This window comes from Tinamus guttatus, unplaced genomic scaffold (assembly GCF_059628265.1).
Source record: "Tinamus guttatus ecotype Peru unplaced genomic scaffold, ASM5962826v1 Tinamus_guttatus_pri_ptg000079l, whole genome shotgun sequence".
Taxonomy (NCBI): Eukaryota; Metazoa; Chordata; class Aves; order Tinamiformes; family Tinamidae; genus Tinamus; species Tinamus guttatus.
Genome location: NW_028288613.1, coordinates 5,165,272 through 5,237,360, shown reverse-complemented (window position 1 = coordinate 5,237,360; position 72,089 = coordinate 5,165,272). Strand labels below are relative to the sequence as shown.

General features: G+C 40.3%; 1 protein-coding gene across 2 annotated transcripts; it reads right to left on the bottom strand.

The window, feature by feature from the left end:
• Positions 1-26,737: 26,737 nt before the first annotated feature.
• On the bottom strand, positions 26,738-59,187 carry CACUL1 (CDK2 associated cullin domain 1). 2 transcript variants are annotated; one of them, XM_088520097.1, is made up of 9 exons: positions 58,824-59,186; positions 55,251-55,377; positions 50,891-50,993; positions 42,708-42,803; positions 38,155-38,257; positions 31,403-31,492; positions 29,338-29,476; positions 28,358-28,401; positions 26,738-27,242 (listed from the first exon to the last, which is right to left on the bottom strand). In XM_088520097.1, the coding sequence occupies exons 1-9, from the start codon at positions 59,116-59,118 to the stop codon at positions 27,202-27,204; spliced, it is 1,038 nt and encodes a 345-aa protein (XP_088376223.1). In that variant the 5' UTR covers positions 59,119-59,186; the 3' UTR covers positions 26,738-27,201. The 2 variants fall into 2 exon arrangements, with proteins under 2 accessions (XP_088376223.1, XP_088376224.1); XM_088520098.1 differs by lacking the exon at positions 42,708-42,803 and having other exon boundaries at positions 58,824-59,187.
• Between the last annotated feature and the right edge of the window lie 12,902 nt (positions 59,188-72,089).

The following is a 72,089-nucleotide window of genomic DNA, read 5'->3' as shown; positions in this document are numbered from 1 at the left end:
TGCTAATAATGGCGTAGGTCAGAAATGCACTTAAACTTCTTAATACAATAATGAAAGAGATTTTTTCCTAAGGCGATATTTATGTAAGATTTCTAATTTATCCTTCACATTTTGAAATTTTGGATTTGTTAAGAAATAGTGCTCTGTTCTGAGAAGCATCATTTTTGAGTCATTTCAATCAAGAGTCAGAACAGTAACACACTTGCAAGATAGATATACCTGGATCCCCTGAAGGAGTCATGATAAAAGGGGTTATTGTGGGTTTTCCATATTTTTAAAATGAAGACAAATGGTACCATTGGTCTAGCTGCATCTTCTAGGGTAGAACTCCAAGTTCTCCCAGATCTTCAGAGAAAAGATTTGAGATTAATTCAGATGGGACACCAACATAGCAAATCCAATAACCATAATGACAACACTGCTCACTGCAGGAATCCAAAAAGCAACTTGCTGATCTTAGTCCCTAGAGGTGCTCCAACACCAGTAAAATGGAAAAATTAAGAACACCCCAAAACTTTGCTACAGGTGAAGTTAAAATATGTTAGTTGCTTCATTATACCCTCCTTGATTATGTGAATGAGCAAAATTGTTGAAGGAGGATTAAAATAAATCTCTCCTAATGAACACTAGTGTCTGCATATACAGATTAGATTGGTCACAATCTAGTTCAAAACCATGATATCAATTATATAAACACACTATATTTGAAAGTTCACCTGAGAACTGCTCTTCAGTGATCCTCACAATAGAAATAATTATAAGACCTCAACAACATGTTAAAACAGTAATTTAGCTCTTCTGTAGCAATTTTTATTACCTCCTCTAGAATAAATTGTGCTGAAGTCAACTCCCAAGTAAATCTCTAGCTTTTTAGGTTAATCGTACTTTCCAAGTAATAAATGTGAATATATTCTGCTTTTAGTTATAGTACAGACTAAAGGAATCACCTTGGACTTGCAAAAAGATTACTCCAGATTTACATAAAAGGAATGGTCCAGCTTCAAGGACTCTTTTATGCAAGACTTGCACCATTAATTCAAGGTATATCTTTTAGTGCTCATTAAAAGACATCAGAAGAAAGGAATAATAAGGCATTAAGAGATTGGTCCTGCAGAAGTCAAACCCCAAAGTGTTGAAACTCCCAGGTAACAAGCCCAGGTTCTGCTCCTGGTCCTATGGAAGACGTGTCTTTAGTCACTGACTGCAGCCAGATTGTGCCTTACTTAGATCTGCTGTCCCGAGGAGGTAGCAGGGGAAGCTGTTAGCTGCAGAGCATCTTCCATTTCATCCTTGAATCCTCGTTTACTCCATTTCAACTCAGTTCAACTCCTAGACCTCGTATCAGCTCTCTTTCTATAGAACTTTCTCCTACATCCATGTTTTTCCTGGCAAGTGGTAGTCTTGCCTTGGGATTAAGGAGAGCATAACAGGAATGTTAAAGCCCCGGATTGACTTGGGAAATAAATCTAATTCCTGCACAGCAGCATCAATCACCCTCTATGCTTAGCAGTGCAGGCACCCTGCAGGTTTTGTCCTGCTGGGAATGTCCTTCCAGGGAAATCTCTTTACTCCGGGATTCATTTTCCTCTTTGGTCCAGTAAAGTTGGGGTTTGCTGGTGCTTGGGAACCCCCTGAAGAAACTCACTCCTCAGGTTTTTAGTTACTAACTCACCTATCCTGCTGGTCCTCCTCTCAAAATAAAGATGAAATCCACATATTTGCTTTGGTGCAGTTTTCTTTAATCAGCAGAAAGGCGAGCAGACTTATGCTAATTGAGCTTTCCTTGCCCTTTCCATCCTGCAGACTCCCATATCACACCAGCCCTGTCTCTCTGTAACACTGAAAGCTATACGTCGTCTTTATAAGGATACCAGCCAGCTAAAACTTATTTTCAGTGATTTTCAGCAGAGAAATACCCTTTGGCATTTATCTTTATTACCTCCCTTCATAACATACGAAACCACTGTGACTCATTCCAATCATGAAAACAGCAGCTTACTAATGAAAAATTAAAAGCGCTGTACTTGCAGCTGCAATTTTGGCCAAGATTAAGTCATAATGTATGCCAAAAGCACTCTGTCAAGGGCAGAAGCCCTTTCCTGACTTAGGAAGCTTACAATTTTTAAGAAAAGTGGTAAACAGCAATGTCACCTACACTGACAACTGCTTCAGGGTCAATGTTTGGTAATTCTGTCTCATTTGAGTCGTACCTGGACCTTTTAGTGACATCATTTGCAGAATTTCCAGAAATTGTCACATTCAGGCTAAATATATTTGATAACTTTTCCCTTTTACTAGGACAATGGCTCAGTTTCCTGGTGAATATTTTTACAGATGGATATTTTACAATACCATTGATACATTCCTCCCCCTTCTGATCATTTTCTGCAGCAGAGATAAAAGCCACAGTCCCTCTATCAAACAAAATACAGCAGAATTGAAGCACAAAATAGATTTCAGACATCAGGTCTGGTGCATCTGATGGATTCTGAACTAACTCTGAGACCTTTGATGATACCAGCCATGCTGGAGTGATTTGTACCAAAGCCAGGTCTCACCACCTAGTCCTGCCCAGGGGGGACTGTCCCACAGATTTAAAAGGAATTAAAAGTGGATAATAAACAGTGATAAAAAAAACCTATTTCAAAAGCATAAACATTGATTCTCACTCAGGATACAAAGGGCTGTGCAAGTGGCAGAGCAAAGAACATTCCTTGGTTCAGTAGTAAATGGGATGTGCTGGAGTTATTGTCAATTAAATATTCTTAAAGTTCCCACACATAGGAACCATTTAGTAACTTAGGTATTTTTCTTCTAAGTCACATCAGAAATACAAACCTTATCATGTTTCAAGTACTCACAAGTACTCCTTAAAAATAACAGAAATCTGCCTAGTCTAACACTGTCATTTCAATTAAGAGCTCTATTATTCCTGACAGGAAGGAGTCAAAGAAAACACAGGAGGAACCTCACTCAATTCTCATGATAAATATGAATGTTTTCCTCAATAAAACAATAGGCTTGTTTCATAGCTTAAAAATTGCTCTTGCATATGCTCCATGTGGAAATATGTAGAATAAACAGAATTTTCTCAGACTCAATTTGCTAACAACCAATGTTCAGAGAACATTTTAATTTTTTCTTTTTGAAACATTTCTCATACAGAATTTTCCAAGAATCTTTTCAATATCAAAAGATAACTGAGCCTTCCAATTATTCAAAATGTTTTCAATATGTGAAATTTGTTTTCCAAATTTAGTTCTGTCAAAAAAGTCACATTTCATTCAATTTGTGAGTCTCCATTAAATAGAAAATCCAGTTTCCAACGAGTTCTGTTTAGTAACCATGCTGCAAAAAATATAAATGGTCTGAATCCACACTCCAACAGTTTTCTTGACCAAGGCAATAGACCCATACAGGTAGATCACCAGCTGCAATAAAGCACAACAGCTACTATGTGACTTTTTACTATCTATCTGAGTCACATGCTTCTATAACATACCTCGCTATGTGCCAAAAAGTCCAGTTTGTACCTATTAAAAAAAAAGAAGGAATGCTGGCACACATACAAGGGAAAGACCATAAACCGTATCAACCATTAAATACATTGTATTCCTAAATAACTGGTAACAGCTTCCTTTGCCATTTCTGCCTTTCAAAATGGTGAGATATTTATTTGAACAAATATTAGATAGCCAAAAATATGACCAAAAAAAAAGGATTGGAGTCTTTTCAGACTGCCTTTTTCTCAAAGTGAGCACTTTCCTTCTGGGTGTTCGTGCATACCTGGCAGATTGTAGGAAGGAACGCGCTTCCATTTCTGTGCCCCAATGGGCCAAGGACACTCCTGAGGGAAATAATCAACACTCAGAGATCGTATCCGGAGGTAACAGCAGAAAGGAACAAATATTGCTAAGGATAATAGTTTTGTAACAAATTTCTCTAGCGGCAAACAATGAAGAACATCAACTTTACCGACATATATTGGAAAATAAACACATGCACACACTACTGATGTCATAGCTCAGAGACTGGTTCCTTTGCAAAACCCTGTGGAGAACAAAGAGGAAATTCAGCCCTGCCCTGTACAGCAAAGCTGTTTATCACTGTTTGAATATAAAATCTGGGCTCTTCTCCCCTGCTGAGGGTCGAGCAGTGATAGTTTAGCATAACAGTTAGTGGGGGCACTGTTCCACCACCAGATTTCAGTGAAAATTTCTGATTTCTCAAGGTCTCCAAATGTAAATCAGGCTGAAAAATTTGAAGACCTGAAGTTATTTTTCAATAACCTTACACAAGAAATTCACTGTTTGGTGTTTCTGACAAAAGTGAAGGAAGAGGAATTGCACCACCCACACAGGACTTGAGCATCCAGAAGTCCTGGATAGTTCAATAGTTCAAAAACATGCCAAAGAACAAGCAAAGTCTTTTGCTTATCCTTATGGAGTTCCTATGGAGTACATGCGTATTATTATATGAAAACATGTACCCACTCTTTTGAGAACCAATAGAAGCTAACGGAGGCTCTTGTTTTCTCTAAATAGGACAGTAAGACATTTGTCTATTGTTTTATTACACATATTGCATTGTTTTATTACGTACATTTTCTAAATAAACAACATCTATAACCTGGCTAATCTTTTGTGATATAACCAATGGCAGTTGTGCATCATGTTGCATTACTGTGGTTTTCCTCACAGAAATGAATTACAGCCTTTTATAGCCACAAGGACTCAGTTTTGCCTAGTTACACATAGTAACCACTATGTCCTGAACACTAAAGAGAGGGGCTAGAAAAATACTATTTGGTTATTTGCCTACATATGATGGTTTGCATTTTACACAGACACTATCAAGCACATACTCACAAATGGAAACACTCACAAAATACACGTCAGGCCATGTGATCTTTACCTGGTTTTCAGTTTGTTTTCCTTGAGTTTGGTAAAATCTCAGTAAGGTCTGCAACCTCTTCAAGTGAAGCTGAAATTAGCTTAAATGACTGCTATACTGCTTGCCATTTTGAAACACTTATTTTAAAATCATTTCACAAACAACTCAGGTTTATAAATAGAGGGGCAAATCAGCAAAATCACATGTTTTCTTTTCTTGCTTTGTTCTGTTTTTTTGGGGGCCAACCAAATGTCTCTATGTCAGTACAATCGGATCCAGCTCCCTCTTAGCCCAGGATATCCCAAAACCAGACACAGCTCAGGGATGTAAACTGGGACTACCCAGTACTTGCACGAGAGCTTGACTTCTCCAGAGAACTGCAGCCTCCTTGCACACGAAAAGGAAAGAGACTTGGGCTTTTGAGGATTGGCTTGATGAGTTTTTTGGCTGAGTTTTTACTGATTCCTGTTGCAGAATTACAGCATGTTCCCCCTTTACACCAGGTTCAGCAAGCACAGCACGGTGAGAGACATAGAGCAAAGGAGGCAGCTTGAGCCCTGATTGATGTTGCCTTGCCAAGGCAGTAGAGTTACGAGGGAACACAAATAATCCAAATTACTCCAGTGCTCTAAACCATTTCTTTAGAGCCCGCGATCTGTGACATTTGCTGTCTAGAGGCAAATTTGCATTTTTGTTTCCTGCAAGCTATAGAAAAATACATCAGTATTTCTGATATGTTTCTTTTGTGAGCTCTTGGGCAAACTAACCCTTCATAAACATTCATGATCTTTATTAATTCATTTCCTTTGCTGTTTTTTTATTAAAACTGTCCTATTCTTATGCTAGCTTCAGACACTACACTAAAGAAAAACTCTTCCCTTCCTTAGCTTTCTTGGTTCATGGTAAAACCATTTAGTAAAATATTTAAGGCAGAAATAATGCACATTAATAACGGGAAATTAAGATAGCATCTATAACCATCTATCATTATGCATGTATAATAATAAATAAGTTTAACATATAGTTGGGGATTTCTGAAGACTGCCAAGCGTAGGCACACAACCTCCTTGCCTGTCTTTGATCAACTTCCTTGGAGGCTTTATAGTGGGTAGAATAGTTTCTCAAACACATTTTTAGTAAACACACATTTTTTAAACAGAAATTAAGCCTCAATAAAGAGCAAACGCAAGTATGCTTACAACATAAATTAAAAGAGCATTTTACCTTTTTTTCTTCATTCCATTAAGATCTAAAGGAGGAAAGGACCTCTTTTGTGGAAGGAGGGAGTAGGAATCCTTGAAGAAACCTGCAGGCTAGCTAATGAGCTTGGGAAGCCCAGATGTAGGCAGGAAAGGTTCCAGCATGAATTATATTAAACCTGTGTGTTCAGAGCTGCCCTAGTTATAGGAATGGGCTGTTGGAGCCATCAGCCTGCAATTGAAAGTCTTTCCTTTTATGCCCTGTTCGTACAGAGAGTGCCCACTGACAGAGTAATAAAATGGTCAGCAAGGAAAAGCAATAAGTAAAAATTTCCGCATGCAATAGAATTAGTACTGAAGAATGAAACTGGTAGGGCATTTAACACTAGAGCCCCAAGAGAGCCCTGAACTATGAGCTTCTGCTTTCATGAGTCCTGTTAATTAAAATTGAGCTTACATAACTTGGAAATTGCTCTGTGATAAACAGATCAAGATTTATTACATGTTATCTACTTTGCAACCATATATAAAAGTCAAGATGGCAGAAGTTTAGCAGTGAGCAGACCGAATGTTTTCACTTTGTGGTTATTATCTGTATATTATGGCATTCTATATTTATGGATCACTCATCTTCTGTACCTCCATTCCTCACCCGCATCCAGAAGTTAAGTTTAAGCCCTGAAATAGCAGCTGTTTTGCACACTTCTGTGCACTGTGGAGACATAACTTGGGAATTCAACTTTACGACTTTCCTTAACAGACACCCCCACAGCGTGGTGATACCATACGCACCCTCATTGAGCTGGTTCTACGACAGAATGAAGGTTATTGAAAACCCTGCAGAAAATCAGCCAATTCCTCAGGAACAGGAATTAGACCAATGCATCCACCACGCAATGCCACAGTGGGCACAGCTTTGAAGCATTAAAATTTTCCCGACTAAACTGAAAACTCACATCTCTGGGATCCTAAATACACGGGATTTTCCATTGGTGGCCTTGGGCCTGGTTCAGCCTTTTTGTCATCACCTTCCTCTCCTGGATTTTGCTTCCCTGCAGAGTCAAACCAAGCCATGCAGGCTCACCAGACTGGGGAGCACAGAGTTTGCTGTGTGTTTGGGTTTTTAACACTGCTTTTCATCATTAATGGTCCCTTCAACACTAACCTTGTTATTTCATCTCCATCCTCTTCTTAAAGAACATGCTAAATCACTACCAGACAAAATAACCTTAGGTTCAGGCTTAGCACCATGTACTTCTATTTCTCTCATTAGTCAGTACACTCTGACACTATAGTACACTATAATTAGGCTTTCCTCATATTTCAGTATATCTAATAATTAGTGGGGATTGCAAAAGTAGTGAGGAACAGCCACATCAAAACAGCTAAACGTTGATCATATGCACTCTATAGGAAGGTCTCCCTAACATAGTTATTACGAAGCACAGCACAAGAAAATCCAAATATTCTGTCATAAGCTTCTTTGACGCAGAGCAAGGTAGGCACCTACATATGAAACTGCATCACCCAGCACAGCTCTTTCCAGACCTTCTTCCATTTTTCTGCACTTCATCAGCAATGCTACAGGGAGGGCAGGAAAGACTGTTTCAGTGTATAAATACATCAGAATATGTAATGGATTAGGGATGAGATTTTGTAATCCATGCTCCTGCTAACTGAAGAATTTACCCCTGGTATTTCAGTTGAAGCCAATAAAGGCTACCCAGGCAAGGCCAACACAAACAAGCTGAGTTGAACTCTGCTGGGAGAGTTCACATTTTCAGACTCTATTACCAAGTTAAAATACTAAAAGCAGCACCTTAATGGACTCTTTTCGAACTATGGGGAAACAATTAAACAATTCCAACAATTCTGCCAAGAAATGAAGGTGTCACTTGTAGCATCCACTGCCTTGTTTCACTCCATTTCTAATAAAGCTGAGAGTTCATTTTAATTATCTAAGTGAATAACTTCTTAATGATAAATTCCACTCCATTGCTGACAAGTGAGTAAGTCGGGAGAATTTTAATAGGAAATAATAAACCAGATGTTTTTAAAATTCACTTTGATTCAATCTCATCTTTAATTAAGTTCTGGACAGTTTCAAGTCACAAAGGTCATTGTAAGATGTTGGCAAATTCATCAATTAACATTGAAGTCTAAAAATATATAGAGATTCCATTTTAATGCATGTAGCAAGGTAACTTTTGACAAAACTACATGTCATTACCAAAACATTAGTGTGTATTAGTCTGAAATGTAAAAGTTACCTAAGGTAGCTGTAAAATAAACAGTTGATTTTTTTAATTGCACTTCTGATAAATTTGCTTTAGTCAAGAGTAAAATTATGGTTTTTTCCAAATAATGACTAAAACTAGATAAATAATGAATTTTTCAGGTTTGGAGATGAACTTGAGAAAAAAAATTCTTTCCAAATAAATCAAGCTTGGATGATTTTCTTTCAAGTTTTCATTGAGACAAGCCAACAAGAACATTCTGCTTGGGGTCGGCCTACAGAATTGTTTGTCTCAAAAAGTCATTTAAATCCTGTTATTAACATGTGTTATTGAACCAAATTTTCAATAAGGGAATCTGAAAAAAGTCAAGTTTTCTAATTAAAACAAAAATAAAAAATCAGAGCTTCTAAATAAGAAGTGGATGATTTTTCCCCCTTAACTAAAACAATTAATTACATTCCCAGCTCACATCCATTTTTGGATTGATTCAATCTGTGGGAAATCGTTCAACCAGATCTAGTTAAACCTATTTTCAAAGTTTCCTACAGCAGAGGTAGTCTAGCAGCAGCACACTGTTGGCTGTCAATATTTTATGTAATGACAAGTGCACATAAAAATAGATGAATGTAATCACAATAATTTTTCAAACACAAATGGGAAACATACACTGAATTGCTCTCATGGAAGAAGACTGTACTTTACACTTTCTCAGCCTAAATAGGCTTGTTCATTTGTTGAAGTTGCTGAAGTTTACTGCCTTTTTACTCCAGAGAGGCAGAGCTAGGGCCATGTGAGGAAATGAGCATGTCCTCCCCAACCATCTCATAGTCAAGAACAGGACAAAATGCAGATCTCACTAACTGCAGCTCTGCAGCAAGCTAAGGATGAATTTGCACCTCACCTCAGGCCTCACAACCAGAAGATGTGAGATTCCAGCAGCTGGACAGGACCTGCCTGGTCTCCCGCTCCTGCGAATATGGATTCGGTACCTACACGCCTGGCAAAAATGCATTTTGTCCTTGTGACTGTCCAGGGTCAGAGAAGGCCATTTAGAAATAGCAATGACTTAATATAAGCATTGAATCAAGCCCTGCACTGAATTTGCATTGGGTTGGAGATTTTCCAGCTTGTTTCGTGAGCAAAGATTCCTCATAATTCCAGTTCAGACATCCCTGCTGGGGGAACACCATGATGCCATGAGCAAGTCAAGGGCTGGGGACATCTGGACACAGAGACCCTTCAACTCTCTCAGCTATTGCTCCAATAAGTGTTATCTTATAAAGACATTGATCCTAATTTTCCCATCTTCAACTTCTAACAATTCTTTCTTACTATTATTTCCACTGATACACAAAATAGCCATTTTAACACCAGGAATCAGCTTCTCCACGTAGGAATTAATGCAATCCAGTATTCTCGCAGGGTTTTCGCTAGTTGAACAGACGTGTTTGCCTGAGTTGCTACAAGGCAGTTTTCTTCCCTGTAGCTCTTTTCCATCAGCTTTCCATCTTTTCTACTTTTATTTTAAGCACAGGAATATCATCACACCACCTCTGGCTTCCACAAAATGCCCTTGTGCCCCACCACCCAATTTTGCCATTTCTATTTTGATAATGGCTTGATTCATATTTAACAGGAAAAAAATTGATGCTCCTGCACAAACTAAGTGCAGTATCAAGGACTCCTGTTGATTTCACTATATTTCTCTGCTTTTAGTGGTTCTTCTTCCTATCCAATTTTAAAATTAAAACTCTGTGGAAAGTAATTGCCATGAATTTTAAAACACTACCCAACCAAACAATTTTTTTAGAGTGAAGGAAAGTATTTTCAGCTTCTCTGCTCCTTCACCCTGCACTGTGACCAAGTAAGAGAAATATGAGTTCTCAGAAGTCTATTCTATCAGTTAAAAAAATATATATTTTCAAACTTCCAAAGCAAAATGCCAACATCTAAAAGCAAATCATTTACAAAAGTCAAAATACCCTCTTGACACAGTCCATGCATGTAAACCAAGCGGGATGACAACCTCTGTACTAGTAGAGGTTACATTTCAGTCACTAATGCCTTGTCCCATTGGTAAAAGACCTTTCAGATGAGCTTTCATTTTTAGATGATTCTTTAGTTTTGGGTGGGGATGATTTGTTTTAATTAATTGTATGCTGCTTTTCAATAACTGCATGAAGATTTATTGCCAGTAATTCTTGTCTGATAAATCTCAGCAAGGACATTAGAACTGCATCAGATTTTAGTCATTAAAGATATTAAACAGAGCATTCACGGTAATAAATATATAGTCATACTTTAATTAGGTACTAATAGCAATTATCCCATCAGTAATTGGCTTAATCTGTCTCATAAAAATTCTCAAAGTTATTATTCAATATCAGTCCTCATCATTTTCCTCTTCCTAATTTGCCATGCTGGAAGTATCTCCACAGCCAACCTGCAATTTCTTTTTTCTTGTATTAAAATAGTCTGGCCAAGACCTGGAGATCAAAACCGCCTGTTTACAAGATATATATAGCAAAACCATGCATTTTCATCGACTCTGAATCAATCACCTCCCAGCACTTCTTTTGACAAATTAAGCCTCACAGCTTGGGTGTGAGACAGGCAGAGTTATTGTTTTCTGCTTTAATGGATCCACAGAGAGGTGTGAAGGTCGGAATGAGTCATTCAGAGAGCAGCAGCTTTATCTAAGCACTCTTCTAGTGATAGCTCCAAAGCTGTGCTACACTCCTAGTGAAAAGATGCAGCAGGCGAGCACCTGGAAAAGGTTGGGAATACTCATTTTGGTGATTTGTATGCCTGAACTGTATGAAATACAGTAATAAGTGGATTCGGTTATGAACTTTTCACTACAGAGATGTTACTCACAGGGCAAATAAAAATGGGTGAAAAATATGCAGGAGTTCCCCAGTCAGGACCTCATAGGGACACAGAGACTCTATCTGCAGAGAAACACTAATAATAAAAATGATGCCCTCAAGCTTTTCTTCGAGCTCTCCTTGGAGGAGAGCTTCTTGGAGAACATCTGCTTATGCACGATTGGAAAAGCTCGTACTGTGGCTCCAGCAATGAGCCCATGCTCATGGGCAAAAGCGTTAACAGTGGGGAATGGGACAAAAGGAGTAAGAGCAAAGCAGCTGGATGCAGCTCAAAATGTAAATGTGAGAGAGAGAATGGGAGCAACCCACCAAGCCAGCCCTGGAAGCACAATTCCCCCAGGCACAAGGTATCCTTCATCTCTTAATGCATCAGGATTGAGCACCCTCTCAAAACAACACGAGCACATGCACTTCTCTGCGAGGCACAAGGCTTCAAAATCCAACAGGTAATGATAATGATTGCTGGTGGGTCTAATTGCTAAACCCATTACTAGACTGGTACTTCAGAGCAGTAGAAAACAGAAAAGGTAAGTGACGGAGAAGGAAAGAAGTAGGAATGACTGTCCTCTAGAAACATGGTTATTGAGCCAGTGACATTTCACTCGAGTGGAACCAGGTCCTTGCTCTGTTTTTAAAAGGGTGTTTGAAGGGGAAGTTAGTGTCATAACAAGAACATCCCTGTTTATGAATCATGTCAGGATCTGCAGAATATTCCGAGTTCAACACCTCCCCACTACAGCTTATGTGCCCATATATTAGGACATGTATTTCAAAATGCTTTAAAGCCTAATTACCATGGTAAAATGTAGGCGCTTTGTTCAAATTTGACATGCGGGATGGCAGAAGAGACTAAATAAAGAAAAAACTTTTCCAATAGTGAATAATTGAGAAATGACCTCCTAGAATTGTTATTGTCTTTTTTTTTTTAACCTGTTTTATACAATTTTGTGCTACTGCTGCTCAGTAACAAACTGCAAAGCAGTTTCCTCCACTTTTTTATATAATAATTTAAAGATACTCTGCATGGTAACTTCCCAGATGGAACAAACCTGCAGTGCTGCTGTTACCACTCTCTGTAGTGAATTTTGGTCAATTTATTGTCCCCAGGAGGGAAAATGCTCACTCAGTCCTGATCTTGTTTCTCATTAGCAAGGTTGCTAACTGCGACTTTGGGCCAGCTGACTGCAGAGCTGGCAGGACTCGAATAAAGGAAGTCTGAGAAACCAGCAGCAGGAAGAGTCCTGAATTTCTAAAGGTCATAGAGCATATATAAGGAAAATCCCAATAACCAGGTGGACTAATGAAAGTTATATTAAATCTTTACATTTGAGCGGCCAGAGAGCAGAGGAAGCAGAAATGCAATTTGGTTGTTATGTTTAGCATCCACTTTAGCCACCCACATAAGACAGAAAAACGTCGTTCTCTCAATCAGTAACAGCAAGTAAGGAACCAGATGTTAACACCAGCTGTTTAAATGTTCTCCTACGTGATCTTAACAACTCTCTAAAGGTGAGAATCGGCACCAGGCATCTCAGGCACTCGAGACTGGTCCTTTGGAGATGTGGAGAGCAATGTAAGAGAGTTCAAGTTCAAGCCCAGGGAATCAGCTTTCATTCATAACGCAACATCATGGCAGAAACTCATGACCTTGTCTGAGCTTGAAAAAATGAGATGAAAAAATAAGCTCTGTTTCATTAACTTCTCAAAAGCAATTAGGGGAGCATTTTGAAGCAATAGATTGATGGGAGCCCTGTTTGCGTTCAGTTTTAGAAATGCAGAGGATCCCACATGAAGACAGAGCACTAAAAACCACAGGTATTTAACTTAAAGACACATATGACGATCTCAGCCTTAGTCCAAATGTGACAAGACTGTTTTCCTCCCTGTCCTGGTGAGCAGCCCTCGCTAGGAGCCCTTGCTAAGGGGCTCCTGCAGCTCCTGCTTGAGGAGCTATAGGGACTCCACCACCATGAACAGCAGAAGGCCCCAGGCTGGCAGAAGCAAACTTAAAACCTCCCCTCCACACGACACCTCGCTAAACAGAATCTTCCCCTGGCAGAAGCAATAGAAAAAACAGGAGAGATGCCAGATATTCTCCCTAATGCACTTCTACAAAGTGCTCTGCTATTGTATCAATGCTGCCTGTGACGAGCTCAGCTTGTGCAGAAGAGAAATCAGGCAGTGGTAAGGTCGTTTGGAAATTAAATTCTAAAAGAGATACTATACTTTCTGAATTGGCCAGCCTCTAGAGGACAGAATTGAGTTGTTTATTCATAATGAAGCACATCTTACTAATGTAGAATTTGCATTTAATTGGCATTGATGCACAGTGAAGTTGCAAACTCATTTCACCAGTGCATGAACATGCAGAAAACAATCCACCCCAGATTGTTATGTAGGAAATATTGTGTTTCAGCAGCATGCGGTCTCCACAGCGTGAATCACAGCCCATTTAACAGCGACATTGATGTTAGGCTTCTCAGAGGAAGGAAAGGCAGCTCTGACCATTACACATCAACAGACAGCATTAGGGTCAATTACCTTATTACTGCAGAAACAGACCATAGATCTCTTCACACATGAGCAGCGAGCCTCAATACTCTTTTCGTACAATGCTTTCAAATAGAGATCAAAAAGTGGGCACATGAAGATATCCAGGCACTTACAAGCAGCACTGAGCACCTGGCAGAATTGGGTCCTTAATTAGAATTTAATAAGCTGGTAATTGTAATGGCAATGGTCTCATTAGCCTGATGTCTCATTACTGTGAGCACAGACCACGTTGAGAAAGCCGGCCAACCTTGCAAGCCTTTCCAAACAGTGAGTGAGACTGGAGTTAATTAAAGCAAGCACCGCTTTTGTGGCATTTGCTAATGAAAAGAGAATTCGTAGCCAATGCGAAACTGCAGTAATTTGTGTCACTCTTTTCGAGAATGTCTTAATAAGAGGCATGGGACCAGGAAATTTGTTAATACCAAATAAAGGCCAAAATAGAGAGGAAGAATTCACAGTCAGCACTGCAAAATTAGGAGCACTGGACTGGAAGGGTGTTTGCTTCAAAGACAGTTTATGGAAGTTACCAAATGACTGTTCATTGTAAAATCTCTAAAGCAAACCAGTATGTTTCTGAGTCATAAAGAATTTAATGGCCTTTGGTTACCCATTATGCTTATTTAAGCTGTCAGTCCAGGTACAAATTTGGCCATTGCTCAATAGAAAGGGAAACCATGCTGTATTTTCGTTGAAGTGTTCAACTTGCCTTTGATCAAGCAAATAATGATACTCATCTGCCTTTATTTATAGAAGACCACAGCTATAGCAAATAATGTTGCGATGCTTCTTATAGCGTTTTTCCTCTTGATTTCAGAAATTTAGTTAAAAAGACAAATACAAACACCATGTCAGATACGTGCTGGACACCACTCTAGATGCTAGCTATTTCTCGATGCAAATCAAGAAGATGAGTCCTCTTGGCACTATGATTCATCAATCCAGAACATTAAGTTTAGTGAGGCTAGGAGACTACAGCAAATCCTTTTACATCTTCCTTTCACCACAGGGTAGCAATGTGAGCAGAGAGATGGTTAAACTCAAAATAGCTGACTACTTACTAGCATATTTATGTGGTTTTAACAAAAACAAATTACTTAAATGAAATACACTCTTCTGAGCTTGATTCCTCAGGATCCTGCTAGACAATTCTGAAGTTTCTATGAGTGATTATGGAAGAAAACACATGCTTGAAAAGTCTCGTACAGAAAAGAACCGAAATTTTCAGCTGAGCAGTGATATAAAGGATCAACCACAAAATTCTTAAAGTGAACAAACCTTTATATAGATTGATCTTCAGTCAAAAACACAAGGGCTGACCTACCACTGGGAGCCAACTATGTCGTTATGGTTGCGAATCACTTTACAACTGGTGCAGGCAGTATCTGCAATGAGGCATTGAAGCAGCAGCCAGAGATTCCACACTGCCTGGATCATAGCAGATCTCAATAACTGTTAAGCATCTCTTAAGAATAATCATGGTGTTTTTGACCACCCAAAGTGGAGAAGTTTCTAAAGGAGCCTGAGGAGGTGATTTTTCAGCCATTAAGGGGTCTTAAGTTGACTTTAGTATCAATTCTCTGGAGGGTAGGTTCTTTCTCTGCTGGTTTGGTCCTGAACCAACTCACTTTGGGGTAAAAAAAAAAAGTGTTGATATCCTCACTTACAGTATCAGTTGTAGGCTTACAGAAATGACAATTATTTTATTTATAATACACTCAGGTCCCTAAGGATGGCCCAAGACATGAGTCATGGGCCCAAGAAGTGAAAGCATCGTCCCTCCCACCTCCTCCTACCAAACTGTAATTTCTCTCCAAAAATTTACCAAGTTATAACTTCTGTGAATTCAACTCTCGGATCCACGGAAAGGTCTGGCATTTCATCCAGGACAAGCTATATGCAAACGTCAATGTGTCACAGCTGAGAAGTGAGCAGGCCCCTAACCCATAGGCCTTGATTAATGCAATTTTCTCTAACGCTTTCAGGAGTCTGGTTGCCTTCACAGCAGGTAACTAATCATTTCAAAAACTATACATGTCTTATTCTGGAAAGGTTTGTGGAATTATTGTGCAAAGGGCTGTCATGGATCTGTGTGAGGAAAAGCAGAGAGAGATTCCTTTTCAGAATTATGATTTTGTTGTAAATAACTGCTGAACACTTTTTTTTTTAACTGTTCATAAAATTGCATTATTCTAATATTAACATTTTGATGTTAGCAAATAATTGTACTTTATGGAGTTCAATTAATTATACCAAGCAAAATCTGACCGTAAGCAAAACAGAAGATCTCATAAGTGGGGACGGGGAGGGAAGAAAACCTCTCTCCCCATTATGCTAAGAAATGGAGTTATTTATCAAAGTCTTTGGCATTTTTTTTCCCACAATGGTATTTCTTTGGTATAGAGAGTAACAACCACCTTTCCATCTTCATGTGGTCATTTGGACTCGTAACAATTTCTATTAGTTACCTTTGTGGGCTGCATTGCCCACATTAAGGGTGCAGACATCTTACCAAAACATCCAAATTTGCTGTTAAGCTTACAAGAAAAAAGGCCTTCAAAACAGCTTGTTTTCTTGCCTTCCCCAAAGCTTGCTCCATCTACACGTATATATCCACAGGGAACAGAAACTTGGCAAGAGGAAAGGCCCTGGATGTGGGGACACTGTCTCCCTTGTGCCTTTCTGCCACAAAACCAGCACCAGGACCAGGCTGGTACCTCCTTCCTCCATCCTCCGTGGCTGGTACCTCCTTCCTCCATCCTTCGTCCTCACGCTCCTCTCAGAGGGTGCCCCAGGCCTGACGCAGAGCTGATGGGCACAGCAGCTTTGCCGTCCTCTGGGCTCACTTCGGAGCGGCAAAGCTTCCCACCCGGCACACGACGGGGATTATCGGGAATGACAGACCACAGAGCGGTGCTCCCTGCCTGTTCTACGTGTCCTGCAGGACCTCGCTCCCTCCAGCCATGGGCTCACATCTCCCTTAGATCAGATGTCCTTTACCAACATTTGCAGCTATATTACGTTCCCGTTCAAAGCCGCAGCTTGCACTGTATTTTCCCCGAGGCCAGGCAGCTCTGTTGTCTGATAAGGCCATCTATCTCTCCCAGCATTTAGAGGCCTGACAAGATTTGATAATGTTTGCCTCTCCAGCCCGAATCAACTGTGCATTTTCCGATTTGTTCCTCAGCAGTTGCTGTCAGGAAGAGAGGAAGGGGCCAAGGGGCGCCTCGCAGCACAGACCCAGCAGAGTGCCTGCACTGCCAAATGACTCATTTTCGTTAATCTAATACTGCCATCCTGCAAGGGCAGGCGCATTTCCTCTGATGAGGCAGCTCTGCGGAGCAGCTGCTGAGGAATCCAATGTAGATATCCATGGAAAACCACATACCTGTGCCAGATTTCTGAGCTCTCACTTCACCACCCGTTTTATCACCGAAGACACAACCAAGGTCCAATGAAATCCCCACTAAAAGGCTAAGTAGAACAACTGTATTTTACAACTCATGAGCTCCTTGGCCACGTGCACAGAACTCCTGAAAGTTCTGACTAAAAGTGAAAGCGAGAAAAAGTGACAAGTCCGGTAGCTAGAGAATAAAAATAGAGGAAACACTGTAAATTATGCCATTTTCATACATATGGAAGTAAACTATATAAAGGCGACAGTGGGAGAAATTAATATATTGTAGGAACCCACAAGTCAGAGTACTTGACTGACAGCATAGTAACATTTAGAGAGTAGCAGACTAAGAGTGCTGGTAGAAAATTTAAATGTATTTAAATTAATTCCCCTGTGCCTGACAAAGCCATTATGTTGACACTGGAACTATCTAAGATTTCAATCTGTTTTGGAACATGGAGTTGCCAATATTTTCTACAATATATCATTATTAGGCAGAATTAAAATGCAGCATTCCTAAATGATTGCCAGTACATCATCCACGTCATCTAGGAAGAGAGATAAAAGATGTTCTGACAACTGCAGCCTCACGAGGCTTAGGCTCAAACTGCAGTCAACGAGAGCAAAATGAGCGGCTGCAGGTAGCTTTGACATAATGTAAAGGCTCTTTTGAAAGGAGAAAAGTACGGAAATCTGCCTGAAAAACAGAAATCTGAAGAAAACTTCTGCTGCAAATTTCAGACATGATTCAGGCAATATACTGGATGTGCTAAAACACGATCGAATTGCACCTAGTAAAGGCACACGGAGAGCACATCAGTGTGATCAAAGGCAAATTCTTCTGAAAGAAGAAGTGCTCCCTCCTTTCTGTTCTATTTTTGAGTTACTATATTTACCAAGACCTGAAAGTTCTTCAGAAAATAGTAATTAGTATAGATTAATATGTAGGAATGCACTTTTTTTTTTAATCTAGCCAAGAGAAGAATTATTTCTTCTGTAAGAATATCACTCATTGGCCTTTGATGCACTTCCTAGCTTTACTTCAAGCAATATGAAAATAAGGCAAGTCACAATGATTCGATTAAAAGCCTCCAGATCTGTGTTCTTTTCCTCTGCACATGTAAATCATAGAAAAAAATAGACTAATTTAAACATGGCCAAATCATTTGTTTATCCACAACAAAAGGAATTCATCAGACTGAAGTAAGCTTAGAATAATTCAGTCTAAGGATGCAAAGCCAAGTTAGTTCCAGGGCAAGCTAACTTTAAACACACGATTTTGCAGGATGCTTTGACCTAAAAAAAAATCATTAAAGCTCTTGGGATAACTTCAACACAACCAAAGTCTTGCTGCAAAGGAGCTAAATCAATTTAGGAAGGGTTTGTTCTACCCTGGGAATTACTAAATGGAAACACAGGCACCATTTGGGGGTACAAACCATCCCCGCTCTGGAGCGCGGCACAGGCCTCCGGCCCAGGCACGGGGCTGGCTCTGCTTTCCCAATCCGCAGCAGTGCCGACACAAACCTTGGGCAATCCCGCCCTATTCAGCACCATTTTTTCCCTGCTCATACCTAAAACACTTGGGGGAACATGTGGAAGAAACAGTGCTAGCCCTAGCGAAGCTTTGCCAGCCAGAAATCCTTGAATAAACACCGCTATTCTGGCAGAAAACTGTTTCTGTAGCTTGCCCATTTCAGCTTTTTACTGCATTCTTTCCCAAAGCTCAAGGGAGCTCATGCAAGTAAGAGCAAGGGAAAAGCACAACTTTGTGCCCTGCTTATTAGGCAAAACAGCAGCTAATCCAGGAGGTTGGCCCTGGGCTACATCCACACTATCATTACACCTTTAATTTAAAACCTTACTGCAACACGGCATATCTGTCACGGCCGTGTCTATCTACCCAGTCCTTCCTTAGCTGTATGGAGGATCTCAGAGCGGTCACACTCATCTCGCACAAGTTCCAGAATCCAATACTTTTGTTTCATTCCAAAAGAGCCCACGGATGGCATATTCCAGGAGGGACACAGTGGCTTTGATAAATATGCCTCAAAGGCTGTTCCTGAAACATGCAGATCACTGCCTGTGGTTCACTTTAATATAAAATCAAAGAAAACCAAGTGGGATGAGAGGCAATTTCAATAAGAAAGCACTAACATGCCCTGCAGATGAAAAAGACCCATTCTGCAGCAACGACTGCAGATGTTAAATCTCAGCTGAATTGCTGCTGAGCTGCCCTGCTCAGGCGCCTTCCTTCGGTTTGGATGCTCTTCAGGGAGATGAAGGGTCTCAGAAGGTGAGCGGCAGTTTTGGAAAGCAGACAAATTACAAGCTCTTCCTTGTCCTAATACTGGCAAATCATGCAGTGGCTGATGATCAGTGTGTTTGACTTCAGAGAATTTGCAGCATAGATAGTGCAATTTCCACTGCGGAATCTCCTTGCTAAACAAAATGAAGTATTTTCTTGCCAGAAATCTTGTGTGTTTCCTTTTGCACAAAGGAATCTGGATAATTCCCAATTCACCTGTAAGACTGGAGTGTGCTGCCACAAAATCCCATTTAGGTTTTTGTTATTTGTGATAAGAGTTTGACACTTGAGTCCATCCAGTTACACCTCCATGCTAAAACAGCACAGTATAAAATATGAGTAACAAGGGCTTGTTTTAGTAGGTACAGCATGGATTTACGGCTTCCTGTGTCAGGTGTAATTGAGTTACAGTAGGGCAGTTCATTCAAATACATATATGGCAAGTGTTTGCTTTTGCTCCAATCTACTAATGCTTCCACAAGGCATTTAGTAAGGTCCCTTGTTAAAATCTTTTAAAGAAAAGAAGCTACTGAGAGGTTCTCAATATGGGATAATGCCATTTGAAAGCTATAAAGAGGAGGAAAAACTGACAGTTCTCACAAGGAGAGAACAAAAATGAAATCTCACAGAGGCCTGTGCTAAGGATCGTTTTAATTGCCATATTCATAAAAAGCCAAAAAGGAGGTGCACAGAGATGTGTAAAGTTCACATGTGAAACCATCAAGGCAAGATGAGAAATGACTGCAAAGAATTCCATTACTCTAAACAACAAGGTAAGAAATCCAGATTACTTATGTCTACTTTGATAAAGTGATGCACTGGGAAAACATAGTACTAATTTTACTTACACAAGGAGGAACTCTGAGTTACTATTATTCACGAGTGAGATTTGTGGATTGTACTAGTTACCTCTGTGAAAACGTTAGTGCAGTTTGCCATGGCAATTAAGAAAAGACAAATTAAATGCTGGGAATTATAAGGAGAAAAAGTCTAGAATGAAACAGATTAATGTGCCATAATGCAAGTCAGGTGAAGGATTTACATCAATGATTTTGTGCCCAGTATTGCAATTCCAAACACATCTTTGGCAAGAAGCATGGAGCAGAGGTATGCATGAAGAATTCCATTTGCTTCTCGGGCTTCTTTCTCCAGCTTATCTGTGCTGCACAACCATGACACCCTCTGAAGGAGACTGGAGCAGTAACTGGAACGCACACCACCACTAGAACACATTATCAGACGCTGTAATTAAGGGAATTAATAGGATAATGAACTTACTTATAAGTAGATAATGACCAGGTATGATGCATCTCCTTATTTCAAAGCTAATGGTTTAATAGCTTCTGTCAAAGTCTGCTCAGCACTGATGCTAAAAGACTGAACTACCTCCATTATGAAACACAGCAGCAGCTAAAGCAATTGTGGCTATTACTGAGATGTACCAGTAAAACACTCATGCGACCACTGCACACAGCACACCTTTATGTGTGTAATTTAAAGGGAACTTCAGGCTTGCAGCAGTCAAGATCACACACTTTCAACTATTTGCCTTATACAAGCAACTCCAGATGCCTATTCAGTGGACATGAGCCACAACGTACATCTAAAGGGGAACCAAACAGGCCTGTTTTCTTTCTACCCTTGCACAGGTAAAACAAGTCCTGCCTGGCAAGTTCCCCTTCCAGCTCCCTTGCTGAGAAGGCTTCAAGCACCAGCAGTCCATGGCTACTAACACACTAGAACAGAGATCCCAGAAACGCTCTCTATATAAAATATACACAATTTTACTACCATGGGGCACCTGCTGGACAAGTCTTTTGCTTCACATCGACTATACAGGGAATTTAAGTCAGACACCTTAATAAACAAGTATTGCTAACACCTATGCCTCAACCCATTACAAATACGAGGCCTATGTCATTGCCAAGGCATATCTGGCACAGAAACTTGCGATTTAGATGCAAAACTAGGGTTTTTTTCCCTTTCAATGCTGGAAATTGTATTTGTCTTTTCTTAATTGCCATGGCAAATTGCACTAACGTTTTCACAGAGGTAACTAGCACAATGGAGAACAATGTGATGATGTGAATTTGCAGTATATCAGCTCGCCCATGGAAGCACGTATACGTTTTGGGGGTATTAGCTCACAGAGTATTTACTTTCCCATCACTACGTCACAAGCCTGATCGGAGGCACCACCTCTGCTCTCGGGGAGTAAATTCAAATCCCTACTTGTCTTGTTGAACCTGGAGCAGGTAACGCTCATCCTGACGGAGCTCCTCATCCAGAGGGCAACATCTACTGAGATTTTTATTTGTGTGCACACTGAGCACAGGGCTAACAAATAAGTTACCTGCTGTCTGATAATAGGGACACCAGCGATAGCCTCAAGTCACCCCAAACTGACAACAGTTTGCCTTAAGGACTGATTAGTTGAAAAACATCACTGAAGAGACAATAAGTAACGTTATTAATTTCATTTTGATGTCATTGCTAGAGAAATCAACCTGTTTTGTAACAATTAAATCACTTGGCAGATCAGAAACAGAAACATTAACCAAGTCAATCTGGCACATCCTGGGGACAGATGGAGAGACTGCCAGCAGGAATTGCTGGATACTCATATAAAATTCTGGAATCCCCTTAAACCAGTCATTCAAGTAGAGAGAAATGAATTTAATCCTTCCACCCGCCCTGGTAAAGCACAGAGTACTTCATCAGGGAGCTTCTAACTGAGCCCACAAGCAGGTAGTCTGCTTGGCTAATCCATTAAGTCTTCTGCCCCTTCAGACAGAAGCCAAGACATCCTCTCACACATTACTACGCTCGCCTCTCAATCTAAAGTGATGATAAAGATGAATTTTGGATCTTATGACCTTTTCTATTAACGGACCCCATAGGTATAGAAAAGAACTTGTTAGATCCCTATCACAATTATTTGTAGCATAAGTGTTTTGTTGTACATAACACTACTTAAGTCTTCCGTACAGTATTCATCCACCAGAATCGGCCTCACCTGCTCCAAGCCTTCTGTGAAGGCCACTTTCTGTCTAGTTTGCAAGGCTACAAACAACAGGATTGTTATTTATCCTAGAATAAATCCAGAACTAAAATCTTGTAGTACTAATTACAGTCCCTCAATATGTATGATCCTCTTGCATCAAGGTTGCCTTGATCAGATTGTCTTGGAGACCAGCAGTCAAAATCTGAGCCAGGTGAGCCCTAAACCTCCTACAGGAAGGAGAAAACATTCTTCTCTCTACCAGCCAAAAGCATATTTCAAGAAAAAAAAGGTCCAGAGTGAAAGATTCCTAGTTCTATCTCTGGATTATCTCTTCTACTTTACACAGAGACAAAAGATTAAATATTACTTGGAGACTGGAAGAAACTCACAGGACTGCATCCTTTAGCAGCACCCAGGACCTACAGCAGTCCCTAGCACATTCCCATGTGCAGGGGCAGGACAAGCGCCGCTTCCCACAGCTGCTCCTCTCCTTTCTGATCTCCTCAGTGACGCATCTCCTCAGTGACAACACTCTAATGTCTCAGCTCGAGGCATCAGAGACGTGATCAGACTGCTGAGCAGCCCTGCCCTGTCACGAGTCCTTATACCTGGAGCTGGGGGCACCAAGGGGAGGAAGAACGGACGTCTGGTTTCCACACACCTTTGTACCTGACTGCATTGACTGGCTTCACACATCTCACACACCTTCCTCCTTGGGGGATCTTCAAGCCGGTCCTGAGAACATCCAGCAGTTATTGAGCAAAATAGGCCGGAACCGGACACCCAGTTGTGTTGACACCTCTGTGCTCTGCTGTATTACAATGTGCTCCCTCTTCTTACAACTTAGAGTCCAGCATTTTAATTTGTATTATGGACAGCAGGCTCTGCACTTCGGGTTTTTCTGGATGATGAAGGGGGGGAAATAAACAAAAAAACAAGGCTCCAAAAAGAGCGATACTTGCTGCTCCCTTAAAAGCCCCTCAGAACCCACGCGCTCCTTCAGACCGGGCTGTATCTCTCAGCACTTGGCTGGCTGGGGATGAACTGCACCCAATCCAGAGCATGATCCTGCAGGAGCCAAACATTCCAGGCATCTCCGGCAAACAGGAGAAGGGAGATGACTGCGCAGAAGCACCAGCCCCAAAATGCTTTACCTTGCACGCTGCAGGCTGGATCAGGTGCTCTCTGGCTATCAAGGGCCTGTGAAGGCACCAACACACCTTTGCTTTCTCTCAGCTGATCTGCTTTGAGGACATATAAAATCCAAGTTGGGATTTTTTTATTCCTTAGTTATACAGAACAGTCCTTTCACTGGGTTTGTCATGCTATACGAGAGGGATTTCTCCAGCACTCCAAATATCGCTTCTGTGGCTTTGCTTATTTATCTGTACAAGGGAAATGATCACATCTAGAGAAAATAAAAAGAGTATAGATACTACACACTGCATCTTCTCTATTCAAAGTGATGAAAAGGGATGATTCTAGCTGACCATACTTCCATCGAACAGAAATCAAAGAACTCTCCCTTTAAAGTATTCGTTTAAAAATGTTTCCTCGAAAACTGCATAAAGGCATCAAGAAGATCCAACTGTGCAGGAGCCGAGCGCTTATTTACAGAAAATGCCCCAATCTGCACCACTGTGATCACCTTGGCCACACAGTGACAACCTCCTGGAGACAAGGCAGTCAGTAACATAAGTTGAAATATTTAGACGTTCAAAAGCAAGAAAGGAAATTCATCTAAAAATATTTTAATGGAGCAAGTTTGGCTATAGAATCAACGCAACATAAGGAGGACACCCATTGTATAACCAACTTTACTGCTTAATCTTAACAGAGTAAGCTACAGATGCAACAAGTTTACCACAGGTTATTGGGGTAAATTAGTGTAGTTAGAACCATGCTGCTTGTAGTCGTGGCTTTACAGTACCAATGTTCAGATTGGCTGAGTTAGTTTTACTGTAAGTAAAACACGAGTTTACAGAGAAAATAGTTTAGTATATTATGTTGTATTGTTTCATGCTCAGTCACAATGATAAAGTCTTAGACAGATAAACAATATTTCAGCATTACGTTAATAATGCCAAAACACATAGAATTTTTAATGCCAAATTTACAACATAATACAGTGCTTTACAAACAGATGCCTGTTCCATGGCCAAGTGACGATGCTACATAGGACTGAAGCACTCAAGCACTACTCATAGTGGGCAAGTGAACCACACTAACGGGAATGCTTTACCTTTGGAGGAATTATTGTTCTAGAAATGCATGTCCAAACATAATGCAGGATAAAGGGAATGTTAAAACCCTTGCCTCAAACACGGGGCAAAAGTGCTACACATTATTTACAAACTCAGACCAGCAAAATCATTTTAGGAATAGAGCTTGTGATCACTCGATAAAGCTGACAGATTGTACACTGTATTACGTGAACTAGAATTGTTATGAAGTTGTAAACAAACTTTAACCAAATTAGGTTACAGCATTATTCTTAAGGATATTGTCATCTCAGCACACGGATTAATTTATAAAGCTAAGGACACTGTCAGAGGTTTTATTTCTGTTTAAAGCAAAAAATAATTTAAAAAATGGAAGATAGCATGAGTATTTGTTCCCTATCAGCACTAACTCATCTGTTGTGTTGGGCTGGATTTACAAAGCCCCTCAGTTTTAGCCCAATTCAGCATCTACTGGAGCAAGCTGGTTACAAAGTTGGAGCAAACACTAAGCACGTTTGAAAACTAAGGGAGGTTTTGCTTTCCAGTATCAAGTATAAGATTAGATTGCTGACATTGCTCTACAAAGGAGAGAAAAAAAAAAAAAAAAAAAAAAGAAGGCTTCATTTTTATGCTTAATTAAAAAAAAAAAGCTTTCCCAAAATTAAACAGGCTTTGCAAACATGCAAAAAATATATAGGTAAGTCAGACAGACTGGAACCTGTCAATGGCAACACTGTCCTTTTCATTCTTGCCTCCCCTGCTTTCCCTCCCTCGTCTTCCCCCCGTATTTACTTTTTTTTTTTATCTCCTACCCTCCAAACTGAAGGCATTGCCCAACTGGTAGATGTGAAACTTGATAGAATTAAATTTGTTTAATGAAGCCAGGATACAAAGTAGAAAGAAAAAGAAATTTTGTCCCTGCCGCATCTATTTTTTCCCTGTATTTTGCAAGCATAAACGTGTTTTTTTTTTGTTTGTTTTTTAATACAGGCATAGCAGTTGTGTGAGACAAAACTGAACAAACTTCTGTTTCACTTCAGAAAGATCTTAAATAACCAACTAATTTCTCTTTATAATTAAAGCTGATAAAAATAAATCCATAGCCACCAGTTAATAAAAAAATCTGTAGTCGAGCCGTTCTTTCAAGTACGCTTCTCCGCTCACGGATGAGCTGCAGTAGGCAGAGTGCTGATTAAAAGCTGTGTTGAAATCACTACGATTCAGAGCACAGGTCCGGATCTACCGGACTCAGGTCTCCTCGGCTGGACCCCAGCGGAGCTCGTAGGGTCTGGAAGCAGGGCACGTGCCGGGGACGTATGGATGCAGTATGAGACACCCGTAACTCCCTGTCTCCGCTGCATCCTCCTGCCCGCTCAGCCTGGGGACACACTGAGCACTCCTGCTGTCACCCGGCCACATCCCCGGAACGAGGGGGACGCCAGGAGCTACGGAGCAGCCTCCAGGGCCGGCTCTGCTCCGCGCTCCGCGGGCTGGGAAACGTCACCCGGTCCATCCCGGAAAACCCGGCCGTGACGGTTGCTGCTGTGCAACGTGGTTCCACGCATTTCATTCGCTCGGGAATTCACATCTACTGCAAATACAGAAGCTAGTGAAAGGGTCAACAAGGGGGATTCTGCAGGGGCTGGCCCCAGCACTGAACACCAACACACGTGAAAAATAAAAAGGGACAAACTACCAAGTCACTGTTAGCAACAGTGGCAAATTCGACTTTTCATCTTTCCTTCCTAAACGTCTCCTATTGATGCAAGAGAAAGTGCAACTTTGCAGCATGTTTGTTCACATCAGAATTTTCCCTCAGGAACCTATTTTGCAGTAACAAAATATGGTCTATAAAGTAGCAAAGTGCACAAGCTGAAGGCACAGAGTACAAACATATAGGAAAACAGATTTTAAAACAGAGAGAGTTACAAAAAAGAAACAGATAAAAGAAAAATTGAAATTTAAAACTCCCTGACAGAAGATACTTTATATGGGACCAACTCTTAAAAGGTGACATCATTTTCATACTAATGAACAAATACTGCAAAATAATGAAACTTTATTCTTATTAAGTAAAAGCTCCAGAAAACACCTTAAAGTTTAAAAACTAATACACTGATGTGTTAACTAGTTTTAAGAATGTCCTTAATATTAAGAAAAGAGTGCAAAAAAGATTCTTCCATTCTAACACTTTTGGAAGCTGCTGATTTCGGCTACCCATTTCCACTTTGAAAGGATTGTTTTTCAAGGTGCATTCCTCACAAAATCGCAGAGCAAGAACTGATTGAGAGACTAGACCAAGGAATCACGTCTTTCAAAGTCATTCCAATTGTAGCAGCAACTGACATTTTATTATGTAAAGAAGAAAGTCCAAAACTCTTCTTCGAGGCATAGTTCGTGTCAGAGCTCGAGTATCAGCAGTTGCCAAAGGAGGCTCCGGATACCACCTGTGCTCCTCCAGTGTCTGTTCTGGATAGGAATAGAAGCTGATCCAGTATATTCACTATCTGTATCCCCTGGAGCTTGCACAAGCTGAAGAGCCATCTGAAAGTATATAAAAAAAGTTGAAGAAATTCTCTCATATTAAACTTCCGCCCCATGTCCTTTGAGCCTCACCCCTGCAACAACCCTAAAAGCATTTCCTGCAAAACATTAACAGTGTAAAGTGAAGCTGATGTATCAATTAAGCAGTCATTTATTTGAGATTGTAGCGAAGACCTCATAATGCTGTATGACATTTTAGGGAAGGACGTAAAGTGACTGCACGCTGCTTAAAGCACGATAGGAAAACAGGCAGAAAGAATGCAATAAAACAAACCAAGATTAACAGCATCAGCAGAACAGAACCAATCCGGTTCTGGAGTATATCTGGCACTAGGTTTTCTGCTGTGAAAAACATTTACTCAGCACAGAAGATATGACCAGGCCATGAGGAACCAGTGATTGACTGCACCGCAGTTAGAGGGAACTGAAATAGTGCAGCCAACTGGGAATACCACTCCTCCGTGTGTGCCTTCCCATTCCTCATCCACCTCCAATTTACACTGGAGCAACTGGGGAATAAAGTCGAGAGCCTCACAGTTAAACCAGCAGCAAGAAACTTCATATACAATTGGAAGTGATTTTCCCTGCTGCAAGACTCTCAAACTTGTAAACCTGTGAACCTGTAGGCCCAGAGCAAACTGCAAGACAGTCTTAAAATTCACATTCAATGTGCACTTACATTATTCCCTCCCAAATTTGCTCATAAATATTGATTACTGTACCCCTGCAGCACCATGCCAGCCAGTGACCATTTGACACTCCTCAATTTGTTAGAGGGGCTCTGCTTACTGCTTTGAGAATACTTCAGCAGACTGTTCTGCACCTGGTTTCAGCTGAGCCTATGTTTATTTGGCACACTTATGCAGTTGTCAGGCAGGACTGGCACAATCCTCATTAAAACCAAGAAATAAAGCCAAGATTACCACTTCTAAGCTGTCTGCAAAGTCTATTCTATCATTAAAGGAAATTGGGTTTACAATAAAATCAAGCAGGACAGTGCAAGAGGAAAGAAGACCTGGCTAGAGAAACACATGCACAGAAACTGCACTTTCCTGTTTACTGCTATGAGCTATAACCAGAGCTGATAAAACACAGAGCACAGGCTTCATACTTACTGTAAGTTAACTCTTCTCCAGCTCTCTTGCGTGACTGGTCACCCCTAGGAAACAGCAGGAAGAAAGATACTGGTTGTATCTCGGTTTCAAAATCTAACTTGCTTCTCAGGTCAAATGCTCTTCTCAGCCCAAGTTCTGGTGACTTAGCTTTTAATGTCTTACTTCACATACAAACCTATCCAAAACCAAGGTTTTCTCTACGAAAAGACAGTGAACAAAAGCAGCTTTCTTTCTCCTACTTTACCAAAGGTGGGTTTAGAGTAATGTTTTCATTTGGGTTAGTACCACGGTTTTGAAGCTCACTCATTTACCAAACTTTACCTAGGGAAAGCGAGGGCACGAAAGCCAGCAGCAGGTTTAACATTTACCATTCCCCTTGCAGGCGAGTGCTCAGACTGCAGGACCTGACTCTCACTGTTTTATGCTGTGCTTCTACCCAAACAGTTCAGTGAGAGGCACAGACCTATGCAAACACCATAGCTAAATAAAATTTTCTGCCCTCTGTTCATTTCTTCCCATTCAAGACCCAATAAGAAACGAAATGCCCATTTAAAATGCTAAAAATAATAAAATTAAAGCAGTACAATTGACTGTACTGTTTTAAATAGCCCTAGAGATAGGGAGAAGCAATCAAGTGACATTTTCAGAAACATCATTTAAAGAAATACCAAACTATCAGTTTATAAAAAATAAATGAACTAGGTGCAAGGCTGAAAGCATGATTGTGCATTAAAAATTCAGTCAAAACACAAGGAGACACGAACTGGGACTCATAAAAAAAAAAAAAAAAAAAACCTGTTTATCTTTTATGCCTCTTATTATAATCTGATCAGTTTTTAGGGAATATTTAGGGCAAATCTCAGATACTGAGCTTTGCATGTTTTTGACCAACTCACTATTTCTTAATATTTTTAGGGTATCCATTTTTACACTTTCTTCATTGTCCAGGACAACTACTTTTGAAGGCTAATAATTATTACCTTGTAAATCCATTCTGCATAAGCTCTCTTTGGAGCTTCTGGTCTTGAGCAGCATATTCCTGAAGCTCAGACTCCACAGCAGGGGGTAGAATGTTAGGGATGAATTTTGAGAATAAAGCTGGTGCCATCTGTACCCATTCTGCAAGAAGAGAGAAAGTAACAAAAATAAGACATGTAAAACTGTCTTTTTTTTTGGTAAAAAATTTATACTCTGAAAAGAATTAGTACCTTCTACTTAAAATAACTTTTAGGATACTGAATTACATATCTTGGGAAAAGAAAAAAGAAAAAGAACATCACATGTCTGTTTTGTCAAGAGCTTTCCCACCAAAAGGGAATCATTTCATCATTGGCACTAAAGCTATGCAACTGTATTTCTTTGAAGTCTCTCACTTCTGTAGCTATTTGCCACAGCAAAACAGAGTATTAAATGCTATTAGTTTATAGCAGTAATTATCCATACCTTTTAAACATAAATAAGCCTAAAATACAAAGGATCTGGGCACCAGTCTCAACAACTTTCTAGACCTCAGAACCCAACTCTTAAAAGCAGAACAAATATTGACTGCTAAAATCAGATGTTTGCATCTGGATTTAGATTTTTTTATTGCCCTCCTTGTGAGGCACAGCAAAAATGGATTTCACCTTGATGCCAACAAGCGCATGCAGATAACGACCTCGGTTACGACCTTGCAGAGCTACAATCCCAAGGACTGCAGCCCCCCTCAGCACCCCTACCCCGGCGATCCGCTCGCTCGTGTGAATCCCCTTGGCTTCGCTTCCACATCCCTTCCCAAGCCCTGCTGCTAGAAACCACGGCTGTATCCCCACGCAACCCTCCTTCTCCTTCGCCCACTTCAAATGAACTGGTGCAGTTCTCTCCGCTGAAGATTTACCAAAGCTCCAGGCAATGAATACTTGAATATTCAGCTAATTTTCAACTCCAGGCATTCAGCTACAGAAGAACAGATATCCCAACAGATCTAATTCCACTACACTCAATGCAACAAGACAGTTGCTTTCTAGGCTGACAGGAAAAAATCCAGAAAAGACCAAGCAAAGGCAGATAACTGGGCTTATAGGAATAGTTTAAGAAGCTCTGAGCAGAATGCTCAGAATAGAAATTAATAAACTCAGCACCTTAGGAGGCTGAAAAGTCTGAGGAACAGGTAATTAAAAGCAAACCTGTACCTGTGTAAGCAGGAGCTAAAGCTGAACAGAAATCAGCACCCTGGGTCTTTCTACTAAGACATGGAAAGCAGATTTCACAAGACTAGGAACCAGCTTTACACTTGAAGATCTTACAGGACAGCCTCTCGACACCTGGTCAGACTGGTGACAGGAACCCAAATGACCATCCACCTGTTACATAAACAGCAAGATGGGCAATAAGGATGTCACAGGCCCAAGCACTACGAAGGACTTGTGCAGTACCACAACACTGCACTGAACTGCTTTCCAAAGAAACGTCCCCCTCACATTTCTGTGCACTTTCCCCTCCCTTGCTACAGAATATTTTTCAAGTGATGAAAAGGGTGTTAATTTTACTGGTGCATGCAAATGCAGTTTACCAACCAACAGTGATTTATCCTGGTGTTTTGTAACATCCCTAGCTTGTAAACAATGAATAATATAGTACAGAAAAGAGCTTTCTTTTCTTTGTGTGTGTGTGTGTGTGCGCGTGCATGTATAACTCATCTTCATTTCTATTTCTTTAATTTGGGATTCAAACGGGAAAATAGATTACAGATTACAATCCTTCTCTCACAGCACGGTAACTAAGAGATGGCAGAAGCATTAAGAAAATGTTTCCCTCGTGTCTTCAAGGCAGAGGTTGCTTAGCTGGTTTGAATCACTTTGATATCCACGTGGTTATTCTGCCTTGTGCAGGTCACAGATGGACAGTAAGCAGAGCCAGGGCCTTTAAACATTGTATAGCTAAGCATTATGTAGAGGATCTTGTTTTTTCTTTTATATATGCATTATACAGGCAGTGACTACATATTTAGAAAAACACCCAAGAAGCACAGTATGAGCTACTCCTAAACAGAATAATCTCTTTTACCTGGTCTTAGTGTATACAGGCCTTTCACAATATTTGCCATGGTTGAAGGAGTTATTTGAAACGGTGTTGACTGAGCTTCCAAAAGTAAAGCTGAAATAAAATTGAGACATATAATTAGCCATTGTCTTAATCAAAAATGCAAGCTCTTACAAATGCAGTTTTGTGCAAGAGAAATGCACTAGTTCTACTAGTTCTGTTATCTGATGCTCTCACAAAGGAAACAGCCAGATATCTTATTGTCAACTTAGGACTTATAAAGGATAAGGTTGCATAGAGTATCCTATTCAAATTATGCACAATGAAAATGTGAAATAAGTTATCTTCTTCCCTTTTAAGCTGGGCAGGAGCTGCAAGAAGGAAAACAAACAAGCAAGCAACAGCATTTTAAGTATTTAGCTACAGAACTAAAGTAAACAACTTATTTTTAGAAGCACTCTTGCACTCTGAACACTGACAGGCCCTCAGATCCTTGCATTATCATGTTTAACATCTTGTCCATAAAACTGAGGCCGAATTGAAAGTCTGAATGAAGTGCATTTAAATATGAAAATAAATATGAAAATTAATAAGTTGTTTGTTCTTTCTCCAAACAAGAACGAACATTCCTGTTTCCTTCTTGGTATCGGCTATAGTAAACATATCAATTTGGGCATCCATCTCTTGTGGGAAAAGCCTGTAGGTAGTAGCAGATTGTTTATATTATCATATCTGAGATTTTAGCCTGTTTGAATTTAATTTCAGGTTTGTGATGTGTATGAATTATAAAATAGGCAAACAAAACAAAATAGTAAAGTTGAACCAACTGCTGCTGCTCAGTTTTTATGTTTCTACAAAGGATTTGTGCATTATATAAGCCAATATATAAAGGAGAAAAGACTGTTACCATTCTACCTAAAAGGCTAAGGGCTAAAATCTCTTCTTCCTGCACTGTGGAGGCTGTTTTTTTGTGGAGAAGCTCTGGAATTAACATCTGTCACTATGGCACCTACATAAAAAGGAAAAGAAAATGCCATTACCCTGAAACTAGATAAAGCAGCTCATGAAATAAGGAGACTAAGAAAATATTTTGTTCTAACCTCTTGGTCCAAGTTATCAAAACAGTTAAATGCAACTGTTATAGATGTATTTACTTTACGAATAGCTTCATCTTTCACAGCTGAAGCCTTCAGATGAGGACCTGTGATTTGTTTTGTAATGATGCACTTACAGTCTCTTCCCTAAACATTACTCTTCAAACAGCTTCCTCGCAGCCAAGTTACAAATTATAAAAATAAAAAGGGGAGAAGGCTTTACATGTAAGATACAGCCATATAGAGTCCATGCACTATACATGTTTTTCATTAGACTATAGCTACTTCAATACAAATCTCACCAAAAGTTTTGTAAAATAGATTTGCTCATGTTTTCTATCATGCAAACAACTTATTTAAAAACAGAGTGAGTCTAACAGTAGTATAGACCACAAAAATCTGGATTAAGAGAAATAATAATAATCACTTGAGCATTCAATTTTTAGCAAGCATTAAGAAACAAATGGATTACTGTGGCTTCTTGAGTTTATTCCTGGAAAACAGAGACCTGTATGCTCCAATAATGTTTAGCTTCAAACCACCAGGAACAGTTTACAAGTACTTCAGAAGCTATGGATAACTCACCACTACATTTCTCAGAGGTTTCTCTGAAACTAATCTACACCTATAAAACTTAATTTCACCATGATGCCATCGGTTAACCTGAACAGATGCTTTTGCGATAGGAAGCAAGTGAAATATATTTGCTTTTATTGCAGACTGCTGACCATACCCGCTGTAGAAACCAATTTCATGGGCAAAATAGTGAGAGAATTTGCCTGGAGGTCAATCCTCCTAGGACAGAAGCATCTCCCTCAGCGCTCTGCTGCGGGACAACCTCTCAGCACCGCTTCGGTTTTGGCGAGCGGCCTCCACGGCGCCCGGTGCGGGCGCTCCTCGCTCGCTCCGGTTTACACTCGCTCTTACGAGCGCCATAGCAGGACACTCAACAGTAACAGCACAAAGCAATGGTCAACAGTAACAGCACAAAGCAACGGCAGGGATTTCCTGTGGTCTCTCAAGGGGATAAGGAAAACAGTATTTCATCCATTAAACTCTATAGCACAAACAAAAAAAGAACAAATAGGACCCCAAATTTCTCTGAATCTGAAAATCTCATCTCAGTTTTATAGAAACAATATAAACACACAACAGTTGTAAAACTGTAGGTGAGTTCGTTCATGAATGAGTTTTGCAATGAAACCCAACCAATTCCTACTCAAACTTTCAACCCAACCTCACTTTTTAGCAGAGCATCATTTGAAAGCTCAGAGAGAGAGTAGGGGCAGAAGCAGCCGTGTCAGATGCACACAGTTAGCTATGCTGTTGTTTTCCAATCCAACGCTTACAGGGTTAGCTATGCTGTTGTTTTCCAATCCAACGTTTACAGGGTTAGCTATGCTGTTGTTTTCCAATCCAACATTTACAGAAGACCTGCAGTTCATATGGTTCAGGCTCTTGCTTTTTTAGAACACTTGACAGAGAAGCTACACAGACTCCAACCTGCTTCCAGACAACCCTGCCTGCAGCTTTTACACAGATAGGGCAGAGTGAGGCAGAATAAAAAACCCCTCTCAGGTGAAACCACTGATAATGACAGATACGATATTACCTGACACCCCCCAATGTTTAGATTGTAAAAGGCAGTTTTATTTCTCAAGTAATCGGTATGCAGAAGATTTAATCAAGCTGCACGTAGCCTGTTGCAGAATGACAGAAGTGCAGGCTCCAACGCCGAAATGCCTGAGCGCAGAAAGCTGCAAGGTGCTCAAGAACACTGTTAAACGGAGGCAGGACACAGCACCCAGGGCCACCTCGGGAGCCTGGAGGGCCAGGGATGAAGCACACCTCGAGTCAGCACTTCAGGTACATCCAGCACTACGGCAGATCATCCCTTAATGAAGGTTTAAGCTACTTTATAATTACAGTGGGGTACTTAAGATAAAGAACTCCAGTAATTACAAGAGGAGCAGACAGTTTGTTACAAGATCACTTGTTTGTAACCAAAGAAATAAGAGTTTGCTATTCTAAGACTGCTTTTCTATCCTTTAAAATCTTTACAAAGTAATTTGGCTTGGCAGATATGTATTTTTTTTTCCCCTGGCAAAATAAAAAAAGAAACCTCTGCACATAGGCTCACAAGATTCTTCTTCTTTTGTGGTGCTCAAGTAGAACATAATAAAATACTGCAACAAACCATATATAAGCATGGCTTAGGGCAGATGTGCTCAAAACCATAATTATTCATCTCTTTCAAAAAGCATAACACTTATTTGCACTAGAAGCAACACCAAAAAACTTTCACAACTAAGGCAGTAATTAGCTGTTTCGCTCAAGTCTCCCTAGAATAACTGGAGACCACAACAGAGAAGTCCCACAGGCTGCTGCCTCCTTGCAGACAGCTCTACCTGCAGCTCCTACACAGGGCCATGCAAGGCAGAATAAAACACACAGGCTAAACGGAAGCAGAACTGATGGGAGTAACAAAGCTACAAAAGAAATAAAAATAGAGAAAACTTAATCACAGTGTACGAACTCATAAGTACTTAACTCCAGTATTTATGTGATTCCACTGAATTTGTGCTGTAGTTATCTTTGCAGAGTACCTATTTTTACATCTCCACAGAATCTGAGCTCTTACACAACAGCAGATGGACCCAAGTGCACAAGAGCTCTATAATAAGAGCACAGTTTAAACAGAGCTGAGTTCCCTAGTAGAGGCCTGTACGTTTTACAAGAACAGAAACCACTTCCTGAATGCAAAACATTAACACGGAAGGGAATCCAAAACGCTCCCAAGGGCACACCAGCACACAGGCAGCAATCATTTAAGTAGCACAAGGATATGCTGTGACGACCATTTAGTTGGAAGTGCCATAACTAAGGAATTTGATGCATCCTAGTCCCTTCTGGCAACAGAGAGGAAATACAACAGCTCTAAGCAAAGAATTCATTTCCTTGGATTCCTTCCTAATTCTCTCACCTTTGTGACCAGTTTTAAGTTATTTCTTCTTCTCAATACCAAAATGCTGCAAGAACCAACCAGGGCAGGGTTCCAGCCCAGAGCTCACCTTCCTTTATAAGTTTCTGGGAAGAGAACTAAAGTAACTGCAAATTCTTGTAATTGGAAACTAATTGATCTATCCGCCAGCAGAAACAACAGTGCACTGCTATTTGTTTATTTCGATTTAAAAGCCAGCTTGCTTTGGTTACCAAGCTGCTGATCTTGAAAAAGAGGAAGAATATTGTTACTTATAAACCACTGTGTCTCACTGAACTTCACCTAGTGGAAACATCAAGGATTACGAGTTTCAGGAGCTGTTACCTTATGTTTATCACTGAATACACTTAAAAGTTCATAAAAACTCGTATTCTAGAAAAATAAGTACGAAGAGGCAGGATGTTTCCATCGCACTGGAATTACAGGTCAGGAAACCCAGGTCTATCCTACTAGGAAAGGCAGCAACTGCACAAGGACAGAAAATCTGTATTTTTCAAATGTTACTTTTTGCAGTGCTCTGGTGCAGGACTAAGCAGGAACACAGCACTTGCTTCCCCACTTCCCCAGGGACGAGCAGGTTTTATCTGCAACTTTTGCAACTCAGAAGATTCTTCCAAATAAGACACTGCATCCCTGCTTGTTATATTCACTTAGGTAAGTTTGGCACACAGCAAATTCTCCCAAACTGTTTAATACAGTGGCCTTAGCAGCAAGAGCCAGCTTTAGGCTTCATAAGGAAAATAATCAGGATAAATTCACTTAGTTCATACGGATCCACTTTAATTTGATGACAAATACAGTGAGCATGCAAGTACTTCATATAAGTACAACTTATATGAAGTTCATGCATCTACTCGCTGTATAATTTTTCATGGTATTTAAGAGCTCAGAATTGCTCTAGATACTAACAGCCACTTTATTTCCTCTGTCCCAAAAGGGAAGCAGTGTTTGTGCACAGTTTGCCCAAGCACAGTTCCCTCACACAATAATCTTCAGCACATCATGAGTTCTTGGTCTTGATTCCAGGGATCCTCCACTCTCATTCTGTCCCACTAAAACCCTTGTGCCAAGAGCTCATTTTGCATCTTCCTACCTTCAGCTACCACAGGGCTGGGGACTGTTTAACCAGCACAAGTTAAAGCCAGAGGAGCACTAAGAAATTTGTGCTTCAAATTCCCTTTCGACAGTCTTAATCGCTTCGCTGGAGTAGGAGCATTTCCTGAAATCAAGTGAAGTTGAAATATAATTATAGCACTTCCTGGACGCAATTTTCAACAGAAATACCAGCTTCCAGGCTTTGACAGAATGACAAGATTCTACAAACAAAAATCCCTGTGTATGAAAAACATAAACAGATTTCAAGAGCAAAAAGAGCCACTACTCTTTCCCACTAATTTTACATCTCATACTGATTAAACTGATTTTTTTCCCCTAATATATGCTGAAGTGGCAGCTGCCACTGTAAGAAACATCCAAGAATTCCTTTTTTTCCCCCGCTATGTAAACTAAAAATTCAGTGGCTTTAATTTCCTAGGCACTCACAGACTTCATGTTTTTCTCCTAATACACAATCACTTTTCTGTTGAACCAAATCCACATTCAAGTATCAGAAAACAGTATCAAACAAATGCTAAACAACTTGGTTTTAACAAGATGAAAGTAAGACTGGAATGAAATCCAAAGGTTAACAGTCCTCAACATAGACAGCATACACAAAAGGTAGTAGCCTTTTTTTTGTTATGTTTTCTTCTTTTAATTTGATTTCTGCAACTACCAAATAGGTAGGAAAAAGTAGGAGATACCAGAATTTTTTGTTCCCACTGCACAGTACTTTTCCTTTCATTGCAACGTTAATTTATGATTTAATTATCATAGTTACAAGTCACAGAAAATGAACTGCATAGTAAGATAGTTCTGGAGGTCTCATGATAAGCAGTGCTGGCTGCATTTGCCATGATATTGTCACAACAGCTTCAGAAAAAAAAAAAAAAGAAAAGAAAAAACACGTTACCACGTTTCATGACATTCTCTTTAGCATGAAGTAAAACATCAGATCTGTGGGTTGGCATTTCTCATTCTCCTGCTATTCCCTTGGTGAGCTGATCTGCTGCAAGGCTAAAAGCTGCTCTTAGATTTTTCCAGACGACAGAAACAAGCTGGCATCGGGAGTCACCATCTCCCATCACTCCAGAGCACCAGATTCCCTAACCCTAGGATATTCATCCAGGATATTGACCCCTTTTCTCTCCTAGGATGCCTGGGTTCAGTGACCCAAAAACACAAAGCTACTTTTCTCTCAGTCTTTCACTGAAGACTAGAGAGTATTACTACCTAAAACACTAAAATGCTAGTTATGGCAAAAGCACAATATCTCAAATCACAAGTCTTATGAGAAAACACACATTCCTTTATCCCATGTGAAAGAATATGGCTTTTTGGCAAAGCAAACTGCAAACATTGTAAACAAAGGCTCAGCTTTAAAACATTAAAGCATTTCAGTTTTTGCCAATAACTAAAAACAAAATAAAACCCTTCCCTCATTTGCCTTGTAAACGAATTTGCATTCAAGCCCACTAGCCATTTGCCGTTTCCTCCCTATGTCCTGTGGATTTCTACAGTACTCAGAAAAAAAAAAAAGTGCAGTTTTTCAGACTTTAGGAAAATTCAATAGGTTTACTTACGCATTAGGTTGTAAATGTGCTTTTCTGCAACATGGTCCGTAAACAGCTTTATAAGGTCATCTTTTAAGTCTCTGTTAAGCTTGGTTTCTATGTAAAATTTATTCTGGAAAGAGAGACAGAAGCTTTTGCAGTTGGTTTTCATAACAGTAAATTCAGTAAATTTACTTCCCCCTGAATAAAAACAGTTCAATTCTTTAAAACTTAAATTATTTGACCATGTAAAGTGCTTACTTCATATTTGCATTTATATTGTCCAGAATGTTCTATACAATGGAAACATTTTTTTAGAATTATGGATAGTTGTGCTGTTATTCATACTAATGAAACTACTTATTTACTTTGAGTTAACAAAAATAAAAAATAAAAAGAAATAAGCTTAAAGAGCTTGTGGGAATACATTTAATTTTGGAACTTTTTATAACGTAAATACAACGTGTCTGTGTGTGTATAATAGAATGCTGTAATTCCAAAATAGGGCAGGACATCATGTTTATGATACCAAATAAGCATTTTACTAGTGTCTAAAAATAATTAAGCCATTGAGACAGGTATATTTGAATAATAAATCACCGGTACAGCTTGCTGCTTTTGTGCTTCATTGATAATCCAAGAGAATTAGAGTCAAAAGAAATTAAAACATTTGCAGAAATAATTATATATACAAAGTTATACAAAATTGAACTATGTTAAAATTTTGAGAATTTTATTACCTTGACCCATTGGCATTAAAAATTCTGGCATAATTAATTCTTTTCTTCACCCCTCAGAGGAAATTCTATTGGTGTGTTCCTTGAGGAGTTTAAAACCTAATATAATACTTGGTGTTACTCCTCAATTCCAAGCCTGCAATAAATAGCAAGATTTCCTGTCTACATTTCATTCATAGGTGGGTTTCAGAAATTGAAATAAATAACTTTTTTTTTCTCTCTTTTTTCTCCCCTCCTCCAATGCATCTTCTACCAAGTGCTAAGCAATAGAGTGAAGTTGAGTCTTTCCCCACACTTTATTTGTTAAACCATTTCTATCTTAAACTTCCTCAGCTGGTACTATCAATGTAGGCACTGGTGCAACATAGAGGAATGACAACAGTACCACAAGGCAACAGTCTGCCGAGTGGATCCAGAATGTAACGGGGTCAAATTAATGCACCTTTTGAGCTGACAGATGGAATAAAGAGCGAGCTGACTCCATTTCTTTCCTAGCACCATTTTCTTCTTGCATGCAGCTGGCTACAACATGAATAACAAGCAGTGATGCTTTCTTTTCTGCAAGAATTGAAAAGCCTGTACCTTAAGGTGCAAAACTAGATAAATAGTAAAAAAACAATTTTAAGGAAGAGAGTTACAACACACTAGTACTCAAACACAGGAAGATTTATGCTATGAAAAGCTATGTTAGATAAATACATTCACTTCCAATCAATCATGCTGAAAGGAAACAGAAGGACCAGAGTCTACCCATTCTTTCCAGTGGAGAAGTCACCAGAGTTTCCCTACAGAATGCCACTACTTAGGCTATCCCAGTATTTCTTAGAAAACTCAAAGTCATTTAAAGGTTTAACACACAGGTAGAAAGATCAGCAGGTCTCAATGCCCAAGAAACTCAGCTATGCTTTAAGAACTTCAAGCACTTCCAGAAACCACCTGCCAACAACGGCCAACACTGAAGACATGAGTGTGTTAATACCATTAAGAGGGGAAGAACATGAAAAGCAGCAAAAAGCAAGTAGCACACAAGAGTACTTACTACCTCACCTCCTGTGTATGTCTACATGTACGTATATATTAAATATACACTCTGTCCTCTAGTTGATAAGCACTAAGGCGCAGTGCCAACCAGTAAGGGCAGTGACATTTCAGAGGCCAAGAGAAAATTCTAATCAACCGGCCCCAAACCACAGCCCTTTCGAATGTCAGGCACACCACATGGCACAAGATCATAGATTCTTGGCTACCTTCCTAAATACATTAAGCAAATTAGAATCTACAATAAGAGGAAAAGTAGATCTTCGGAATGCTCATTTGATTTTTTATTGATGTGGCAATATGATTTATTATATATATGGATGGTTTGAATACGATTTGATCTATACCCAGTAAATGAAGGAAAAGTACTACTGCTGATTTCAAAGCATATAAGAACATGCCAACCAAGGCACAAAATTTTGGTCCAGTTGTATTAAAAATCTTTTAAGTTTCCCTTGACTTCCTACATTTTTAAAAGTTAAGTATATATATTAAAAGTTTCCTTTAGTAGCTATGTAATGCCCCTTTCAGAACAAATTTTATCAGAGGTCTGATCAAGAACCTTTCTTAAAACAATTACATTGCTACTAGAAAAAGGAAAACATTGTAATTTCTGATATAGAGGCAGTTTTCAACAACTCAGTCCACTCCGTTTAAAAACATATTTAAAGGTATATTCAAAGTAGGTCCAAAACTGTAAATCATAGTACAGGCAAAAAAATGACTTTCAGCTCCTGCAATTTTGTTCCATTTTATTATATAATTTTGTTTTCTTATCTAAGTAAAGGAAATTGCCACTGCTGTATGAAAGAAAACTCATACAGCATTGAGATTCAATGCAAGAATTGTAAAAGTGGCTGAACACAGAACATTTTTTGAATGCACACATTAAAAAAGAAAATATTGTTCATTCCCTCTTTTCTAGCAATAACTCTCGCATGTTACAAACAACATTGAAGAATAAAATATTTGGGGAGGGTAGAGGGGCAGGGGGAAATGAACCTTAACTTTATTTTCCAAAACACACAGGGAGGCCGAGTTAATTAGCCCTGAATTTGCTGCAGTGAGAATCTAACACAGGAGTCACTAACGCCCAGGACCAGCTTGAACGCAAAAGTGGTAGCAGAAACGGATTTATTACCTGAACAGACCACAAGTCACATTTTAATGAAGCTTCTCCTTTGAAGTAAGAAACCAGGCTTTCCTTCGTTCTCAAATAAAAGAATGATTACTTTTAAACTATCCATTTTACAGACTTGCTTATCATTCATTAATCATTTTGACTATTTTCAGATTATCATCTATACTCATAAATCAAGCAATAGCAAAATTCAGGCATTCTTCCTTTTAAAACAGGAAAAACTCTCATTACAATCACATACAAAGGAGGATATTGAAATCTATTCACTGGTTACATCTTGCCTGGGCATAAATAAAGGTTTTTGTATTATCATCATGAACATTCTTTCACACTTCACAATTTTGGCAGTCTTAACTGATGGGGAAGGATTTTGACCAAGAACTGGATATTATTGGAGATGTGAATCCCCAGTAAAAATACATATCTGAAGAGCTTATAATTTAATATTCACTTACAAAAGCAGGTAAGTGTGAGATTGCCTAAACACCTGCCTGCACAAAGAGGTCAAGCACCTAGAGGTGGACAAATGACCAGCAGCCAAAAACAAACGTCTGAATGCAAGAAGAAAAAACCTCTTTCTACTCTTCCCTGGCATTTCAAGATCAGAAACCAGGGAAAAAAAAGGGGCAACTGGATTGCATTCTATATTAACTAGATAAAGAGCAGATTACAAGGCACTCAGTTCAAGCAAAAAGTCATTTTTCTTTTACACTAACAAATCTACATGATTACACTGTGCACAAACAGCACACCAAATTACTTGGTTTTGGGTACATCTGCCAAAACACAGGTCACATTTTGAAAAGATATTGTTTTCCAAGTTCTTAGAACTTATCAATGAAATAAATTCCAAAATTTAATAACTAATCTAACCCCCTCCATCTTTTTTTTTTAATTAAGGTTCTGTATGAACAAACATTTCCTTTATTCTTCATTTATGAACAATTGCAAAGCAAATACCAATTCTGAGAAGATGATAACCCAAAACTATGTTAATCGCTGCCATAAAAAAGCAATAAAAATCTTGACACATTGGCACAAGGTATGTAAATAATAAATCAGATATATGGAAAACTTCCTAAATTCCCAAATTTGCAGGTCAACCAGTTATAGCCAGCATTTTCTGAGCTTCTGCAAGTATCCCTGATAGAGCTAAGAAAACAAATTTGCCCTCATCTACCCAATGCTCTCGATTGTCACTTGATCGTGCACACACATTTCCAATAGACAATATAGAACATTTTCTGTCTGAACAACAGACTAGTAGGATCTGTCTTGTTTAAATCAGTGCAATTTAGAGTAATAAACGGTCAGCTCTAACCTGCCCAAACTATCCAGCCAACAAATAACAAGCTGATTAGCCATCTCTGTTCAAAAGGATATAAATAATGACCTAACTATCTGTAAAGAACTTTTTCCAATCAAAATAAGAAAACCTTCCACCCTCCCAAGAAGGAAATAAAAGAGAAAAATAATTTTAAGTGAGTTTAATTAAAAGCACTGATCTATCTTCCTTTCCCCACACATTTAATAACTCTTACACAGCAGCAAAGTCAGGCATTAATAAGGTCCTCCAAGAAGAATAGTTATAGCTGCATTTTACTCTTTTTACTTTCATTTAATATCTTGTATATGGACATACTTAAAAAGAATTTTCTAAAACTTACCATATATATGAAAAGAGGCACAATGCTCTGCAATGCTCCCATATACTGTCCAAGAGCTATGTTAAATCTTTCAATATAGAGATCTGGAGGGCTGGCCTGCAAGAAACCGTAAAAGTCAGGTTGCAATTTGAACAAGAGAAAGATCTGGAACACCATGGGCTATGCTTTCATAGCAAAACTCCAAAAACTACTAAGTATTTAATAGATTCAGTCCACACGAAGCCAGCCACATATTATTCCAGAGTTTCTACTATAACTTCCTCCAGCAAAAAAATCTTTTTAAACAGCAGCTGGTTTTTTTTTGCCTGTAACTGTATGTCAGTGCCTAGCAAAGGGCAGGTCCACTGTTAAATATGCTCTGCCTATAAAACACCAGCATTTAGCATAAGCAAATCAAAACATTGAAATGCCAGACATTCTACTGAAAAAGCTCTGTGTCAAGTGAAGAAGCCATAACCAGATGTGACCAAGTGCTTGTGGTCACCCCAAGACAGCAGGGTGACCTGGAGCTGCCGCTTTGCATCCGAGCTGCCATCCGGCACATCCCCTGGCTCCAGGGAGCCGTGTCTTTCACGGAGAGGGTTTCGGAGTGTTTGCTGTGTCACATATGCAAGGCAAATATTCAGAGATGGAGAGCTGGAAGGACTACAAAGCAATGCCTCGAGATACAGCTCTGCAGCTGGCAGCTACATGAGGCCCACTAGGTCAGCTACATTCCTCCAGCAGATAGCATCACCCTGCAGCCCCGAGCAAAACTTTGCCTTTCCCACCTAAAGAAGCTGCTTTATGCTTGGCCCTGTGGAGAGCACAGTGACAGCAGTGCTATAATCTGCACAGAAGACCATCCTTCCCAGTGTGGGAAACGAGAAAGCTAGAAAAGAATCATTTGCAGCAAGGTCAGTAAAATGGAGCAGGCAACGAGGAGAATGGGGAGCACGAGCCCCCAGTCTTTCACAGAGCTACAGGAGAGCATTAATCCCATATCCCCATCTCTATCCCAACCTACCCACATACACTTCCCTCCCACCTTTTCCCCTTTATCTTGGGGTGGGGAAAGGACAGGAAGACTGTGAAGTGGGAAGGTGGGGGCAGGTGAGGTATCCTGCTTACTACTGCTGATAGATTTACACCATCACCACCCCCTATCCCAGGGCAAAGCTTGTAGGAACCCAAGTTTGTCTTCGCAGGCATCTTCTTCCTCACCGACAGCGCTAAGCAAGAGCAGCATTAAAAACAAAACCCAGCAGCAACCAGAACACTGCAAGAAAAGAAGCTCAAAGCTTTTTCCTCAAGCTAAAGCAGAGTATTTGGTGTCAGAAATGCCTAAAAGCAACTGCACCTCAACCCCTTAGCACTTAGTAAAGCTCCTGTCTTTAAGGAGATTCTTCATTCTTCACATGGACTTAATCAAAGGCACTAGAAAGGCAATTCAAATTTACATTGATTCTGCTCTATGAAGTGTTCCGAATTTAATAATTTTTTCCCCTTATATTAGCTTCGTTTGCCTCCCTCCTAAATTATCTTCAGCCTTACCCACATGCTTATGTTCCCAATAAACACCTAATGACATAAAATAGACATTTCAAAAAGAAAAATAAATCTGTCAAAGGAATAAGGAAGGTTATTCCATATGCTGTTGCTAAAGGTTATATATAGAGATATTGCTCAAAGCTGATTTGACGACTTCTGACTTGTCAAGACTTTGGATACAGCTTTTTAGAATTTAAGAAAAAGAGAAAATTCTGCTTCAAAGACTGTCAAACAGAAGGTGACAACAGTCTGACACAGGCTGCTGATCCTCCTGCACCAAGAGCTCGAGCCTTCCTTTACAAGAGTTATCTGGAAAACAGTCTGAAGATGATTTAGCCATGCTCACAGATCCTATCCAAAGGAGTAAGTTTAGTTTGGCACTGCTGTTTACAGCAGATATTAAGATTTTCTTTTTCCCTACTAAGATGAAAACACACCCTTCCCTCCCATCACAAAATCCAAGTCACACGGAGCTTAAGAAAACAGGTTTAGGAGAAAACAAGAACGATGCACCGCACTGCCTTCCATTAACAATATCAAGAGTCCTTTATTTACTAATGAATGTAAATTCACACTTTATTAGGGAATGCCTAGAAATTGTTGGCTGCAACCACCTTAAAACCAAGCAGAAAACAATGGTTCTAGACCAAAACCAAAAAGCGCAAGAGACCTAACAGCTTCAGGGAAAGCACTCACCAGTGGAGGGCAAGTATTAGGCCTTAGTTTTAGCCTCCAGAATGCAAAATCACAGTGTTAACTGCTTAATTCATATGAATTATGGGGAGGGGAGTCTGAGTTTTACTCTCCAAATAATGTTGCACAGCAGCCTCACAGCTTGACAGGCAAGGCACTAACAAGAAAGCACTGAATAAGCATTTCCATTTGTTCCAAATAAGAACTTGACAACTCAAGCTTTCCTCGTTTCTTGCTTGACCTGTAAACTAACAAAAACACAAGCCAAAGAGAATTCAAGAACAGTATTTTCAGAGTTTATTATCTAAGAATTATTGTAATCCATGCGGAGAAAACACAGGCACCCTGTTGCGCTCTCTCTTTTCTATTCAGTATGCTGTTTTATGGCTGCTCAAAACTACTGGATTGAAATCAGTTACTTTTCTCAGCCTAGCAACTTTCTCCACACATCTGTATTCATATAAAATAACAACTGGATTTGGACTAATTTTACATATGCTACTTGAGTTTTATAAACAATAAAGCTGTGGTTAACACTAAATCTGCTCAACAAATGCTGTCCTGACTGCATAGCTGTTGCTAAGATTTTTCCTATTTAATGACCATCATTAAACAGAGCTTACGTCTCAAATCTCTATAAATGCAGCTATAAGCATCATAAAAGTCAGGAAACTGCTTAGGATGGGAAAAAAAATCTCCCTTGGTCTTAATCCAGAAAAGACACCACATCAGCTGTTTCAACTAAGGGAAAAAAATAAGCATGACATTTGCTTCTTAAAACCACATGCACAAAAACCACTTCTCTCTTTCCTAAGGGTCTGTACTAAAGCAGCTGCTCAAACAGAGCAAGAAGAATATACTGGTAGTCAAAGGTTTTCCTGGAAGGAGCAGGATCTGTCACTCCTCATGCTGAATCAAATTGACAGCTTTATCTTGCTCAAGATACTCTATTAGGGCAGACAGCACAAGTCCTCTCCTCCAATTGCTCTCACCTGTCACTCAGAGCTAAGAACAGTTTTCTAGCAGTAGCTCTATAGTGCATCTGCCCACGGGAGCTGGGGAGGTTTGCTCAGATTTCTCAGGTTGTGATAGATTGCACTGAACCTGTTCAGCTTGTTTTTTGAGAAGACTTCTTTGCTAGCACGACTTCCTATGGCTGCTGCTGCAAGCTGGTGTTAGAGACATCATTTAACCTCCTCGTATAGCACACTGGACATCTTACAGCACCAAGAGACAAGAGAAACGCCAACAAAAACACATGTGAGAGGAGGAGATGCAAGACAGACACCCTCAAACAGAAGCAGCAGTTGGAGACCCAGCAAACTAAATCACCTTTCTCTTTTTTGAAATCTAGTAGCAAATCATTAGAATTATCTTGAACAACAAACATGTGAAAAAGCTTTTTTTCTTTCTTTTTTTTCTTTTTTAGTTTGGGAGTTCAAAAGCGTTGTCTGAATATCAGGCTTTGATCCAACATATGAAGGAACACCGGAACACCTGGCTACACAAATTAACTTGTAATTCATGCAAGAAACGGCCTGAATCTTTTAAACTAGCTTTCACTGTTGCTCAGCAAAATGTGATTTGTTTACAGGGTCTAGCAGAACAGATAGGCGACCCCCAAGTCAACAGCACTAGATGAAAGCACCGTTAAAACTTAATATAGGGACCTCAAAAGAGGTGGCTTTTGACTGGAAATAGGAGGAAGAGTCACCAAATCGAAGCCCAGGTAAGCACTAGCTGACTGCACTGCAGTGCTCATGGGCGTCCCCAGAACTGTTCAAAGCTGTTATTTCACCATGGCAGTCTCCAACCTTGCCGAGCACAGACTTTCAACCATGGAGCCTTCATTTCCCTTTCAAATAAGGTTTGGGAAGCAGAAAGACCTAGTATTTAAGCGATTGCCAAATTGTTTAAATATAAAAAAATCTTCAGAATTTTTCAATTTAGTCAATACTTATTCTTGCATGCTACATTTGCTTACATCTTTCTTTGATTATATCAGGGTCTGCAGCACAATTTAGTACAACAAGACAGTAAAATACAAGCCTTCCTGAAAAGCTGCAAGGACACTGTTCACAGGTTACCTTGCTCACGGCAGTGCAATTTTTAAGTGCAATTCTCATGATTTGGTGACTCTTCCTCCTATTTCCAGTCAAAAGCCACCTCTTTTGAGGTCCCTATATTAAGATGCACACATTGCTACAATTTCAGTCAGAGTTCTATTACTGCAACATTCATCTGATCCAGTTGGATTCACTGTGCAATTCCAGCATCCAAGGCTTGTTTCCTGACAACTAAACAACACTTCCCTTGCAAAACTGATGAGCCACAGCACTGGAGATTTGAGGGGAGGGGAGAGTTCTTTTAAAGAACATAGGCCAGATAATAGAATGGCTGTTTAAAAAATAAAAGATGGACCACAGTTGGCAAAAGGATATTCCAGTGTCCCAAATAGACTTAAAAAAAAGCTAATAATTTAACGTATTTAGCAATAAGAGTTAGGAAATGAAAGATTTCAGTTTTCTACCTCTACTGCTTTTTGCAGCAGGCAGAATTTAGTGGCGGCAGACCTGTTTTCTAAGCAAATGTTTGGGAAACTAACATCTCTAAAGTGTTTCAGGGATGAGCTAATTTCAGTTTTAAACTTAATTTCACTATTATTACTGTGCTACAAGAGACAAGACATCAATTGCTGAAGAAGCTTTTTAGTTCTCATTTGGCCGGCAAGTTAACAGTGCCCCCCACAAAATAACAAGGAAAGGCTTCTTCACACGCCTGGTGTGCATAGCCTGGCCCTACATAACTACATTAATAAAGTGAGATCATAACCTCATTAAAGACCTGATTCACTAAGATTATATACAAAAAACAAAAGCACATATGATCTTGCCAAGAATTCTGTCAACAGCCTGGCATAACTCTTCAGTTATAACATATACCACTATATAAAGGTAATCAACGCACCTTAGAAGAAAAGCAAAATACATCCACAAAGTAATTTATGGAGGAATCACCCAAACGAATGACCGTTAAGAGTCACCGTGAGCCGGTAACGTGATACACAACACGACACAGCACGACACAGTCAGAAACACTATTTAGTGACACTTTACACCACCCATACATAAGCTCATAGTAAGACAAACATCACATGTCTCTTCTACGGTTTGTACTATACACCTTCTATAATCAGAAGAAATATTGACAGTTGAATAGATATTTCTAAAAGATTAATAAGCACAAAAAGCCATCCACGGCTCAGAGCCGGGCCTCTAAAAGTTTCTAATCTGATCAATAATAGAAGGCTAGCAGATTAATAACTCAGTTAATGAACTCAACATTTTTCTGGACAGCATTTAGAACTGACTGATTTCTTTCCTTCCTTTGCCCTAAATAAAAGTAGTGTGCAGAGTGACTGAGAGTATCCTAACTAAAACGAAAACATATCCATGCTTGCCTGGCCAGGCTACTGTTATCAGACATGAGCTCGACATGTCAGTGCATTCTGACACTTTAAAGTCTTGTGACAGGAGGGGTCTGCCTCAAAGAGCTGATGGTGGCATGACAAGGGATTAACATCATGTACGTTCCTGGTACAGAGCGTTCACTGCTCTACACCCAGGGCCTAACATAGACGGATCCATCAGGCAGCTAGAAACAAGCCAAGGTGAGAATGCTCAGACTTTACGATGCTCCTGAGACGCTTTGGCATTTTGGCATCCGACTCATTTACTGCTTTTGTGGTAGGTAAGGTTTTCCTGGGAAAAGTGCTTATTCCAGGACGTCGCTGACACGTGGACGTTCCGCAATCCACCTGCTGAAAAACTGCTGCACTTTTGTGCAGAGCTGCTGCCCTAGTAGTCTGGGCATTTCAGTTTTCATAATCACCCTCTTTCTCACCAAAAAACAATATTCTTGTTTGTGTTGGCCTACATCTGTCTCCCTACATGAAAAAAATGACTGTGCATCAAGTCACGTGTTGCTAGTTAAACAGAGGCCAGCGATTACATCAAACTTTGCTGGCAGTTGGGAGGACTGTCAAAGAAAGCAAGATATCACACAGTGAGCATTAGGAGCGTTCACATAAATAATGATTTACTGTTTGGTTTTATGAACCAAAAATCTTCAAGGAAATCAATAGCAGAACAGACCAACATCTATAAACTAACTGGGCAAAGGTCTGTCGCCCCATAAGAACAAAGTCAGTCAGTCAATATCACTAAAGAATATTAAGATTAAAAACATATTTGGATAATAACATATGTTCTAAGAAATTACTTTCTTAATAGCCAACTTCACAATCCAAGTTTAAAGCATGTAATTTATTTACAAGACCATTTTCCCAGTCATCTAAGTGTTACTTCAAGATGCTCAAAAGAGGGATTTAGAATCTAAAAACATAAAGCCATATTTTCTTGAGACAAAGAACACATCATACACTTGTATCAAAGATTATCTCGTGTTACATTACAGTCATGTTCACCTGGCATAAGGTGTGCCTAACCTACGTCAGGAAACTCTTGCAAGACAGAGATTGCATTAAATAGTTGTCTCAGTTATTCTTTCAACAACTGATGTTCAGCAGGCAACTTAGTTTTTAAGTAGGTGCATTTTAGTACATTTATGGACTAGAGCAAACGTTAAAACTAGCTCCTTCAGCCAGCTTTAAAACTTACAGGAAAGCGCCGAGGACTGCACCAGAGCCCTGGGTATTCCCAGCTTCAGAGGAAAGTGCAATGCTACCACGGACGTATCAGGAAAACCGGCCAAACCGGCACAGCTGCAGTGACTCTGAGTTCTCACAATCAGAGGCAAAAAATTACAGGCTACACCGGTTCAACAGGACCAAGGGAAGACTTTATTCTAACTATTACGTCGATCCATGCTGACCAATTTTTACGGAACAGCCAAGGCTGTCATTACCTCAGGAATAAAGAGCTGTACAGCAGAAAAGAAACAGAGAACTGGCTCAAGATGAGCTAAATATTTCAGTCAGACTGTCCCAAAGAGGACATCCATTAAATTTAGGGACTTTTTCTTCTAAGGAAACTAAGAGGCAAAGGGTGAAACAAGAACATAAGAATGATAAAAGTGCTGCATGTGTAAGGACAAACGTGCCTAGCTGTATCTGATATGACATATGAAATTAGTTCTCAAATATTTGCAGTGCTTTGGTGCTCTGGTTTAGGTTTCCTGCAGATTTGGACTCTGCTTGACTCGCTGCTAGCCAGCCCTGAACTTTAACATCAGTTTTGGAAGTAAAAAAGCTGTAAGAAAATATAATAGTACTGCTGCTACAGCAATAACAATTTGGAGATTTGAAAAGGAGTTTTAGACAAGGAACACACAAAAACAAATATGGATGCCAAGAATATATGCAGAGAAGGACAGGCATACACAGGCTGTATTGGAACTGCTGTAAACCACTGACATCTAGAGATAGGTACAAAAAAATGCAGAATAATCTCTAGCATTAAATTTTCAGACGTAGGAATTCATTGTGTACACTTCATAACTCATACTTAATTCACTTCAAATATTTCCTCTAGATCCTCACTTTTGCCTTGCTTCTGATGGTCCTTCTGACAAGGACTATAAACATTTTATACAGATTAACTTAGTGTCAGACATGGGCATCGTGCTCAGATTCTGTTTGACTGAAATATTTACAGCTTAGGCTACACTCTAGATTATCTATTATCCAGACTTTGATTCTTTACTATATACAATTTTAGTCACCGTGCTGCATTTTTCTAAGGCTAACCAGATGCCATATAATTTGACCTAAATTTGGTGTTTTGTCTGACATCCAGCTAGTAGTAAATCAAGTAGCATACAGTTAGGTAAACTGGTATAAATTAATCTTAATGGCAATCCCCTCCATGGTCTATCTTCATGCTGCTCTGACATAACCACAGATCCCAGGAAAGACAGAATTAGATTGTGCAGCTTCTTACCTGCAGCTCCTTTGAGACTCTCTCTAAGTGGTTAGTTATCTTTTTTATTAGGTCACTATACATCTGTTCCGAATGCTGCTGGCATACACACTTATACACACAACTGCAGAAACAAATATAGGAACAAACGATGAACTTACAACAGTTTGCAATGGAAAGTAACAGACTTTAAAAAGCTTGTTCATGTCACAATTTAGAGGATAACAGGTTTAATGGAATGATTAAAAAACCTACATGAATAAAACCTCCAGTACAATAAGAAGGTTTAAGAATGTGTAAAATTCTTGGGAAAAATCCTAACTAAAAGATGGGTAACACAGCCTATCAAAATGCTTCTGTTTTAAAGGAAACAACAAAAGCTATAAAAATAGATACAAGCATGCAACTCCATCCATTGCTACTTAAATTTAAAAACCTCTGCATCTTCATACATTATGAAGATGCAGAGAAAGAGTGACAAACTAATTCTTCCTTTGATGGTTGGTTGTATTAACTCTGACCTTCAATGTTATTTTTGCTTTTTAAAAATAGTTTAATATTCCCATAGAGCATGCTATAACAGTTTGTCTGCATTAAGTCAGAATTACTAAACAGATTAAGAATACATTTAAAACAAGTACAAAATAAATGTGTGTATTATTTTCAGCAAGTTACATTAAGTTAGTCAATCTTCAGGACTGACATTCATGTTACTTATATTAAGCAGCTTTTAGTTTTATTTTATGCTTTCATTCTATAGGTCAACACTTTGAAAACCAGCTACAAAAATCCAAAGGCACAATTCACCCAATATCTGGCAAAAACTGACTCTCATCCCCCATGCCTCTATTTCTGCTCATCTCTATCCTACATGCACTACTTTGGCAGCAAGCAATTTAGACCAGTGACTGCTCCTTTAGAACATACCAATAAATAACACCTTTCTAGTAAGGTTCATATCCCAGACTTGCATTCTGTCTGCTGTTAGTAGACTTTAAAGGCTAAAGCCAGAGAACAGCAACATCCTTAATGCCTCTCTGGTGCAGTGACTTGAACTACAAACATTATAACTCTCCCATGATGAGGCTGTACAAAAAAAACAACTTGCACAGATGGGATTAAATGAAAAGTAAATTAAGAGCTATGGTAATTCTGCAGTGCAATGAAACATTAGGCATTAACACCACACTTTCAGGGGGCCAAGACAGCTTGCTCGGTCAGTAACTGTCACTCTCAGAGTTTTCCTGAAGAAGGGAGTTCCATAAGCAAATTATCACCAAAAGATTCAGTAGTCCTTTATATGCTAACATTCTATTTTATATATATATATATATATATATATACACACACACACACACACACAGTCTCTGAAAGCTTCAAAAGCAATTAAAATACTCTGTTCAACCCTATATAAAGTCTTCATCTGACAAATCATACTGTACCTGAAAAAACATCTCTCATTCTATTATATTTTGAAAGTAATTACCTGCAATTAGATATTATAAATCTCTTGGTAACAGAAGTCTATTTTCTTTATCATGGAATCTACCAATAGCAGAACCTATTCTGCAATAATTGAATATAAAAGACATCTCTGTATGATACAATAAGAGCAAAAATAGCAATCTAATTTGGATCAGAGCAAAACATAGGAAAAAACTGTTTTTTGTGATTTCTTACAAACCAGCCACTAGGTGACAACAGCAAACAGCTGTACAGTTTTGTTTACTTAATAACCAGTATATAGTCACTTCCACAAGCTGTCTCATTTGTAAGTATCTAATTAAACCGAATTTTGAAGTATATGTCTGCTTAATGTTACACACAATATTACTGTGCATACTCTTGCAACACATTTTGTAGCCAAACACCAGCTTTTGTATGTACGTGCACAGCATGTTTACATTTCATTTGAGCACTTCTACTTAGAGGTTATTTCTCAATTTTCACATCCTGTTTTCACTTCCTGATAGTGGGTTGATCTTCTGAATCATCCTTGCCCTCCTACCACCCAGAAGTCACCAGCTTGTTAAGTCTTTTAGCATAATCTAGAGCCCTAAAAAAATAAAGCCCAAAAAGGAAACTAGAACTAACTTGTGAGAGGAATGTAGGTCTGAGATTTTCAGGTTATCTTGAATAATACTGATATAATTGTACTATACTTGAGAATAGTTGTAAAAGCTGCCACAGTAAAACTTAACAATTCACATTTTCCTCATCTGATCATTTTCCTTCACAAGCATTTGACGATATATTTAAGCCTTTTAATAAGAGGTGACTATATACAGGCAAGGTTTGGGCTCAAGCATGAAAACAAAAGCTAAACACCTAAGTTACCACAGTGTGATAACTGATCCATGTATATGTCTGTGGACTAGACACCTACAGATACCACTGATCGGCTGAAATACAGATCTGCTATCTAAAAGAGTATTTCCAATTTGCACTATAGAAATCTTGATTCCTTTGGTCAGCACAAAGGTGATCAAAAGGATGACTATTTTCGACTCTGCCTCGCTATAAGAAATATAAAGATATATAGTTGTTTGAACCACTGGCATTAAAAAAAATAAATAAAAATAAAGTAAGCACCCCATTGTTCAGATTGAAGAACTAGCCTAGAGAGACAGAGAGAATCCAAACCCTAGGTCTGCTACAGACCAAACAAATGTGGTACTCCAAACAAATGTCATCATTAAAATTCAACAAGATAGGCAGTTTTCTTCTGTCCCCAATCTATTTCCTCTAGATTAAGCAAAGAGACACTTTCTTAAATAAAAAAAAATAAAAAAGAATGGAACTCAGGCTGTTATCAGGGTAATTATGCCCATAAAATTAGTATTTAGAAAAACTTCAAAAACTGACTTGCTAGCTTTATAGCTTTATCAGTAACACTGAACAGCAGGACAACACGAAGTATACATATTATACATATTATCTGGGAGAAATTTAAAACCAAAAATAAAAATATATATACCCTCAGTATATAAAAGCTTTCAAAAAGTATAAAGATGATGAAGATAAAAATCAATTTATCTGGAAACCATAACTAGGTATCGATCTACTTCCATTATTGTAGTATTGACTTTACACACCTATTCTCAGCGCAGAGATCACAATCAATAGAGGTCAGTTTAACTATTATTGATTGCTGTAGGCACCGAGGAACTGTTGAGTTGCAGAGATTATTTGGATTATTTACACTGAAGTTTCAACCTTTCTCTAAACTCAAACTGAACATCTCAATTATTTATATGGATGCTGCTGAGTCCTGAACAGTTCCAAAAAAGGTGGAAAATGAATGCAGAAGTTTACTGAAGTTTTCAACTGGAGTTAAAAGGGAAGACCTGCTACTCTTGTATCTATCCCTACTCTAAAGCTTCAGACTGGAGACACAGCAGCTAAGAGCATGTGGGCAAGAAACAGCAAGACTGAGAGGCTCAGGCTCAAAAAACAACAGTGACCAAGATGTCTATGTAATTTTTTGGAGTGCAACATGATGGCAGGGAAGAGAGCAGTGCTACTTGTACTGCTAGCAAGGGCCAGTGGTTTTACTAGCAATCTAGACAGTAAAAACAGCAGTTTCTCCCCAGTTTCCCTGTTAGCCTACACACTGGATACCTGCCCAGTTACACCAAATATCAACAACAACAAACATTCCTTCTGTCTAGCCAGCTAAGAAACTCTTAGAGCTTTAAGAACCGCATCAACTTTAGCAATTTGGTTTAGAGCAGTAGTGCAGTTTTGAAGCAAATCCCCTGCCAATACAACTGCTGTGCACTGGCTCAGTCTGTTGGGCAATCTCACTGAGCGAGCTCGATTGCTTTGGGAGCAAAGCATCAAGAGAAGCTCCAGGTCAAGTGGAAACCAAATGCTGTCCAGATCAGATTAAGTACAACGGTCCCAACCAACAACTGGTCCTTCAGAAAGCCTCTAACCAACAGGCTTCATGGTCGAAGGGAAAACTGACTAAATCTAGTCTTAAATCCAACACCCAAATCACAGGGTTTAGACTTGAGGGATCTCAGTGACTTTGATTTACTTCCACACTTCTATTGCATCAGATTAACTGCTATTAAACAAGACAAAGAAGCCCTTTCAAAGAGTTATTATATCAATAACATGCCAATCTCATCATGTTGAGAATTTAATTCAATTCTAAGTTATACTAAACAACTGTGTTAGAGCCTACTTCAGTGTTAATATTTTCAACCTTTATGCATTTGTCTTCTTTGGTTTTAAGACACCTAGTATTTTTACTAGTTTACACATGCTGTATCTTTCTCACCCATACATACAAAATATGGTATATGCATAGGCTGAGAAAGAGAACAAACATTTAACTTAGTAACAGTCACATAGCATTTAAACACTTCCTTACCTGTATATTTGTTCATAGGATATAGGGATGTAGTCACCAGGACTCTGAGTTAAAAGCTGATCTATGGCACTGTCCAGCTTTGGCCAATATGTGCTCTTATAGTCTTCAATTGTTATAACATTCATTACTGCAAAGAAAATACAAAACTATGTTTAGTAACTTAAATTAGAAGAGTAGAAGTAAAGGAACAATCAACAGTTTCAGATCTCACTGATATGTTGGCCAAAGAAGGGGAAGAGTTCGCTTCTGCTACCACCATCTAAAAATAAAGCCTGTAATTGAAATTGTACCTTTATGATTACAAAAAAAAAAAATAAGAAACCCAACGAAATTAGTCTCCAGATGCCGCTCAGGTCCCACGTAGTAAGGAAAAAAAATAAACTCCTGGGAGTTCTGGTATAACAAAAATAAATAAATAAAAGCAACTCAGGAGCTTGACTGAGAAATTACACAACTCAGTGGGAGACTAGAATTCACAATTAACGCTGAAGATGTTGCATGCAGAAGAACAAGGTTTGGTCAGGATTAGGGGGTTTAGAATACTCTAAATCTAAAGCTAAACCACTGCTTTTGAGGAGCAGGATTTCTGAACTCAATTTCAGTGAGGCTTGAAGAGAGCTTGGTCTGTTACTTTGTCTTGGCAGAATTCAGAAAAATAATTTCAAGAAAATAGAGAACAGTTAACAGCTCCACAACAAAAGGGAGTACAAAAATCCTGTGGACTAGAGAGATATGAGACAAGAAAATAATATCTAAATGCAATGCTTAAGAGTAGGTTTTACAAAGATTCCCATTCCATGCCTCGAGGGAAGGGTGGGTGAGGCTGGATGGAAACCTGCTAAGTGAAGCACTGCTCAAGTCTCCCTTCACGTTGCTCGCTCTTGCTTAACACCTCTCTAGAAACCAGCACAGGGAAGGGAAGGGAAAGTCATACCAGGACTGCAGGATGCTTTCCCAATGCAAGCCTGCAATCTGAAAGCAAAACTGCCACTTGTTGTCAAATTTAGAAATGTCAGAGTTCACAAGAGGTCCAAGTACACACACAATCACTAAGGCATAAGCTGCATGGCAGCTCCACGATGCAAAAATATCCAGATGATCGAGAGCAGCAAAGCAGCTACCGGGGTGCAAATTTACCTCCTCATTCATCTCTCAGTGACCTGAGCTCTCTTCCCTTACAAAGCACAGGCTCTGAGCAGGTTATTCTCAGCAGCATTGTCCACAGAGCAGCTCGGGAGATTTTTACTCTCAATAGCAAAACTTATGCATTTGTGTTTTATTTGGCCACCAGAAATTAAAGAATATTTTTCATAATATTATCCTGTGTAAATCCATGGCTACAACTGAAAGTAATCAACTATAAGCAAACACTTAGTTATAGGTTTAATACAACACAGAAAATTCTCTTTAGGTTCTTTTTCATGAGAATGATGATTAAAATAATAATAAAAAAGAACACAGACACAAAAATGAACTATGCATTATTTTATTTGATTTTAGCTACCAGTCTTAGCAAAATTTCAAGAACTGTACTTGAGCTCTTAGAAATATTTTAAAGGGTCTCCACCTAACCTTCTTACTCCAACATTCTAAGCTGAATTAAACCAAAAAAAGGACCAACTAGACTACATCAGTCTGCAGCTAAAGACAGGAACAAACATCACACCATATGTAATGACACAGTAGAACATGGGTCACGAATTCTTGTTCTGAAAGAAAGAATTAGGAGGGAAGGATCTGCTCAAAGGTCACTGGAGTTCCACTTTACCATGGAATTGTAGGAAATCATAAGTGACCCACATTTTTGACAACCCCCTTAGGAAAAACGTGTCCAAGACTAAGCATCTGCTTGACAAGCAGAGAACGACACCTTCTTCGCTGAGTGAAAAGCTTCCTCTTCTCAAAAAAGAAATCTAAGTAATAGATGCCGAGAAATTCAGGTCTACACTGTCAAAATTATTCAGCTGGGCTGGTTTTGTTCATATATATACATAGCACCAAAGCTACACCAGGCAAGGAAACAAAAGGAACAGAGAGTTCTGATGAGTGCAATACCTCAGAGAATTTCATGCTTTATATGAATTCCGGATTTCTTTATATGTATATTCACATGCACACACAGTTATTAGCACCAATAAGGCAGATATTGTGTTGGGATTCAGATTCTGGCACTTGAGAAGTGAAAACAAGAAGTCCAAAACCACACACTAAGCAAAATCAGGCACAGCTGTTTCTTCTCCCACTCAGACTTGAGCTGTAAAGCTAGCTGGAAAGTCACCTTCCCATTCTGGGGAGGTTCCAAAGTTTAAAACTGTTTTCATTCTGAACCGAAAAAAAAACAAAAACTCTAAACTCTCTAAGCTTCTGGAGTGGGAATTCAACAGTTTAGTTCCGTTTCAACCTTTGCAAAGGTTTTCAAGCCACCCCTGGGTACCTGGGGCTCCGACAGCCATACAGGCAGAGAGCCAGGAGGCTGGAGGTGTCTGGGAGCCCTAACTTCAAAGCCGCTGCTCTTGGCAACCTGCCCAAAGCCGGGGCTACCAAAGAGCCAGGGATCTAGAAGCCTGAACTTCTAGTTTCTGAGCTGCTCAGTGCTGGGCTGCTGAGCTGTGCAGGTGAGCTGGCACAGGAAAAAAGGAAGGAAAATAAATAAATAAATAAAGAGTGTGTTTCCCACCAGAGTTTCAGCACGGCAGTTACATTTCCACACACTCTAATTAGCCGAATCCAAGTTTTCTTACAATCATTAGGCAAAGTGATACATTTCACCCTGAAGCAAGACTTTTGGGAATAAAAGTAGAATTGAAGTGAACAGCAGACAAATCTTAGCTCAGCAAAACCACAGAAAATCCTTCGTGCTTGCTGTTCCTGTCAAGAGCTACATCCAAAAGGTTCCAGAGCATTTCAGAACCATTTTCTCGGGCAAATATGCCTTCTCTTCTAACAACATTTTCATACACATGTATAACACTTCCAGAAGGGCTCTCCAGATATCACCATTCCACAGTTTCAATAGTCAGAAAGAGGTTTCACAGCCATATTTGGGGCATTTGTTTCTACTGCTGTCAATCAGCCAGGGCTAGCGTTAGCTTTTAAGTCAGAAAGAAGAAATCTTTAGGGAAGCCCTGTCCAAGCAAGGCTGCAGGAAAAGCCACAGTACCACCATCGTTCCAAACACCCAGAACACACTCGCTCTTCCAGCGCTAACACCCAGAATCCTAACGTGTCTCCTTGCCACGACAGGGAAACAAGAGGCTTAGGAGCACGCAAGAGAGGTGACGTTTTCTCCCTGCAAGGAAGCAGGACACGTTGCACGGTTGTTTTTCACTCCTGGTTCACGCCACGAAACGGCCCTGTTCTGGGCCAGGCCAGAAGCACAGGGGACACGAGGGCAGGCGCAGGGAAGGGGCCGGCAGGCAGGAGCAGCAGCAGGGCCCTAGCTACAAGGGGCGCGGGTGACAGCGCCGCGGAGTCCCGGGCCGCGCTCCCCGCACCCGCCGGGGCCGCGGAGGGGCCCGGCCCGACACCCGCGGAAGGGCCCGACCCGGCCCGGCCCGCTGCTCGGTCACTCACGGAACTTGGAGGTCGACGCGTTGATGTTGATGGCGGCGATGGCTGCGGCCCCTCCTTTTCCCGCGGCTCCCACGGGGTCGCAGCTCCTCATCACGCCGTTGGCCTCGGAGAGCTGCGGCGTGGCCGGGCACGGGTCGAGCCCGCCGGGGCCGCCGCGCAGGAGGCGTTCGCCGAGCGGCCCCGCGGCGGGGCCCAGCAGGTGCCGCGCGTAGCCGCCGGCGCCCCAGTTGTTGTGGTTCTGGTCGTCCATCATGGGCTCGCAGCCGCCCTCCTCCTCCATGCTCTCCTCGTCCATGGGCCCCGCGAGGCGGCGCGCGGGCCGCGATCAGCGCCCGCCGCCCATGGCGCCCGCGGGGCAGCGCCGCCGCCGCCAGGCCGGCTTCGGCCGCAAAGCGCCGCGCACGACGCCGTGCGGCAGGGGGAGGGCCGTAAAGCGCGGCGCGCGGCCGCAAGGCCTTGTGGGGAGTGTAGTCCGGCGGGCGGCGCCTCCCGCCGCGCTCAGCGCTTTTTCCTCCTAAAAACTCCGTTTTCGGTCAAAACGTTCCCAGCCCTTCCTTCGGGCCCCAGCTGAGTGCGGAAGGACATCAAGCCGCCTCCTGAGCACGGGGGGAAAAGGGCGAATTTCAGAGTCAGAGCGTTTCCCCCTTGCGCCGCCAGCCGTAGCGCAGGACCCGCCCGACTGGGCGCGTTTGGAAGGCTTAGCCGGCATTCCCGGATCCCGGCAGGCCTTTGGGATGCATCTCCCTCTAGCGGGAAAAACCGCCTTTATATATAGCGAGTGAGTGGATAGGAACACCAACTCAGCGTGCCACCAACTCAAAAAAAAAAAAAAAAGTTATTTTAACATCTCTGTAGATGTTATACCATCCTCCCAACACTCACTAATTTGTAATTTCAACATACTTGCAAAATCTCACCATTATACAGCTTTTTCTCCTATTATTGAGGAATAGCTTTCACAAATAATACAAAACTTTATTTTCCTCACCAATGTAACAGCTAACATAAGAGGAAACTAAAAACAATATCTAGTTTCCTTAAGTATAATTACTTATTTTCATACTCCTTTAAACGTTCATTTTGCTTTGAGGAGAAAAATGGAAATGCAGATGGGTTTTTACAGAAAATAGATTTCCACCATGATGGCTTTCAATTTTACTTGGAAAAAAAATAGATAAAAGCCAAGTGTCTGGCCTTCTCTGCAAAATTTCTTACAAAAAGTAAAGGATGTGTCTAAGATGCCGCAAATAGAAATATTGATTTCTATCTTAGCGTGTGACAGAACTGCCCTATTTTGTAAGAACAGAGGGTGCCATTGATTTTGCTGCTCTTTGAAGCAGGTCCGTTTTGAACTGCTTGGATAAAGACAGGCGATGAAAATAATTTGTCCCCAGTGCATTTTTATTGTGTACTTGAAGTAACAGTATTTTTCTCTCACACACAGAAGTATATTTAAAAAAAAAAAAGAGCAAGAACAAACAGAATTGCTAACTGTTTTCTCAACCCAAAATTCAATACTTTGCATTTTCTATCTTATTACATGCCAGTGCGTCACTACATCTTAGATTGTGGGCTCAGACAGGGCTTATTTATATGCCTACTTTTTTCTCTCTCTCTTTTTTTCTTTTTCCTTGGGGGTTTACACTGGGTCCATGAATATTCCTTGCGGGAAGCATCACCCCTGTTGCCTCCCCAGCGCTTTCCCTGCAGCTCCGGCCCTCGTGGTCCCTGCGCTCCCCGGCATGGCCCTCCTCCCCTCTGGGACCCCCAGGCTGCCCATAGAAGTCTTTTCTTTGGAAATGCATCCCGGCGGGTGCGTTCCCAAGGGATTGCAGGTGTGGGGTGCGAGATTCTGCCCTGGCTGGAACCACCTGGAGCTGGTTCCTCCTGGCTCAGAGCAGTTCCCAGCGCCCCTCGTGCCCATCACGCAGGGATTTATCCGAAATACCCCACAGCTCCAGATAACGCTGCGATTCAGCCGTGGTACCCGCTCCTCTGCACACTTACAAATCATGTAACAGTCGGACACGGGTTTTTATGCCTCATTTTTTTTTCACAGCACTGGCAAAAAAGCACAACTTTTTCAGCATAATAATACTAAAAGCTTTTTTTTATGGTGTATGATACAGTTTAAAGCTTTTCTAACTATGGATGTGACCAGACTTTCTGTCCCACAAGCCAACAGCAAAAGGAACTCACGGGTAGATAGCCAAGTGCTTTGGCTCTTGTTCATTGGTAACCTCATTCAGGTTGATTCTTGGATCTGTAGTCACATCTGGACTACACTAGGGTCAATACAAGCAATATGAAGGACTCTCTGCAAATAAGTGTGTTCAACACTTCACAAACCAGCTGCCTGTCTCCAGGACATGCAAAAAAACCCGAAGTACAGAGTACATTAGTGCTTATACACCAAAATAATAATAATAATAAAATAATTGAAGCTACTACCAGGGAATGGTTCAGTCATCTAGAAGGTCCTGGCCTGAGCCCAGGCTACAAATATTCAATAGGCCAAGACTCTTTCAAGGCTCTGAAGGGGTGAGGAAGAAAAAGCTTCGCTATTTTAGCCCTCAGAGCTGAAGCTGCAGTGTGCACCCTATACTGTGCATGGTTAGGCAAAAAAAGGTGTTTTGACAGTATATGAACTTGAGAATGTAAAAATCTCTTGCAGGTAATTTCACACGCTGGAATTCAAACTTGTCTAGGTATTTTCCTGACGGCTGAATTAAAACGTCCAGGCCGCGAGGCTGGGCCCGCCGAACAGGCGGCACCACCGGCTCCCTTTCCCTCCCGCCGCCGTTTCCACCAGGGGGCCTTTCTGCCTCACGGCTGAGGGGAATGTCGCTCCACACAACCTGGAAAGGGAACGTCATGCAACTCGTGTACGGGCTGGACTTCAAACTGGGTCTTTCCAAGAGCTGTGCTGCACGTTTCCCACTGAGCTTTCCTCGCTCCAGGACTTCCTTCCCATTACAGGCCCCATTCGAAGGAGCTGGCTCCCTTTCCCTGCACTGCCCATGTCCCAAGACAACGGAACCCATCCCAGTTTGTTTTCCCAGAGGCCCAAGCGGATATATCCCTCTGTCTGCCCTCATGGATTTAGGTTTTCCATGATGGTCATTAGCCACACAAGCGCATCCCCTGACCCACGCTTACAGCAGTAAACACCATGGCCCTGATTAGGTTAATGCCAAAGGAAGCAGCAAAACACTATGTAAATTCTCTGCTGCTTCATCGTGTTTTTTTATTTGAATTTGCTCCATTATCTCCTGTCATCCCTATGCCTCCGCCTGTGTGTGCAGTCTGCTGTGAGCTCCCTGAAAGCACACCATTTATCAAACAAGGGCTTCTTGACTAAAAGCAAAAAGGAAACCAGACTTCTCAGAACAGATTTTGTTTACTGTATGATGATGTGTGCTGTTTCTCTATCAAAATGAATTCAGAGAATATGCATGAGCCCACAGAAACTTTGGTTGCATTAAAATAAGTCTAAATAATAGAGTACACAACATTTTCTAAGAATCCATCAAAGGTTTTTCGCTATAATCTGGTTGCACTTGAATCTTCAATCCCTCTTTTACACCCTGTAGGTATAAAAGCACAAAAATTTAAGTCACTCAAAAGAAAAAGATGCAAAGGATTTTGATGTTGCAGTAGGATTTTCTCAGTAGTGAGGAATTCATTTAAAAGAGACATTACCAATACATTTAAGCATAAAAATCAGGAAATTTGGGGGAGTTTCATTTATGAAGATTCAAATCGTATTTTACCCATAGAATCATAGAATCATAGAATGCTTGAGGTTGGAAGGGACCTCTAGAGATCATCTAGTCCAACCCCCCTGTACACGCAGGGTCACCTAGAGCACGTGGCACAGGACTGCGTCCAAGCGGTTTTGAAGATCTCCAGAGAAGGAGACTCCACAACCTCTCTGGGCAGCCTGTTCCAGTGCTCTGTCACCCTCACCGTTAAGAAATTTTTCCCCAAGTTCCTGTGGAACTTTTGTTTTTTTCAGTTTGTGGCCGTTTCCTTTAGTTCTGTCGGTGGCCACCACTGAAAAGAGTGGCCACTATCCACTGATTAGATCCCCTCTCAGCCTTCTCTTCTCCAGCTGAACAGGCCCAGCTCCCTCAGCCTCTCCTCACACGGCAGATGTTCCAGGCCCCTGATCATCCTTGTAGCCCTGCGCTGGACTCTCTCCAGCAGCTCCACATCCCTCTTGTCCTGTGGAGCCCAGAACTGGACACAATACTCCAGATGTGGCCTCACTAGGGCTGAGTAGAGGGGCAGGATCACCTCCCATTAAAACTTTCAGTCTTTCCTAGCCTTTCCCCAAGCGTGTGAAACAGCAGTGCTGTGCCAGTTACCAAGATCCATCACGGTAACTAAACACTCTGTTCTGCTTTTCCAAAATGAACAGAATAAAATACTGTCATGAACAGTGATGGACCGACTGTCATTTGCCTAGAGGTGGAGCCAGTCCCCTCTAGGGCTGGAACACAGAGGAATGACATTCCCTGAGCAATAATGCAGGAAAACTGAAAACATTTAACATCTGCATTTGCTTAAATAATGTCTAGGTGATACTCTCCAACCAGTAGTGATTACTGTAAGTTTTCTTGGGAAAAATATGGGAGATTGGTGGCAGGGGAAAAAGCAATTGCACAAGCAAAAGCAATGTATAAATGGGGAGAGGACAAGTAGGACCATGATTACAATGTTTTGTAACCATACAGATAGCCCTGCTTGGTTACCATAGAGAGCCCCGATAAAGCTTTGCATCTTGCATAATGCTTTTAAGTGTTAGGCATCGTCTCTCTTGCTTTGTTTCAGAAACAGTTTTTCCTAGGACAGTTTAATCAGAGAGTAGGAAACCTTTCCCTATGACACCTCATGTTGGCTTTCACATATAAGACACTTTGAAAAATACTATGTGCATCACATATCTGGCTGGCATAAACCACGAGCAAGCAGCGGCAGCAGGACTGGCGCCTAGTCTTTGTTTTGGATTAGATACTGGATATCGACTTCCTTGTGTTTGGTATTTTCTCCAAAAGTGGAAAAACAGTGTCCAGGGATCCTCCTGCTGGAAGACAATGCATGAACTCATCCTGTCTAGGTTTTAAAATTAGAGCCTTATCTTTAAGAAGAGAGGAAATACTGATTCATTAAAACCTGATTTTTCTAAGTAAGCTCTCATGATGGGGAAGGTTTTAATGGTAGTCTTTTTACATCATCAGACCTATCACGTGTGATTTCTTAGTCCATTTTCAATTTTGTACTTAAAGATTGTAGATTTACAAGACTTACAAAGACTTACTTTTGTTCCACCCACATATTCTGTGGCACATGGTGCTGTTTCCTGCTCTCCAATCTGTGTTCTTCAGGTTCAGAAGTTGACATCTACCCTGATCTGTTCCAAAGTCTCAGCTGACCAAACTAACTTCCCATGACTATCTGTAAAATCCTTTAGGTTGAAAGGATAATTCAAGGTTGAAAGGATTATTAAAAACGATTATTAATAAATAAATAATATTAAAAATAAACAAAAAACAGAATAAAAAGCTCTTTTTCCTGTTCAGGTTCTGCTTGTAGTCCATTTTTTTTCCTTATCTCCTTTCTTCCCAGCAGTAATACAATCTCATCATATAAAACTGTAAGCACAACCTCAACATGATCTAGAGTGTTTAGTTTTTCTCCCTGTTCATTAACTTCCCTTACATCTTTTTCTTGTGTGCAGCATCACTATCACACCCGGGTACACTCAATCAAAACAAGTTATTAAACCATGTCAGACCCCTCTTGAGTTGCTTTCTGGATCCTCTTTCCTGCTACATCAAACACCAGTTTCACTTGCTAGGTTCTTTATGATCTAGTTACTGTCTTTCATTAAGCATCAAGAAGCCAACTCTTTCCTCCAATCAATTCGTCATAAAAGCCATTTTTTCTCATTTGTTAAAACGCTCAGTCAGGCACCTTTGGGCTTTTCTCCATGTTGCTATAAGCTTCGAAAAAGCTGTCCTCATTATCCAACCTTGCCTTAAAATTCTTCTTTGACATTATGTCAATAAAACAATTACAGTTCTTGGTGTGCTGAAACCTTCTGACTGACATATTCTCATATTTCTTTCTGCATCCCTGTCTGCCTATAACTCATTCATTAGTTTTTGTTTGGTAGGGAGATTTCAGGCTTTGAAGGAAGGACATTGTCTTTCTGATAACAACCTCCACTGCAATAGCATCTTGACCCATTACCAGCCGCTGTATTAAAACAGTAAGGGAGTAAATTAATCCATGATCTCATTCCATCAAAATTATGCTTCGGGATTATTTCTGTTGAAAAGCACAGTTGTCCCAAGTTCACTGTGGACTACAGGAATCTTTGTGCATATAGCACATATAGCATATTAAAAGGAAGCAATGAACCAGCAAAAATATGGCAGAACATTACCCAAGACCATTTCTGAGTCCATATCGGAATGAAATGAAAAAGAAATACAGAATTTCCTGGTAGTGTGCTAACAGAGAAATGATGAAAACATGCAAAAACATTCCTGGGAGTTGAACACATATAATATTCAAAATTCACTTTCAAAAAAATTACTTCTGTCAAGAATTTGAGTCTGATCACTGGTATGCATTACCAGGAAACAAGAAGTGAGACTTTTAAAGGACTTCTAAAAATCTAGCACCCTTTAAATGTCATCTTCTGACATTCCCAGTTGCTCTGTGGTAACAAGTACCATTAACAGATTATGCTGTGGGACAATTAGCTTCTCTGCTCTTGGAAACTGCTCCTTCTCTCCACCCAAAAAATATGATTCACCAGGACAGATTTTATTTCTAAGTCAGAATCCCATCATATTGGCTTCATACAGATGTCCTGTGAAGTCAAAGCAGAATTCAAGCATTCATTCATACCAATACAGTCAAAAACTTGTGATTCCTGTTAAGCAACAATTTCTAAGTCATAGTTCTTTCCCACGGTGACTTTACCCGGCAGAACTGCAGTGGCAGCAGAACTGCCATAACATACATGGTGTTTTACATTGCAAACTCCCTAAGTTTTGCATATGCCTAAGCCTAGAACTGAGGACTAGGCTTTTAATTTGTGTAAACCACTGACCCAGTCTCTTTGATTTATACCAACTGAATGTGTGGCCCAGGATCAATGTTATGATAAAGATACTACAAGAAAACAAAGTCAATAGGAAACAATGCAGGAACAACAACAACAAAAACCTACAGTGAATAAGAGGGCACAAGGAAAATAGCAAACAAATCAATTCTCTTTATTTGTAATCATTAGCATGGCTAAAGGCATTTTAAAATTTTACAGCAAAACTCACTAGGGAAATGAATAAATAAGAAAATCACAGGGATTACTTACTATCATAATGAGAAATATCAACTGAATCTACTTATCTTTCACATGGTTCCCTTCAAATTTTCTCTGTTGAGGTACAATGAGAATTACTATGCTGTAGGTGAACTTTTTATGTGCTGCTTTATAAAAGAATTCAGCTTTTACACAAAAACAAATAATTAAATCATAATGGAGGATTTGGCTGAATTACATTAAGCAAATAAATATGCAATAACCAGTTTACTGCATTAAAAAAAAAAAAAGGAAGGTAGCAAATAGCCAGCCAAATGGGTTAGCCTCACAGACGACTCTATGTTCTTTAAATGTTCCCTCTGGGAGCAAAATAGGTAAAGAAAAATCCATACAAAAATAAGAGGAACTAAGTCCGGACTCATCCATCAATGTGAATGCAGCACATCTCCAGCTCTTTCCATTCAAAAATCATTTAAAGTGATTGTTTTCAAGTCAATCTTCCATCATTCACTTTCTTTCTTGCCAGGGGCCAGAAATAGCACCTCATCATTCATTCTCCATGTCAGGCTTCCCAGGAGCTGCCCCTTCCGAGCCTCTGCACTCTGTTTGCTGCGTCTGCTTTCGATATTCACCCTGGAACCATCTTCTCTCTGCTGCATTCACCTGTCAAGTGTGGTTTAAGGGAACACGCTTCACACAACGCTAAGAAAAGCCACATCAACAAGACTACTCCTGGGCTTGTAATTGGGTGTGTTTGTGAACTGCTTGGAAAAGCTGACAGAACTTCAGCACCTCTCAACACATTGCAGGGAACTGATGCTGCCAATTCGTGTTTGGGAGTTCCTGGCAGAGACAAGTTAACTGATGGTTTTTAAATTTCAAAATTGGCACTTCCTTTGGCCCTGAACTTCCCAAATGTCTGCCAAAAACAAGTGGTGAAATCTTTTCATGTTTTGACACTCATTCTCTGTTTTACACAGGAAAAAAGCTTGGGTGGATGGGTCAAAAGAGAGCATGTTTTAGACAGCGACCTGCTGTGGGTAATCAGGGATAGGATTGTACCGGAACTTGTATCTGCTATTCTGCAAGCAACAAATCCAATCTAGCAAAAAATCTCTTCACTGTTTACTAAGTAGATATCAAAGAAGATTAAAAGAACAGCTTCCATGGGAGGAGAAGCCTCCTGGAGAACATCACCATACCAGGCTGCTTATCAGTTTCCCTCCCGTATGTTCCAAGTCGTCATCACGCTCACGATTCCTCTAAGTGCAGCGAGATTCAAGGAAATGGCATTCGGCTCATGGCAGTTTGCATCCCTTTACCTCAGTATCTGCTTCTTCATCTTTAAATGTAGAAACAGTGCCCAGTGCAAACTGGAATCCAACCAGCTTTGGGCTGAATAGAGAATCCCCTTTAAAAGGTTAGTGTTCAGCTTGGGCTTTGTTCAGCAGCACCACCTGAATAGCAAGGATGGTATCGGAAAAGGTGTGTTCTTTTGAGCAGCTCCTGAATAGGAAAAACTATAGGAGACCGCACATTTTTACAAAGAAAGACTGTGCCCTTCTCCATTTACTGATCCATGCTCAAAGAGCACGGAAATCACATCCTGCGGTGCCAGGGTTTGAGAACAAAACAAGGCAAAAAAAAAAAAGAAAAAGAAAAATGGATATTCTGGTAACTATGGAGAGGCTAAGGAAGAAAAAAACAAAACACACACACACACATTTTGCTAGGTGACTAAAAGCAAGCAAAACACAGAGAAATGTTTTCTATTTCTACTTCATTCCCCTCCCCTTTTCATTTCTCCCAGAACACAAGTAGTTCTGTACTAGGATTTATTGGAATTTTGCTCTTGTTTTGAATCTTGAAAAAAGATTTCTAATCACTCTCTCTCTGTGCACCAACAATAATAAGAGAAACCAAGATGCATTTTTACATAAAACAACAGGCTGTTTATTAAAATTATTACTTCACGAGTTGGGAAATTCTTAGGAGAAGTGACATATTCCCAGAAGATGCACTGAAGGGAATTAGATGAACAGAATTTGTCTCCTCTTACTCTACAGCAACACATCAAAACGAAAGCCTGTCTTTCCTGTAGGAGTTACAGTTCTGTTAAAATAGCAGCCCAGTGCTGTTTTATACATATTGTATTTTCTTTAATTAAATTCTCCATTATTACAGTTGTCATCAAAATATTTCCTAATGAAATATTTTATCTTCTACCATTCTTTGCATTTCAAGTGGATAAACAGCACTGCAGCACGTAGATACTATTTGTTACAGCACTGCAATTAAATTGAAAGATAGAATGAATTCCTTAAACCTAATCTAAAGGTGAAAGCATGTAATTACGAGCGGGCTGGTAAAGCAAGTGGGGGGCTCTGTGCTACAAGTATCTTCACTCAATAAATCATCAGCCACTTCCTTCCCAGCAAGGGAGGCATCATCCAACGGCAGAACCCAGCGCCTCGTACACGGGAGCAGCTGGGAGATGAAAGGGAACAGGCACCTTTTTTTCCCTTTTTTAACCACCAAACACTTTCGGAGCCAGTGATACGCCATTGCCTAGGATACGTCTGGCTGTACAACAAATGCAACGCATCAGTTGCTGATGTTATCAAAGGAAATAACATTGCCAGCCACATGGGAAATATGTCAGCAAAACAAATGGATTCAAATAAACAGTAGCAGAAGGCACACAAAAATAATTGATTCATGGCTTTTTATCCTCTGTCCTTTTCAAGTGGTCCTGTTCCAGCACTCAAGATGCTGTGATAAGTATCTCCTCCCCTTCTACATTCTTGACTGTAGAGGATACATTTTCTGTAATTTTCGGTGTACAGGGGGAAAAAAGAGAGGGAGAGACCTATAATTTTAGTGATTCTGCCTCTGAGCCACTACATCACCCTGCAGATTGAGGCGTTGCTTTAAACACCTCCCTAAAACAACAGTGGCTGATTTGTATCAAGGTACTTCTCAGTAAAGGTGAGATATTTCTGAAAAATATTGAATCAGTGTCATTAACGAGAAGATTAGCAGGAGAAGTGCATCAAAAGAAATAAGATCAAAACCCTGCAGAACTGAGCAATTGAAGCAACTGGAAAATCCTTCCCATTCAGATAGGTCACCTTTCAAATCCATCGAAATCCAAAGTGAAAATTAGTCTTCTGGAACATGGGAGGGATGAGGAGAGAGGTGTTTTTGCTGGGTTTCCATTTGACAGGCAGCCCCATTAAAACACAATTACTGTCAGTTTTAGTAAATGACAACACAAGGTGGCAAGTTTGACATAATTCATTCAAAACATTTATAAAAAAAAAAGGCATGCTCATTTTTGGAATCAATGCCATGAATACATTTTTGTCACTTGTAATAAAAGCAAGCAGAAGATGCACAAAAGGATTTTTCTGGCTGCTGTTTTGTGAATGGAAGTGAGAGAAGGGAATTACACAGAATCCCAGGACAGTGACCCGGGCAACCTTGTAGTGAAGGTGGCAACCATGGAGGCTTACGAGCTACAAGCAAAGGTGCCTCCTCATCCATCAGGGAAGCACAGCTCCGGTGTTTGCAGGATTTTATGGGTCTCATCAAGTCACCTCTTCACAGAAACAGTATCTAAAGCCTCACTTAAGGCAGGTATTTGAGAGGATGGAAACTGTGCTCCTGTCCCTCAGCAAAGCCCTGTGCTCATGGTGCATGACTGGGCTGCCAGTCCGAGCCTTGCCTGTCCCCCCGACAGGACAGCCCATCTTCACAATTCAGACTGGGAAGGGCATTGCTGATTCAGGACCCTTACGGCCAAGCCACAAAATGGCTTTGCACTTCTTGCACATTTTTCACATTTGCTGCAAATTTAGGTCTATCTAATTCTATGTTCTAATTCAGTTCTATGGAGAAAACAAAACTCCCCACAAAAAACACCTCTGCAAACTAATGTGGCTCCGTGGAGCTAGTCCGTACACTGACATGAGTTATGCATTTCAAGAGTTTCAACAGATACTTTAGAAGCAGCAGTCATTAGCAGGTATCTATTTGGCCAGTGACAGCTGGAACAGTGAGAAGAACAATTGCTTAACCACAGTTAAGGTTAAATATATTCCTGTAGTTTATCACCATTCCTCTTCTCTAAACACACAGCATCAGACAGTAAATGTCAGGGAGAAGGACACAGTGTGGCAGATATAACCAACAGCAGCAGGCTGGGACATCAACCCAGTTCAAAAATGGGAGTCTGACAAATAATGTCAGGAACCGTCATATTAAGGTCCTCATAATCTCAGCGTCTCACTCAGGTGACACATTAGAGGCAGTTCTTCGGTGGTCCGTAATGGCACACCTGCCACTGCAGTGATATATGCACTGCATGGAAGGGAAATGGAGCAGGAATCGGGCAAGATGCATCATTTCTTTTGCTGCTGGGGATCGGGAGGGAAGATTTGCAGCGCTCCATTTTTTTTCTGTGAGAAAATAGAATACTTAGTTTTGTTGATATGAATGGGGGAGTCATTTGCGAGCGAAAGGATTATTACCCTGAGGAAGCGGAGCTTCAAGGTCAGACCACAGGTCAGTGAAAGAGAGAAGCAGAACTTGGATATCTCCAGCTCATTGCCATCCACAGGCTAATGTGATAACCTTTCTTATCACAAATTTCAGCCTATGAATTCTTTTATAATAAAAATTTTCCCTTTGCCAGTCAGCAAAGGTGACTTAAGCTTCTCCAGAGGACTATTCGGAGCACTATATGGGAACCTCTAGCTCAGATGTTGACCCAAGCCCTCACCCCAAGCCAGCTGGGACAGCTTGCCAAAGGGTGTGCACCTCCAAGGCAAAGCTGAATCGACTTCCAAGAAGATTCCTTCATACAATCAACCAAGCAGAGCACAGAGGCACCGTGGCAACTTGCCACAGTGTTGCCCCATCTCATTTCAATATAGGTGTATCCAAGGTCTGGATCACCAGAAGGCTGCTGTCATCTTTTCCATGTTTACATACAATTGTTCACCCGATTTCCAGAAAAACTAGCAAGATCTCTGTGGCTTTCTACTTTGTGCATCTGCTCCATTCAACCTGCAAAGCTGGAGGGTAAGACACCAGCAAATAAGTCTTCTTTACTGAAGAACTCACGCTGATGAGAGCAACTTACATTGCTTTATGCAGGTGCAACAGACCTAGCAAAGAAGAAACAAATCCAGAAAGATAAGATTTGTTTAGAAAACTACACTACATGGCATGAAAAAAGTGACTTTCTCTATCTTGCTACTTAAAGGCTAAGCAGAAAGTCTGTTAAAGAAATTGCACTGCTTCTCTGTTCAAAGCCTTCCATGCTCTGTACTAGCCAGCACAACAAGCTCGTTCCCTTGCTGTAAGATAACTACTGTACCTTCCCCTAGTAGAGGTTCGGGAGAATTAAGCTCTAACCCACAACTCAGGATGGCTTTTGTGCCAGGATGTCCTTCCACAGTAACAGAACAGAAAGAGCAGCCATAACAATTGCCCTGCAACAACAGGCAACTTCCCAGCCCGTGTTTCAACATAGCCCTTCATAGCAGCACAAAGCAGGTGGAGATCATTGCCATTCTGATCTGTCGAATTAGCATTTTACACACACTCTGAATCACCATGAATGACTATAAAGAGGTACAAGGTAAGAGGCCAAATGCATAGCTCAAGTGGTCTCTTAAAGGCAGACGTCTGAAGGAGCTAGTTTCCATGCCCACCACTGCACACCTGCAAAGACAACTACTCTGACTTGGCAAATTGAATAGTGAGATACTCTGGAGTGCTGACAGAAGAGAGATTCATTTTGCATACTAACAAGGACCCATCTGCAGCAGAAAGCTGAAGCAGGTGAAACTCCTAACTCCAAACTGCACGTTGATTCTCAGGTCATCTCACCTTTTGTAGTTTTCTCCCTCTGCAGG

Coding starts and splice junctions, on each gene's coding strand:
- CACUL1 (XM_088520097.1), bottom strand. CDS start 59,118: ATGGACGAGGAGAGCATGGAGGAGGAGGGCGGCTGCGAGCCCATGATG. Junction 42,804..50,890: donor GAGTCTCAAAGGAGCTGCAG/GTAAGAAGCTGC, acceptor GGTTTCTTGCAG/GCCAGCCCTCCAGATCTCTA. Junction 38,258..42,707: donor TGCCTCTTTTCATATATATG/GTAAGTTTTAGA, acceptor CTCTCTTTCCAG/AATAAATTTTACATAGAAAC.